This window comes from Arachis stenosperma, chromosome 1 (assembly GCF_014773155.1).
Source record: "Arachis stenosperma cultivar V10309 chromosome 1, arast.V10309.gnm1.PFL2, whole genome shotgun sequence".
Lineage (NCBI taxonomy): Eukaryota > Viridiplantae > Streptophyta > Magnoliopsida > Fabales > Fabaceae > Arachis > Arachis stenosperma.
In genome coordinates, this window is record NC_080377.1 from 65,194,299 (window position 1) to 65,266,387 (window position 72,089).

General features: G+C 35.1%; 2 protein-coding genes across 2 annotated transcripts; one reads left to right on the forward strand and one right to left on the reverse strand.

The window, feature by feature from the left end:
* Positions 1 to 26,401: 26,401 nt before the first annotated feature.
* Positions 26,402 to 28,785, reverse strand: LOC130980530 (uncharacterized). The gene is made up of 5 exons (XM_057904200.1): positions 27,917 to 28,785; positions 27,249 to 27,802; positions 26,788 to 27,159; positions 26,541 to 26,691; positions 26,402 to 26,441 (listed from the first exon to the last, which is right to left on the reverse strand). Exons 1-5 carry the CDS (start codon positions 28,783 to 28,785, stop codon positions 26,402 to 26,404), a joined length of 1,986 nt encoding a protein of 661 aa, XP_057760183.1.
* Positions 28,786 to 65,017: 36,232 nt separating this feature from the next.
* On the forward strand, positions 65,018 to 65,608 carry LOC130980545 (uncharacterized). Its single transcript, XM_057904213.1, has one exon. The coding sequence runs from the start codon at positions 65,018 to 65,020 to the stop codon at positions 65,606 to 65,608; it is 591 nt and encodes a 196-aa protein (XP_057760196.1).
* The last annotated feature ends 6,481 nt before the right edge of the window (positions 65,609 to 72,089 follow it).

A 72,089-nucleotide genomic window follows, 5' to 3' on the forward strand; every position in this document is an offset into this window, starting at 1 on the left:
GAAAATAAGCTTACTGGCGAAAAAACGCCAGTAAGGGGGCATTTTGGGCGTTAAACGCCAGAATGGGTACCATTCTGGGCGTTTAACGCCAGGAATGGTGCCATTTTGGGCGTTAAACGCCAGAATGGGCACCATTCTGGGCGTTTAACGCCAGGTGTGCAGCATCCTGGGCGTTTTGGAAAAACGCCCAGTGATAAAGGATTTCTGGCGTTTAACGCCAGCCAGGGCACCTGGCTGGGCGTTAAACGCCCAAAAAGGGTAGCAAATGGGCGTTAAACGCCAGAATGGGTGCCATTCTGGGCGTTTAACGCCAGAAAGGTGGGGGACCACATTTTTGTTTTCAACTCAATTTTTTTCAAACTTTCCTCTTTTTAACCATACTCTTCTACATAAATGCACTTCAATCCTTCATCATTCACTTTCAAATCTTCACAAATCAAAACCATTCTTCAAATCTATTTCAAATTAATCCCAAATCTTCTTCAAAAACTCACCCTTTTCTCAATTTCTTTCCATATCTTTTCAAATCCCTCTCTTGTTTTTCGAAAACTCCCCTCCCCACCTTATAAATACACGTTTGGCTCCCTCATTCCACCACACCATTCGAATTTTCTCTTCCTCCCCCTCTCTTCTCTCTTTTATTTTGCTTGAGGACAAGCAAACCTCTAAGTTTGGTGTGCTTTTCCGTGATCACTAAGCCAAGATTCATCAATATCATGGCTCCTAAGGGAAAACAAACCAATTTAAGAGGCAAGAAAGAGAATAATCCAAAGAATCTTTGGAATGAAGAGAAGTTCTTAACCAAAGAACATGAAGACCATTATCATAAAATAATGGGTCTGAGGTCAGTGATCCCGGAAGTTAAATTTGATCTGAAAGAAGATGAATATCCGGGGATCCAAGAGCAAATTCGAAACAGAGGATGGGAAGTTCTAACCAATCCTGAAACAAAGGTTGGAAGGAACATGGTTCAGGAATTCTACTCAAATCTGTGGCTAACAGATAAGCAGAGAATGACTGGAACCGCTTACCATACCTACAGAACCATGGTCAAAGGGAAAGTTATATACTTTCATCTGGACAAAATAAGAGAAATCTTCAAGTTGCCTCAACTGCAAGATGATCCTGATTCCTTTAATAGGAGGATGGTGAGAGTAGATAAGGGGTTGGATCAAGTTCTAGAGGACATATGCCTCCCTGGAACTAAGTGGATAACCAATTCTAAGGGTGTCCCAAACCAACTCAAGAGGGGAGACCTCAAACCAATTGCAAGAGGTTGGCTAGACTTTATTGGGCGTTCCATATTGCCCACTAGCAACCGTTCTGAGGTCACCATCAAGAGAGCAGTGATGATTCATTGCATCATGCTTGGAAAAGAAGTGGAGGTGCATCATGTGATTGCTTGTGAGATCTACACAATTGCAAATAAGAATTCCACTGAAGCCAAATTGGCTTATCCAAGCTTGATTTCCTTGCTCTGTAAAGAGGCTGGGGTGAAGATGGGAGTGGATGAGTTCATACCCATTGAACACCCAATCACTAAGAAGTCAATGGAAGGACAAGTGCAAGACAACTCCATCAAGAGGAGGGCGCAGGAATTCCTCCCTGAATTCCCAAGAATTGACTACTGGTCCAACCTAGAAGCATCTATTAACAAGTTGCAAGAGACTATGGAGCAACTGAAGGAAGAACAGTAGAATCAGAACTGCATGCTCTGCAAATTGCTGAAGGAACAAGAGAAGCAGGGGCGTGAAATTCAAGAGATGAAACGCCAAAAGTTCTCCTCTCAAGCTGAGGGAGCATCCACTTCTCAAAATCAAGGTTGTTGAGTTCTAACTCTGTGAAAACCTCTATCATTAGGAGCCTATGTTTGCGTTTTTTTTATTTATTTTCTATTTATTTATTTTTTTTTTAGTTTCATCTTATATCTATATTTGAGTCTTGTTCTCAGTTCATAATTAATAAAATTTAAGTTTATGCCTTAAAGCTATGAATGTCCTGTGAATCCATCACCTCTCTTAAAAGAAAAATGCTTTAATCACAAAAGAACAAGAAGTACAGGGTTTCGAAATCTATCTCTGAAAACTAGTTGAATTAGTTTGATGTGGTGACAATACTTTTTGTTTTCTGAATGAATGCTTGAACAGTGCATATGTCTTTTGAATTTGTTGTTTTAAGAATGTTAAAATTGTTGGCTCTTGAAAGAATGAGGGGAAAGAGAACTGTTATTGAGGATCTGAAAAATCATCAAATTGATTCTTGAAGCAAGAAAAGCAAAAAAAAAAAATTTGAAAAAAAAAAAGAGAGAAGGAAATAAAGTTGTGATCCAAGGCAACAAGAGTGTGCTTAAGAACCCTGGACACCTCTAATTGGGGACTTTAGCAAAGCTGAGTCACAATCTAAGAAGGTTCACCCAATTATGTGTCTGTGGCATGTATGTATCCGGTGGTAATACTGGAAGACAGAGTGCTTTGGGCCACAGCCAAGACTCATACACAGGCTATGTTCAAGAATCAATATACTTAACTAGGAGAATCAATAACACTATCTGAGTTCTGAGTTCTTATAGATGCTAATCATTCTGAACTTCAAAGGATAGAGTGAGATGCCAAAACTGTTCGGAGGCAAAAAGCTACTAGTCCCGCTCATCTAATTGGAGCTATGTTTCTTTGATATTTTGGAGTCTATAGTATATTCTCTTCTTTTTATCCTATTTTGATTTTCAGTTGCTTGGGGACAAGCAACAATTTAAGTTTGGTGTTGTGATGAGCGGATAATTTGTATGCTTTTTGGCATTGTTTTTAGTATGTTTTTGGTATCTTTTAGTTAGTTTTTTGGTATCTTTTTGGCATTGTATTGCTTGATTGAGATTGAAACCATTGTTCGATTTTTGACAAAATTGTTTTAAAATTGGCATGCACTATTTTAAATGAGGTTTTGAAAAGTTTCCTTGTTTAGTGGAAACCGATTTGTTTGTAACGCACCACTTATTTCGTTTACCAAATTGTAAGCGAATTTTTACTTTGGAGTTTCTTTTCTAGAAAGAGTTTAACTTCCTCTTTTGTACTTGCTATAAATGTTATACACGCTTGTTTGAATATGAAATTTTGAGAATTATGAACAAGCATTTGATTACTTCCGAGTTTTTATGAACTGCTTTTGGTTAAGTTGTGCATCTAATTATCTTTCTAAAATATTTGAGGAAATATTTTAGCTCTTAGCCAAAGTTGTGTGCATTTTGTTTTTGGAACTCTACATAATCTACTTCAACATGAAATCGTATCGAAGTAAAGCCACGTTTATGCTTTTGTTACTCTCTTGAAGGATGTTTGTTGTTTAACTTCTCTTTCAGACTGCGAAGTGATATTTTTATAAGTTTTGATTCTTTTAAGAACAATGTATTCGAAAGTATAGTGACTATGCTCTTGAGTTCTGTGAGCTTGGCTTGGGTCTGAGATATTCTTTTCTATAACCTCTTATTTCTTCGACTCATCTTGAAATTGTTTCAAACTAATGCGCTGATTCTCCTTCCTATTGATCCTAATGAATTGCCTTGATCCAAGGGTTATCTTGAAGTTGTCAATTGAATTGAGTCTAGCAAACTTCATTGCTTGAGTGTCCTTGTTTATTTGGAATTGGATACATTCTCTCAAATCTTTGAGTACTACCCTTGGCATTTGACTCTCCTTTTTAAATCTTGTATCCTTCTGAGTAGACTCGAGAATTGTTTTGATATCACGTGCAACTTGCAAACGTAGTAACGCGATACGTTAGTTCTTTAAGACGTGATGTGCATACGGAAGTTGAAGCGGTAGGTGTGCAACGTATGAGTTGTGGGCGTTTTGTTCCTTGCGAACGGGTTTGTGGTTGTCAGGCTTGTGATCAAATTTGGGGTTTGTAAAGTGCTTGATGGAATTGGAAGGTTGAAACGTTGAGGTTGGTATGAGATTGGTGTGCGGAGGTTAAGCACATCGTTTTAACTCCATCCTGTTTAATAGCCTTTGATGCCTTGCCCTTCTATCACATGATTGACCCATGTTATCTTTTGCATTGAGCCTACATTGAAACGTTTGCTTTGCAATCACACTCCTACCTTTACATCCTTATGCTTATGACAATCAAAATATTTGAAAATCATATATATGATTATATTTTGAGATATTTTTTCTTCTTCCTTAAATGTGTTCAAAGGTGAACTGTTATGGAATTTCTTTCATTTTGTATCAATTTTCGAGGGCAAAAATTTTTATAAGGTGGGTAGAATGTAAGACCCAGAACTTTTGAAAAGTCTTATTATGATCAAGTCTCAAATCATATATTTATTTATAGCCTTAATTTCGGAAATTGTTTTATTAAAGACAATTAAGGCAAGTTTTGATTTATTGAATTTGAGACGAGTTATGATTATTATCCAATTTTATAATTATTGGATTATTTTCTATATTTAAATTATAAAGTTGGCAGTTATGAAACAATAAGGATTTTATACGATTTGGATTAGATAAGTAATATTTGGAATATTAATACTGCTATTTCGGAAAATGAAGAAATTAAGTATATTATTTCTAATTATTTGATTTGGGTATTTTATTGAAAGTAATTTGTAAAAATAGAGGAACAAATAGTATTTTTATACATTATTATTGTTGGACTAGAATTTATTTCTAATTACTATATTATTTCCACTTTCATTTGAAATTACCATTTTATCCCTAACCCTAATTTTCAAAATAATGAAACCCTAGCCCAGTGAACCGTTACCCGACCCGGTTCCCTTTTCACTCACACTCAGCTCCCAAACCCAGCCGCCACACTAAATCTGTCTTCATTCCTTCTTTGATTCATGCCACACACGGTTTCCCTTCTGTTTCCATGAAAGAAAGAAAAAGAGAAAGGGAGGAGAGAAACGGGAGATCAGAGAAGAGGGAGGCGGCGCGGTGGGTGCCACTGCCACCGTCGCCGCCGTTGCGAGCTGTGGGGAAAGAGAGTTCTGGGTGAAGAGAGAGAGAGCTCGCGAACCAGGGAGATCGACCCACGCCTCGCCGCCGCGCTACCGTCGTTCAGTCCGCCCGCGAGCTGCCGCCGTGAAGCCGTGCCGTTCATCTCTGCCCATTCGCGATTCTGGCACCCATCACCCCATTTCGTCGCTGGAGATCTCGAAGCCGCCACTCGTTGCTCCATCCTTGTCACCGCCACTGCCTCCATGTCTTCCAACGGCGCCACCATCGCCGCCGTAAACTGTGGCTAGAGGAGGGAGCGAGAGATCAGAGGAGAGGTGTGTCGCGCTCTGCTGCAGTTTAGTCGGCCTTGCTGCCTCTGCTGCTGGGGATTGCCTCCGTCACTGTCGCCGGCGAGGAGAGAGCAGTGTGGGAAGAACAGAACGCGAGGGAGAACTGGTCCGCCATTGAGCTGCCGCGTCAGGAAAGGGGTTCATGCCGCCGGAATTCCCCTGCAGCCGCCGTTGCCTTTGAAAGCCGCCGCTGAGGCCAGGGTGCTATGGTGGCTGCTAACCGAGTCGCCGTTGATGATTGGGCGAGGCTATGCTGATTCTGAGTTGCCGTGTCATTGCAAAAGTAAGGAAACTCACTGGAATAGCATCACCGGAGCTGATTCAGCTGCCTGGGTCGCTGCGGTACGAGCTGCCGTTGATAGAGCTCCTATGTTCAGTGATTTTTGTGAGTTTCGGCTTTGCGGTAAGGGTGTTAAATTTGTGGTTTCTGTCATTTTGGGTTTTGATAAGATTTTGATGATGCGCGGTGTTTTATAGCTGATCCACCAGAGCTTCTGGCCGCCGCCGGAACTGTTGCTGGGCCGGTTCGAAATCGCAGCTTCCTCATTGTGTTACCTCGGTAAGAAACTATGTTTCGAACAATCTCGCGTTAGTATTTGAGTGTGTTTGGTAACGTGGGATTGAGTCCTGATTATTATGTTACGATTAGTGTTGCCTTGGTTATTGCGGAAGTGGCTGGGAGCTGAGGTTTTGGTTGCCGGTGATTTCGAGTTGAGGCGGAAAGGACTCTGTGAGACGTTTGGGTTATGGATTTGCGTTTTGAGGTAGGGGCGCTTTCCAAAAACTATGTTTTATGTATTGGAATTATTACATATGGATACTGATGTGAGATATTGTGTATTTAGTGATTGTATCTGCCTTATGTATTATTTGATTGACTCGAATGATTATGGATGTTGGTTTGGCTGAATTTGTTGTGCGGCTTGTGAAATGTAATGTTTGAAGTTAATTCTTTAAAGATCTGAATTTGAGTTTAATCCGTTGAGGATTGATTTGATTTGAGCCAATTATTTTAATGATGTGAAAAGTCGAATGCACTTTTGAATTCAACTTGGTTTATTTTAATTGATTTGGTTTTGGACAAATGATTTGTTATTGAACCGTTTCTTTAAAGCTTTGGAAATGAGTTATATTGATTGATATTGAGTTGATTTTGAAATGATTTCCTTGAGATACGCCACTGAGGCGATTGTTGGATTTAGCTTGCTTTAAATTGATTTCTGGTTTTGAGCTGTTGAAAAGGAATGAGAAATGGTTTAGTTGGGACCCGAACCGGGTGGCAAAAGTCCAAGTTTTAGGGGAGGTGCTGCCGAAATTTCTACAAAATCCTACACTTGTTTGTAAAGTTATTTAAAAAGGGTTGGATTTGAGAAATTGTATTATTTGATTTATTAAGAGAATATTTATGTTTTCAAGCTTAATTTATTTACGGAACTTTATGCGTTGAGTTCGGCTTATTTAGAATTGAACTATTTTTACCGTTGAATCACTAAAGGAAAGAATGATGCTCCAATATTGATTTTAATATAAAAAGGAGTTTTTAGTGATTTCAGAGGAATCTAGACTTTTGATTGATTAATCAAGTTTGAGGGATTTTGGAAGAGTTAGAAAAATGGGTTCTAAAAAGAAACTTGAAAGTGGTTTGATTCAAATGAACCGGTTCCGTTTCAAATGAGTTGATTTTTGGACCGGGTTGGAACTTGTGATTTTGTATGGCCGGTTTTATAGTAAATTCAGTTTTATTTACTTGAACCGAGAAATCTATGATTTTAAGAGTTTCAATGAATTTTAAGGAATTGATATAGGTTGACCTTCCCTAAAGACTTGGGACTCTACCGAGAAACTTTTGTTATAAAATCCCATTGTTGGATGGGTGATTTTGAATGCTTTGAAATAAATCCTTAACTTGCCATGGTTTGGAAGTTTGGAAAGAGAATGCCGAGAGTGGCTCTGTTTTAAAAAGGAAACTCACTTGAGTAAATTTGGCTTATGAGCCTGAGATGATTTGAGAAATGAGATTTCTAAAAGCCAAGGCTAAAAAAAGTCGAAACTTGATTTCAAGGAAAAATGAATTGAGAAAATGATTTATGGCTTAAATGCCAATTTCATGAATTTGATGATTTTGAATGTGGAAGTGCTGTTTTGTTGAGAGCCGGAATGGCTGTGTATGTATATGCATATTGATTGGTTCTGGATTGAACCGTGAGCCGGAATGGCTGTGTATGATATGAATATTGGCTGGTTCTGGAATGAACCGTGAGCCGGATGGCTGAGATGGATGGTGATCCATGGATGAGATTGAATGCATGTTTATGTTGAATCATTGATAAATGTGAATGTTGCACTTCCACTATCTGAGATACGGGTTTCCCTGGGTAGTAGCAGTGGCTAGCCACCATGTGCTCCAGGTTGAGACTTGATACTCTGTTGACCCTATGTCGTAAGTGTGGCCGGGCACTGTGAAAGTCCCGGATGAGCTCGCCCCCGAAATATTTACCAGTGAGGGTGATGGATATGGATCATGTTTATGATCAAATTTATGATGAGTATAACTCGAGTTGGGGATGCGCGACAGAGGGACAGTCCAATGGTTAGCTACCAGGACTTGTCGGGTTGGCTCTATAACCGACAGATGATATCATCAGCCACTAGGGACAGGCATGCATCATATGCATCTATGTGACATTGTTTGGGTATGCATATTGTACTTGGTTTGCCTATGTGATTAACTGCTAATTGTTCTACTTGCAATAACTGTTTGTTTGTGTTTGCATCTTCCTACTTGTGTTTGCATCTGGAACTCTGTTGGATTGTGGTGGATTGGTTGTGGTTGGATTGTTTGGGCCTAGGGCCGTGGTTGAATGAGATGGACCGATGGTTGATTTCGGTTTTGTGGTTCTGGTTTGGAATAAGATATGAAAGGTTATTTTGGTTCGGTATAGATAAACCTTTTTGAAATGCTTTGATGTTTTGAGAATTGAACAGTTCCTCTTTCAGAAAAGGTTTCTGACTTTACTTTCATTGAAAACTGTTGTTTTTGAAAAGAGGCATAAGATGGTTATTAATCACTGGTACGGTTTATCTTCATGTATCCTATTACAGTAATTCCCAAAAACCCTCTACTGAGAACCCTTTCGAGGATGATGTTCTCACCCCCTACATTTTTCCCCTTTCAGGATTTGGGCGCAGAAGTTATGAAGAGTTTAATTATTTGTTATTGAGATGCTCTGTATTGCTTTAGATTATTATTTTGTACCCTCGCCTTTATCTTGATATATTCTGTGAGAGGGATAGGAATTGTAATATTATTTATATATATGTATATATATATATATATATATATATATATATATATATATATATATATATATATATGTATATATATATATATGGATGTACTCTTTATGAGTTTCTGTAAGTTGTATGGTAGGTATGGACGTATGTTGTATGGCAAAAGTGTTTTTGGGAATGGTATTGCGGTTTAAAGTTTTTAAACAGGCTCATATTTTAATATTAAATAGTATAAGTATCGTCGTAATGTCCGAGCTATCAGAGTTGCGCATCCGGAAGCGTGAGCTTTGGTAGTTAGGGTGTTACACTTTACCCGGATTTTGCTCAGGACAGGGCATGGTCGGGTTTAGGGTGTATCCGCCCCGGATATATACATATACTCACTTTTTAGGAATTAGGATTTGCCTCACATCACAGATTCAGTGATTCATAGCTTCAATCTATACTCTATAGCCATGCAAGATAAACTCAGTCATCCTCACCCAGAATCTTCTTCTTCACAGAAAATCGCATAGCTCCCGTTATCGTTGTTGCTGAGTCCATCGCCGCTTACCCCTTCACAACTCCTATCTTCTTTCACAATCAGAGACGGACCCACATTTAATATAGAGGGGGCATTTGCCTCCACAATTTTTTTTGTTAAAAAATTAATACTTATATATATATATATATCACTTATTATATTATATTTGTCTCAAAATAAAATATAAATAGTTCTTTTGTATTTTATGTTAAAAAATATTTTATTAAACTTAACACATAATAATAATTATATTATTAAATTTGATTTAGTATGAAAAATAAATAAATAAACTCAAAAAATAGTGATAATTAATTTTATTATATTATTTAATTAATTAATAATTAAATTAAAACTTAGTTTTCTAATTAAATTAACTTAAATTATTTGTGATTTTTTAAAAATTGTTTAAGATAAAAAATATATTATTTATATATTAATATTCTGTAATTATTTTGGTTAAAAAAATTTTTTATACTATAAAAACTACGATAAGAAGATTTGACAATTAAATATGAGATAATAAAAAGTGAAATAATTATTTAAAAATATATATAAAAAACTAATATTTAGTTAAGTTAAAAATAAAAAGAAAAGTCCTTATAAATATTTTTTGTTATTTTAAATATTATATTATGTGTATGAAATTATATTTTTATTATTTTAAATATTATATAATGATTGTGTGTATATTTCTAGTTCTTATCAATATGTATTAGATAGTTCTAATTTTAAATTTTGAATATATCTAAACCAATTTGTATTGGTCAAGTGATCAACTTAGTCATTCGCTTAAGTAAGTATTGAGGGTTCGAATTCCGTCTCGTATGTAGAACAACTCGTTGCCGACCAATTGTAGATTCTTAAATGGAATTCAAATTCATGACGGATTAGTCCTTAACTTATTGGGTATCGTGGGAAGCAAAAAAAATATCTATACCTAAATTTTATTATATTTTTGCCTCCGTTACTAAATTTTTCTGGGTCCGTCACTGAATCACAGCTCATGTCATCATTGCTGCTCATCCCGTTACCGTCGCTGTTGAGCCTGTCGCCACCTTTCTCCTGCCGAGTCCTTTTTCTCTAGGTAAATTTCCCTCTCTCTCTCTCTCTCTCTCTCTCTCTCTCTCTCTCTCTCTCATTGTGACTCTGTTAAATTCTTCTCTTCTTCTTCTACAAACTCATCACTTAGTTGTTGTCGCTATAAGCTCGGACGTTGCCATTGCAGTTTCATCTGAGTCTATCATCGAATAAAATAGAATTTTTATTCAAATTGAAAATAGACATGCATGAGATCATTTTTACATGTAATTTCTGAATTTTCTCATCCAAATTTGATCTATGTGGTTGAATGTTTTAGTATGGGATCATCGTGGTTTTGTTGCGACACTAATGTGATAAAAGTTTCGGTAATTTCATAACTAATATATGAAATAGACCAGATTATTAAAGTAATAAGAGAAATAATATTCAGATTTGCGCGTAAAATTTATAAGAGATGATTAGCTCAGGAAAATATATATTTATAACCCAATGTAAGTAGAAGATTGTTAGGAAATTATTATTTCTTAATATATTATGAATAATACATATATTAATTAGAATCGCAAATTAAGTAATTTCACATTAAATGACTTATATAACGGTGATCTCATTTATTGTCATAAATGTTGAATTAAATAAGTCATTATTATTTTTTATTTGGATAAATGAGATTAAAATCATAGATATTATTTTATTTGAGTTTTAGGGTTTAATAAGTGTCACACTCAAATATAAATAATGACTTCAAGATTTTGGTCTCCAACACATCAAACTCTCTTTCGTAGCTCTTTTCCCATAGTAAAATTGTGATTCAGCCCTATTAGAAATACAGAAGGTTTTGGTTGACGAAGATCAAAGAACTATAAGAGCCAAGCTCTCTGATCTCAATCATACTCTCGAATGAAAAGACGCTTCCGCGCTCTTAGTTATATTTTTTAATGATTTAACATGGATGATCTTAAAGTTGAGAAATCCTAAAATTTTCAATTAAAATAGAAATTTTGTTCAATCAAATGATAATAAATAATTTTATTGAATTAAATTATATTAATATGATCATTGGATGATAAAGAATGCTAGAAAAATAAATAAATAATACTTTAAGAGTATAGAAATATTAAATTGTCATTTTAATTTACTTTTTTAATCAACCATAATAAATATCTTAAATTAATTAAATTTTTACAAAAATTATACACCTAAACAAGGTAGTCAAAATCGCGACTTAACTCGTGAAATCGCACGCTTTTGTGATTTTGCAGCTTCTCTCCATTCCGATTTTATTGTTCGAGTGACAACAGTATTGTTTGCGTGAAATTGCCGAGCAAAGTAGCAAAAATCACTAGAATCATAATTTTGTTGGCGATCTCGTGTGAGAGGAAGAAGACTCATCTATAAGCGGTGTTCCATTGTTCCCTAACCTAGTTTGAAGTTTGCCAAATCTAACCCAGCACGTACAGAAGAAAGCTGAAAAGGAACCCTAGAATGGAGTAAAGTTCTTGTAACAGGGGCATTCTTCAAACCAAAAGTAAAGAAAAGCAGAAGCATCACATATAGTGCGACTGGCACTGTCTTCCTCCCCCGCGGAGGAGGGCTAATCGAGAGCTTGAATAGAAAAGCGAGAAAGGCGAAAGAAAATGTAACACCAACATCTCCTTCATGCAGCGGTTTTGCAGTGTCTCTTAATTGAAACTGAGTGACCCAAAATTTAGGAGGGAAGTGCAGAAAAGATATTCCAAAAAAATTTTATGGACAATATGTTCAACACGCCAAAGGAGATGGATTTGCCATTGGAAAGAGTTTCGTAAGCACAGTCATAGGTATTTGGGTTGCAGTGAGTATTGGGGATCTAGGTTGGAGGAAAACGGGTTGGGAAAGTGTGTCTGATGGTGATGGGAATGAGGATGGGTAGCTTATGTTGGGTCGGGTCCAATTTTAGACCTGGACCTATGTCAATAAAAAAAATGAAAGAAAAAGGAACACTAATAAATTTGTTTGTTCTGAAACATTTAAATTAGTGAATTTGCTAATGTGTGATTTAAATGAGCAACTCTTTTATTTTTATGAATATATAAATATTCTGAATGTCATGATATTTTTAAATTATTAAATAAATATTTTTTTGAATTATTTAATGAAACTTCTTTAATTAGTGCTATATTCAATTATGTGTAATTTTGTTATATTTCTTATATTTTTCAGATTTTATGATTTACGAGTTAGATTTACGTTTCGTCTAATGATTTTACGAATTACGATTTTGCATTAGCTTTTTGAATCGAAGTAAAAACTACGATTTTACTACCATGCCTAAAAATATTTCATTTTTTAAAAAATCTTTTGAAAATACAATAGTTCAATAAGAAGTTGACTATTGAGAATTGAATATAATATTTTTAAATTCATATTTTCAATAAAAAGATATACTTAATCCTATCCATCCTAAGTAATTCTATATTCACTATTACTTATCCATCTAAATAATTCTAACATTGATAGAATATTATTTTTAGATGTAAAAAATTTAAAATATATTTATTCTATTTCAAAAATTAATATTCATATTTAACTTAGAATTCCAACAAATATGACAAAAATATTATATTTTTTAGTTAAAAAATAAAGTAAAATATCTATAAATATATTTTTGTGCTTTAGTTTTAGATTTTTTAAAAAAATTTGGCAAGTTAATGGAATCAAATCATATTTCTATAACATATATAAGAATGTATATTACACATAAATAAAAAATAGGTATAGTAAGAACAAATACATAAATTAAAGTAAAATTTAGAAAAATAAAAATTAATAAAATATTGAAGGAAAGAAATATAAATAGAAGAGAAACAAAATTAGTAGACAGAAAAAAAATAATTTAATAAATTTTATGTGTATATAAAAGAAAATAAAAAGAAGATATACAGTACCTTATTTAATTTATCAAGATTTATGGGAATAAACATATAGAATAAGAGAATAAAAAATAATAATAAAAAGAAGCTAAACATCTGAATTAATATAAAAAAATAAAAATAATAAAATAATAATAATCTATCATAATCTTAATTTTTTGATATAATTAATTAATAATAATATAATTAGTCTACCATAATCTTAATCTAATCTTTTAATATAATTAATTTTAATCAAATAATCTTATAAATTGAATATATATATATATATATATATATATATATATATATATATATATTGGGAATAAAATATCACTTTAAAATGAGATTATTATTATTAATGACATATAAATATTAAAATTATATTAATACATTAATAGAAATATATTATTATAATAAAAAGTTGCAAGAATTAAAATAACTGAAATTTATTAATTTTAATTAGTTAAATTAGCATAAAATAAGAAAGAGATGATTAATTAGATTAAATAAATTAAAAAATATTGCTGAACAAAGTAAATGTCACAATAATTATATTACTAACTGAAAAAAAATAATTTAATTAATTCAAATTTTTATTGAAAATAGACAATTAAAGATCATAATTGAATAAAAATAAATAGGATATAATACATTAAAGAATAACTTTGGTAGTATAAATAATAAAATTAAATTATTATGTACAATTTTTACTTTTTACCTTATTATGATTGAAGTTAACATTAATGGTAAAAACTAATTTTATATAGTCTCAATTTGTATTTTACAACATAATTAAAGCACAATTCATAATTTTTTATTTTGTAATTAATCAATATTTTTTAAAATTTTTTGTTAAGTCTTCTGTATTTTATGATTGATAAATTTTTTCTATAAACACAAATTTATGATGAATTATTACAATCATAATTAATTAAAAAAATCAACAAAAAATTACAAAAAATCAAATAAAAGATGAAAAATAGAGTAAACATTTTTTGGTGACTAAAATAGAGTAAACATTTATTTTGAAACTAAAAATTTGTTAATTATGCTAGAAATTCTAAAAATTTGTATCTTATTGTATAATCAATTTTGTTACTCACTTTAACTTTATTACTCATTTATTGTATCTAAAAAAGTATATAATGTCACACATATTTTAAAAAAGATGAAAATCTTCAAATACACGGTATAATATATAATTTAAGAACAATAAAATAAAAATATCTAGAATTTTATAATAGTATTTGAAATTTTCAATGACGATAATAGAAAGTGTTTAAATCGACCAAATGAATTCAATAGTTATCCTTTACACATCTTATTTAAATTTGAATTTTAAAATTTAATTTGTATCTTTCTTTTTCCTAATATAAATTATTTTTGACAAAAAATAGAGAAAAATTTTATTAGACCAAAAAATATCCTATCAAAAAATTAGTATAAAGAGATTTATAATTAGAGAAGAAAAGAATAAAAGTATTAATAATAATTAAGAAAAAAAACGAAGCTTGTATTAAAGAATGTTAGAAAAAAAATAATAAAGTTCATATTAATAATAATAATGCTGAAGAATAATGTTGTTGCTTTAGGCTTCTAACCTTCATCTTTGGCCATTTTTTTTTTCTTTTCTTTGCTTTTTTTTAAAACAAAATTATCAAGTCATAAAAAAATAAAGAACAATTCAAGAAAACGAAATCAGCAAAACTGAAAACAGTAAGATCAATAGTAACTATACAAATCAAAATACATAGGAGAAAAATCAACTTATCCTCCTCAAGGAAAATACCATAGTTCTGATACCATGTTAGAAAGGAGAGATAGAACAACAGAAAAAAGATTTGTGAGCATTCAAGTTGTGTAGAATGATACAATATAGAAGTGTATTTATAAGTGATAAGAGAATCGAAATAATAAAGACGTAATATACTATAATAAATAGTCAGATATGTTGAATAATGCCAATTGATCTAATTGATCCTAATTATACTATAACAATTATATTCAATTAATTGATATACATAATATTAAATTATGTGATACTTAAATATCTAATCAAATCAATTAGTTGATATAATTAATCTACCATAATGAATTGTATTTAATGAGTTAAAAAGAAATAAATCTATAAATATTTTAAGAAGCATGCCACATCAACTTTATCATTAAGTGCAAAAATTCAATTTTTATATATAGAATAGATAAATATCTCATTATTCATTATTTTAACTTATCTATTATATATTTTTTATATTTACCACTCAATATATTAAAATACAATTTATATCTAGATAGGAATTACATAGATATTTAATTTTTTAAAATATAATAACAGCTTTAATTTCTTTGATTTTTCTTTTTTTACATTTTTTTGTGTTTTTTAAATAAAAGACAAGCCTAAAGCAAAAATAGAAAGAGATGGTAGTATTTATTGAAGAGGGAAAAACAAATATAATTAAAATTCGTACATTCAAAATGTATTTAAACTTTGAAAATGAGATGAGACATGAGAACACACAGACACTTGACTTCAATGAATCTGTTTACACCATTCAACTCAATGTTCTTTAGCTTTCTGTTTTTTTCTCTTCTATTTCATATGAATTTATCAGTGCCAAACATGCATCACATAGAGTATTTTTTAACTCCATCCTAATGCATATATTATCTTTGCTAAACAAAATATAAAAAGAAAAAAGATAGTAAATAAATTAAAGTTATTATTATTTAAAGAGAAAAGGATATATTAGTATTTTTGTATTTTAAATTAATTAAGATCTAAATGAAAGACAACGTTAATTTAAAAAAGTTAAATTAAAATTAACTCAAATATTGATATTTAAATAATAAAAAAATTGATTTTCATATTTAATAAAATATCATACTGGGGGTAATTGTAAATACGACGCTACTTAAAATGAAATAAAGTAACATAGATAAAACAAATAAAAAAAATTAAAAAATAACTTAATCTTGTATAAAATTCACTTATAAAATTCTGTACCGAAAAATAAATTTAATTTTAGTATATTAATAATATAAAGTATTTTATGTAATCATTCAATTCAATTAGATTTATCTACTTAGATCATTATTGAAAAATAAATTTAAGATACCGACATACAATTACTTTAAATTAAGCAACAATTATCAATACTATATAAGAGACACACTATTTCATTAAGAGTGATTGTCATAAGGAATAATTTTCCAATTTTCTATACTAATATTGGAAAGTTTATATAATACTATATAATAATATTATCATTATCAATACTATATGATATCAAAACAAAAAAAATCACCATACTAATATAATATTATCAATATTATATAAATCATCTTTGTATTTATTTTTCTATGCGTATATAATATTTAATTAACACATTAAGACATATATAATATAAAGTGATTTACAAATTATTTTATTAAATATTATAAATTAGAGTGATTTATAAATTATTATTAATTTGTATATAATGTATAATTAAATTTAATGAATTCAATTAGAATAAACAAAAAAATTTTTATTTTATTTCAGATTTTATAAATGAATAAATTAGTTAACTAATATAACAAATTACAATTAATGTAGTTATAACGCCCTAATATTCAAATCCTTGTATTGAGTCATAAGTCAATGATATTACGTTGGTACGACTCTCAGGTGGATCTTTAATATATAAATATAAGTATAATTGAAAGGAGTATTAATCGAGAAGCCTGAAAAGAGTAAAAATAAAATCGCGAAGACGTATCACTCACGTTTCGACAACTAAAGATAAAGCGTGGAGTCAAAAGCGATATACAGATAAAGGCATAAAGGTGATTAAGAGATAGATAACTGATAGATATATATAACATAAGTAAATAGCCACTAGTCGTGACCCGCGAAGTTTAGGCTGGTTAGGGTACAATATGAAAGTAATTGATAAGAGAATCTCCTAATCTCTCCCAAAGGAAACATAAGAGCCTCTATAGGCAAATTCAAAAGAGTTCAATACATAATAAAGCTTTTCAAAATAAAGGTGGAGAGATTCTAAGCAAAATATAAAGTGGAGAATATAAAGATCTTCGCCATCTCTCAGATGAACCACGGCTCACTTCTGAGCACCTAGACTTGTATCTAAAAAACAAAAGATATATACAGAATGAGAACCCCCGACCCATGGGTTCCCAGTACGGTAAAAGTGCCAAATAAATACAATGCACTGCAATAAAAGCTCACTAAGCATCTTAAACTTCTCTCACCAATTATCAATCCTAGGTTCTCGCTAATTCATGAATAGGCAACTGTCATAAGGGAATGCTAAATCTAATTCATCTTTCTCATGCTTCTCAACTTGCTAACTCTCCAACAAACTAGGACCAGAATTATAAACAAAACCATCACCAATTATTTTGCCTCAGCAATACTATATCAATACATCATATCTTCACCTGGAGCAAGTGAATCCACTTCATTACGTTTACCCAGGAAGCTCAAATTATATCATTCAATAATCATCATCATTATTCAATCACATCATCAAGTCATCTCCTCAAGAACAGCCCTCAGCGTCCACCGACACCAGCATGAGAGGCCTCTCAGTTGTACAAACACAAGCAATACAGGCAAGTAATACACAATTAAGGTACAAGTAGAACATAATCAAGTAATATAGCATATATGATATAGCAGTCCAAAACAAATAGACAAACCCAAACAAGTCAAAAATTTACAAATGATGAATGCCTGCCCTATGGCTGATGATATCATCTGTCGGTTATATAGCCAACCCGACGCGTCCTGTAGCTAACCCGGGCACAGTCTCTCTGTTGCGCATTAATATCATTAGAGGGAATATGTGCCTTGTCACCATTAGAGGGTATATGCGCCCTATCGCAATTAGAGGGTATCTGCGCCCTGTCGCCATTAGAGGGTATCGGTGCCCTGTCACCCTTACAACCAGAGAGAAAACACAAGCATACTCACATTCAACATTTTTCATCATTATTCATTTACCACATTCGTTTATTAATCATATATGCATCTCCGGCATACTCGTCACATGTTAAAGCCTCCTCAATCAATCATTATTGTTATCAAATCTCAAACATTAACCTGGAGCAAACAGGACGAACCACGACCCTTACTGCTACCCAGGTATCACAAATACACATTTATTCATAATCATCCTTCATTATTATCCATTCTCAGATAATGACCCGGAGCAAGCGGGACGAACCGCGATCTTTGCTACTACCCAGGTATCACAGATACACATTCATTCAAAAATTCATAATTAAACTCCTTATCATAATCCTCCTTCCCCATCTCGTACCCGGAGTAAGTGGACAACGCCACTGCCTATTATCCGGGGTCACACGTCACATTCCACATTTGATTATTAATCATGCACGTATACATACTTAGCCATAACTCAATTCTTATCGCAGTCATCCGGCTCATGGCATAACCTATAACCAGCCAATAATTACTATCAAATATAGCTCTTTGTCTCACGGCATATGCCGCATTTCTATCATCACCCTCAGCAACTCATACAGTCATTATTAATCATAATTCATCATTAATCTCACTTGCTTCATCCACAAGTTATCACATGTCCTAGCTTCCTTTCATTACTAGGCATACTATATAGATTTAGGACATAAAGGATGAGAATGGAGAGTTAGAAGTCTGAAATTTGGGTTTGAAAACTCAAAAATCAACCTTGGGGTGAAAACAGGGTCACGCGTGCGCGTCGCCCACGCACACGCGTGGAACGCAAAAAAGTACAGCGACGCGTATGCGTCGCACACGCCTATGCGTGGATGGGAAAATAGCCAAGTGACGCCTACGCGTGGGTGCGTTTTGTGCCCGACGCACAAAACTAGCTCAAGTCTTGCACAACTCTCAGAAATTTGGCTTGTCAACTGATACAGCACATCGACACGTACGCGTGGACCATGCGCACGTGTGGAGAGTGAAAATTTGAAAACGGGGATTGCATTTTGCCAAAAATTTTACTAAGTTAAAAAACTGCAAAATTCACAGATTTAAACCCTAAACTTCCAACGCACATAACTTCTTCTATAAAATTCCTTTTTCAACCATTTTTGAACCGTTGGAAAGATCTTTGAATAAATCATAAAAATCTATTTTTGAAGGATTCCAAACTTTGTGGACCGAGTTACGGACTGTCAAAGTTGGTCAAAAATTAGTTTTTATCCAAACATAGAAATCACCAATTTTTCCAATGTTCACAAAGCCAAATTCATTTCCACTCATCCAAATGACCACAACCCAATCGCATTCACATAATTGCACTCAATCAAAACCAAACCTACCTAATCTATACAATTGGACCCAAAACCATCAAATTCCATATTTTAATTCCTCAAACCTTATTATTCAATAACCAAACCAATTATTCACACATTCAATATCTAAAATCCATCCAATCACTTATATCATCACACAATACACACATCAACTTACCTTCCTTACCTCTTTCCAGCCTCCGGCCCAAAATTCACGGCCTCCGGCCCAAATTCACATTTTAAATGCATATTCCACAAGTCAATATCCGTTATTCAATTCATCAAATTCTCAACACACCAAACATACAAAGCCACACAATCCTCAACTCAATCATTAATTCACATTACATATTAACTATGCATATTAGCACCAACCATTTACACAATCCAAACTTAATCATAGGGGCATCTAGCCTAGAAATTCTCATCACACCACGCGGTACTTAAATGAAACTTAAACCGTTCCTCTTATAGCAAATCAATTGAGCCTCTTCTTTGAAAGTCTCTACCAACCTTAGCTCCAAGCCTCACGAAAACTCCTCAAACAATACCAAACTCCCAATTGTGCATCAAAATCACCAAATACACTAACATAACCAATTTTACATATATACATTAACCTAGGGTTCATGAAAATAATAAATCACAAGGATTTGAGCACTTCTTACCTTAACCCACTGAAGTTTGTGATAAATGTCACCTATGGCTCATACTAGAGTACTCCTAAACAACTAAAATCACAAGATTTTCTCAAAACCCAAACCAAATTTGAATTTAAAGAGGAAAACAAAAACTAGGCAGAGGACAGTGGATTACTCATCACGAAACTTAGATAGAATTAGAGAGGATGAGAAGAGCGACGCGTGATCATAAACGGCTCGTCAATCAAAGCTCCGTATCTCAAGTTATGGTGATTTGAAGATCAAAGAGAGTTAGGTTTTCTCTATTCTCTTCTCTCTTCTCAATTCAGCGCCTCTTTCCTCATTTTTGGGGGTGAATGAGCTAAAATGCTCATAACTATTGTTTATATATGTTGGGTCTTGGGCCCACTTAGACCCGGTTCATTTATTTTTGTCCGTTGGCCCAATTTTGGGCAAAAACCCTTAAGATTAGCGCTCTAAATCGCACTTTAAATATTTTTACCTTTCCTAATTATAATCCCTCATTTCTTAACCTTATTTACTTATAATCAATTTTTTCAGCTGCAGTACCAGATAGATCTCAGTCGATACTGTCAAAATTTCAGTGCGCGTTTTTACGCAGAAAATTATGTTTTCTGACTCAGAAAAATTCACTGAATCCAAATATCATATTTAAATTATCAAATTCCAATTCTCAAATCTTCTAACCATATTCGCTCCTATTTAATTTATTATTTAATTAATTACGGTTAGACCAGGTCTTACAGTAGTAAAATTAGTCAAGTAATATATATTATAATAAATTATATTGATATTTAAATACCTAATCAAATCAATTAGCTAATATAATTAAGTCATGGTAATAAATTGTATTGAATGAGTTAAAGAAATTAAATCAGAAAATACTCTTTGAAACATGCCACGTCAGCTCCATCATTAAGTGCAGAAATCTGATTTTTATATAATAAAATAGATTACGCAAATACTAATTCCTCTTTCCAAAAAAAAATTCAAAACTCCAAAAAACAAAAAGCATCAAAACATAAGATAAAGAATCATCAAAATCCTAAGAAAAAATATACAAAACATAGGAAAAAGAATCATTCAAAACTAATAAAAAGAATCATCCAAATCTTAAGAAAAAACATCCAAAACATAGAAAAAATAATCATCCAAAACTAATAAAAAGAATCATCCAAAATGTAGAAAAAAGAAACATAAAAAACTAGTTAAAAAAAGCATTCAAAACCAAATAGGAGGAGGAGAGGAAGAGCCGCAGGGTGGTCGGCGACGACGTCTTGGACAGTATTGCGTGGATAGTGGGGGACTCGCGGTGGCATGTTGCGACGAGTGGAGGAGTTGCCATGGATCGGAGTAGTTGATCGCGTGTCGCAAATGGGGATCTGGTGGTGGTTGCATCATGATGGATGGAGAGTCGTGGGGTGCGAGTGGCGAGCTTTGGGGAGTCGTGATGGGACACGATGTGGGTGAAGTAGAAGCGTCATGGTGGCTGTCTTTCCTGCGCGAACGGCATATGAGGTGGCGGAGAAGGATGCAAAGACGACCGACGATGACGCACAAGGACAAAACTGCGGCAGCGTGGGGTATTAGGAAGAGAGATTAGGATTTGTGGTTTTGTGTGGTGAATGGTGAGTGGAAGCGAAAATAAATTAGTGTAAGTTTTGATTCAAAAATACCATTAATGTCAATTAATCAAATTTTGAATTTGAAACAATAATTTAAAATTAATCATTATTAATTGAGTTGTTCAATTCTTGGTTGGTGGACACTTGGCTCCTATACTTTTTCATTTAATTATCTATTCTATGTTTTACGCATGCATAACTGTGAAAGGAATAATGTATAATGTTGTAATACAATTCCAAAAATAACGTCATGACGTAATCAAATATAATTGATTTTTAAAATTTTAAATGACTCAAATTAGACTTCTAATTTAGTAATTTGCATTAGTCTGAGTTCATTTTTGTAAATAGCATGCAAATTTAACATGTTAATTTGTTATATTGAATAAAATAAAATAAAATAACATGATTTTATATTGACATTTAATCTTCAATAAAATGACGTTTCACATAAGTAGAATAAAACATGTTAGGTACCAGAGATCGAAAATAAAATGAAAAAAAAAAAACTCAAACAGAAGGATAAAGATGTAAATGTGCTGAGAGAAAAGAATGAAAACTGAAATGCTTTTGTATATTTCTATGATTGAATTGTACAAAGGAATAGATGAGTGCTACCCATTATATATAGTACAGATATATAAAAATATATAACTCAACCTATAACTAACTGTGATAACGAACATTAGTTACACTAGTTCTTGAATTATTTTTTGCATTCTAAGTTATCTGTATTTAACTTGCGAATTCTATTATTATTCTCAATACCCCTCTCCCTCAAAATCATGGTTGGTTTAGATAAGATCCTGAGTTTGTGCTTATTAACATTATCAAAATTAGTGAGTGAGAAGGATTTTGTAAAAAAGATCAGCAACTTGGTCTATAATAGAGATGTACACAACCACTAGTTATTTGTGATTTACTCTCTCTCTCTCTCTCTCTCTCTCTCTCTTAAACATAATGCAAGTCAAGGTCGAAGTATTTTGTTTTGTTGTGCAATATAGGATTAGCTGTAAGCATGACTGCATGCATTAAGATTGTCACTGTATATGACTGAAATCTTAGGATACTTGATATGTAATTATGTAAAAAGGTTTAGAACCCATCAAATGTTTATTTCTGTAGCTGCAATGGATCGAAATTCAACTTCTACACTCGACTTACTTATACAGTGTTCTTTCCTGGTTGCCCAAGAAACCAGGTCTGTTCCAAGATAGATGCAATATCCTGGAGTTAATCTTCAATCGTCAAGGTTCAAACCTCAATCAGGATCTGCAAGTCCAAAAAAATTTAAATCAGCACAAGGTTGAAAAAGGATCCTTTGATTCATGGTACCAACCAGTATCGCAGAATTCTCTTAATACTTTTCCAATGAAAATTCAAGGGATTATGCATATATTGTGAGACTTTTTTTACAGAAAAGGATATATCTGGTCTAATTAAAGTTATGTATTGAAAGGCACCAACAATATATCTAAATTGAGTAAGATTCTCAAAAATGTCACCATCATATGTAGATAATTTTGTTACAGTGTTCATAGGGGTGGGGATCGAGTGTGCTTCATGCATATGAGCTATAGTGAGTAAATCCTTAATATTTTGGATTGTGGGAGAATAAAGCAACATGAAGTAGTGGCTTAAATGCCCAAAAAATAATTGAATTCTCCTAGATCTTTCACTGCAAATAGAGAATGTAGGTCATTCATAAGTTTAGTAATCTCATTATTGTCATTGCATGTCACTAAAATATCATCAACATAAACCAAGATTGAGATAACCTGGTGTTTTGAAATCCAAATTGAGATAAAGTGGAGACTAATTTGTTAAACCAAGATCGTAGAATTTGTTTTAAACCATAAAATGACATGTGAAGTTTGCAAACTTATTGGGAATTGCCTTGAAGAAAAGATGGAGATTGTTGCATGTGCAGATTGTGCACTATTTCTTGAAGATATCTATTAAAAAATGCATTGTTGAAGTCAAGTTAGTGGATTGATCATGATTCAAAGATAGCAATGGTGAGGATGATTCTGATTGTAGCAGGTTTGATGATTGGACGAAAGACTTAATCATAGTCAATTCTCTCTCTTTGATGGAATCCCTAAGCATCATGACTAATTTAATACTTAAGTATAGCTCCATTTGGGTGCCTTTTGATGGAATAAACCCATATACATTCAATTATTGTACTTCTAGTAGGTGGATTTGTTACTATTCGAGTATTCATTCTATATAAAGCTTCTAATTCTTCTTGCATTGCCTACTTCTAGTGTAGTGCTGTTAAAGCAATTTTGGCTTATGAAGAAATTTCATTAATCAAATCTGGTAGTGATTTGACTTTAGTTTAAAATATTTTTGGCTTGAGAGAACCAGTTTTAGATCTAATTTTTATAGGGTGAGTATTCTGATTTATGGTGCCAGTGTTTAAAGATGGTAATTGAATTTCAATAGCAGAAATGGATATCGGTGTAGGATTAGAAATTGTATTTAGTTCAGGATTTGTGAGATCAATGGTTAAATGAGTTGGGGAGTCATAATTGGTATAAGGTTCAGGATTAGATAAGGGAGTTACAGATTGATTGTGTAAAGGTGGTTGAGTATCATATTAAGTTGAAGGAGAGGAGACAAAAGAAACTTGTATAGTAAAAATACCAGTAGGTGTATTCTTTGGAGTTATGTATATAGAGGTCTTATTGGTAGGGAACATAGTAGTCTACGGGAATAATGTTTCATCAAATAGCTCATGTTTATTAATGAATATATTTTCTTGAGAGTTCATGCACTTATATCCCTTATGATTGGGAGAATATCCCATAAAAACACATAAATTAGACTTATATTAAAAGTTGATAGAATTGTAAGGTGTTAGTAAAGGATAACACCGGCAACAAAAAATTTTAAGCTTTATAATCTTGGTGGATAATGATTGAACATTCAAAAGGTGATTTGTACGATAAAACAATAGAAAGTAATCTATTAATTATATATGGAGAAGAAAAAAATGCATCATCCCAATGCTTTAAAGGTAAAGATGCATTAGCAAGTAAGGATAAATCTACCTCAATTATATGCCTATATTTTTCTATGTCCTTCTATTCTATTGATGTGTATAAGGGTAGGAGTATCTATGAATTATACCATTATTAGCTAAGAAATTTGACACAGAGTTTTACGCTTAAGTCGTAAAACAGAGGTGGTGTGGTATTACGACCTCTAAAATAATTTATATATATATATATATACACGTATAGTAATTGAAAGAAAGTAATATACGAGGAGCCTTAGAGGAATAGTTAAAACAAAATTGTAAAATTAAAAGCGCAACGCTCAGGAATAATGTTAACTTGCGTACTAAGAAAACCAAGGTTCATAAGTTTAACTAAATCGAAAGCAGGATTAGAAGGTCAAGAATACAAGATAACAAAGCCCCTAACTCAGCCTGCGAAGCTAAGGCTGGTTGGAGAATATATATATATATATATATATATATATATATGTACATAGCCTGAAGTCCAAAATACATAAACATAAGACCCTAGTTCTCCATAAACCTCTAAGAGGTACAAAATAAAGAAGTTGTTTGGAGAGTTAAATACACAAGATTATATATTAGATATACACCAAAATAACATCCTATAAACCACTCCATTACAGAACTCCAGATGCCTACCGTGGTGCCTCTCGACCTGCATCTGAAAAATAACAACACAGTATGGGATGAGAGCTGAAGGTTCTCAGCATGGTAAAGGTGCCACACACATAAGATATAAGGTCCTGGGAATGCCAGAGGCAATCCTATAACGCTAGAGGTAATCCTAGAACGCCAATACTCGAATTAATAAACTTAAAACTTAAAGAATTAACATGGTAAACCATAAGTAGGATAGTTATCTAAGGTTCATAAGGGTCTAACTCAATCCTAACCTAATCCCTCAATTTACAATCCACTTATTGTCTCATAAAACTCTAACTCTATAATCCACCTTCTACCTCTTCCAACCTTCCAAATTCACCAGTGCACAGACAAGCAATACAGACAAAGCAATCATGGGTAGAATTCAGATACACATGTAGCAAGTATAGCAAATAAGCATATTAATTCACAAAGGCAAACCCAAATAATGGACAACCAAACAAAGCAAACATATGTATATGATGTATGCATGCCCTATGGCTGATGAGTCTCATCTATCAGTTATAAAGCCAACCTAACATGTCCAATAGCTAACCCTGGACAGAACACCACAACATGGAACAGGTATTACTCGTCTTCCCATGCCGGTGTTTCACCCAAACCATAATAGGTATTACTCGTCTACTCAGGTAGGTGCCTCAACTATAACTCGGGTAGGATTTACTCGTCTAACCACAGGCTATTACTCAGATAAGAATTACTCGTCCATCAACAAAGTCATAACTTGGATAGGGATTACTCGTCTATCCTCAAAATCATAACTCATCATCTCGACATTCATAAATATATATTCATGCATAATTCTCATCAAACTCATAATATCAATCAACATCGCATTATTTTCAATTCTGCCTTATTCATCACTTTCAGCCAAGATTGCGAGAACCGGACCGGTCAATAAACCGATGAGGTCATTGGTTTAATGGTTCACTAGTTCGACCGGAATTCAATCGGTTTAATTAAATATTAAATAAAATTATTAAAAAACTTAAAATAATCTTAAGTATATAAATTCAATCATTTCTAACTTAATAAAATTTAATATTTCACATAATAAATTAACTATTACTTAATATTAGAGGTTCACAAACAACTTCAAACATAAAAGTTTATAACTAAACAAAAAAAACGTACATAATGACAAACCCATAATGTTCTACATTCAAAAGAAACAATTACTAGCAAGTTTTCAACTAATCAAATGTGCAACTCACCAAAAATCATAATTATCATTAAGTGTTCCAATATCTCCATCATAAATAGGTAATCCAAAGCCACCATCATCAGAAGTATCACCAAAAGAAGCTGTATTTGAAGAATCAGCAACATTAGGCAAATCCACATCAAGTTCCACGTCTCCTCCATCTAATAAAATAAAATAGAAAACCAATAAAAAATTAAAGTTACAACTTTACATCAGATATTAAGAGGAAATGAAACAAGTTTTGCTATTTCAATCACCTTTAGGATATGAAGGCATAGCATTATCCGTATAAATTAAATTTTCAATGCCTTCGATGTCTCCATTAGTAAATTCAGGATCATCTTCATCCGGCATTACCCAAAAATCTACTGTGTCAATGCTTTGAATGTCAATTGGATCATAATTCTTCTTCTTGCGATTCATTCTAGATTGAAGGCGTAGATTATAAGTGACATAAACAATGTCACTTAGCCTTTGATGCTCTAATCGGTTCCTCCTCTTTGAATGGATTTGTTCAAAGAGGCTCCAGTTCCTCTCATGGCTGGATGATGAAGATGTTTGATGAAGAAGACGAATTGCCATTTTTTGCAAGTTAGGAGCACTCCCACCGTGTAGCCTCCACCATTCGCCTACCAGGATATGAAAGTCAACCATCAATTCTCATTCAATATTTAAAAAACATTCAAAGTAAATTGAACATAGAAATATAATAACTTACCAGGTTCAAGTCTCTTAATTGCTTTCAATGCACTTTTCCTTCCAAAACTTCCTTTTCGATCTCGATACAACTGTATCTCTTGCATTGCGGCAACTGAGTCATCGCAAAGAGTTTCAATATCAAATAAATCAAGTAAAGACCTCAAGATATTTGCCTTCTCAACAAACCCCTCACTATAGAAGAAATGTGGATTCAAAAAGTATGCTGCTGCATATAGGTCACGCTTCAAATGCCTATCCCACCGCATTTTCAAGATACTTGTATAAGGCGTGTATGCAGATTTCCTATTTTTAAACATTGTCTTGATAGAAATTTTGGCTCTTTGCATGCCCTCATACACGATACCCAGAGAAGGTTTCTCATCAGCATCAACAAGCCTCAATAACTTAATAAGAGGACCAACAAGCATAACAGTAGTAAAACAATCCTCCCAAAACTTACTATCCAAGATAATTGAACTAACTATCTTCCCATTGACACTCTTGGATAATTTGTGAGAAGTGAAATATTTGTCCACCACCAATGATTGCAAGTCTTCTTTATGATCATATATACTTTTCAAAGTAATGAAAACAGTAGCAAAACGTGTTACTCCTGGTCGAACAATTTCTTTTCACTCTTTTCTTTTTCTAAGCCATGACAAGAAAATAATATGATTGTAAACAAACACAGTCACTTTTGAAGCACGAGAGGCAAGGTCAGCTATGTGAGGAAGACTTGCTATGTCTTTCAAGATAAGATTGATGCAATGAGCAGCACAAGGAGACCAAAAAAAGTTTGGATACTTTTCATGAATGAGTTTTTCAGCAGATACATAATTCGCAGCATTATCAGTAACCACTTGCACAACGTTACTAGACCCAACCCACTCAATAACCACAGCAAACAATTTAAACATGGTATCGGCAGTTTTTATCATATCAGAAGCATCAACAGACTTAACAAATGACATACCAGTAGGACAATAAACTAGAAAATTAATTAACGTACGCTGCCTTTGATCAGTCCAGCCATCTGCCATTAGTATACAACCAGTCCTTTTCCACGAGCTCCTATAACCTTCAACAAGCAACTGACACTCATTCTTAAGAACGGCCAGCAAATGAACTCTCATTTCATCATATGACGGTCCCTTGAAACCAGGTCCAATTGCAGCAACGCCGTCCAAGGCAGGATGAAAGTAAGGCAATTGAATTGCATTGAATGGAATCTGTGCATCAATGATCCATCTTGCAAGCCCCTGTTTAACCTTGTGCACAACTTGTTTACTGGCCAAGACACTTTTCAAAGTTGGTTGAGAGCCTGGCGTAGTCCTTTCCTTAAAATAACTTCCAATTGGAGTAGCAGCAATCGCTCTTCTCTTTCCTTTGTCTCCCATTGTTGCAGGAGCCGGAGGCTGTACAGGATTAGGCGCTTCACCCTCTTCTTCCACTTGTGTTTCACTTTCCACATCATAACAATCAGCTGTAAATTTTCTTTTTTTCTGCCTTATTTTTTTTGTTTTCCTCCGAAAGCCTTCTGAATTGAAGTTCAACATCTTCAGTTACTTTGTTACAAACTTTAATTTGTCCAGGGATTTTTGCAAGATGATATTTCATTCTATATATCCCCCCTCCATTGTAAGTATTAAAGCAGAAAATACATGTATGTTGAGCCTTGTTATTTTTGTCATACTTTACTGTAAAATACTGCCAAGCTGGATCAGATTTACCTCTGGATGAATGACGTTGTGATTTTTTGCTAGTAAAAAATTTTGTAAAAATATAGTCACGCTGTGAGTATAGATTCTAAACCAACAGAAAATCCCTTCGTACAAACGTTTTGGTTGTCACAAGTAACAAAACCTAATAAATTTATAAACAAAAGTATTCAAACCTCGGGTCGTCTTCTCAAGGAATTGCAGGGAGGTATGATTTATTATTGGTTATGGAAAATAGTGTTTGGGTTTGAAAAAGTTTTTAAGCAAGAGAAATAGATTGCAAGAATTAATTAATTAATAATTAATAGAACTCTTGGCAAGGTATAAAAACTGGAAGTCCTATCCCAGTTATCCTTATCAATTGTGATGAGAATTGGATTTTTCTCCCACTAAGTTAACCTCTAACTATGAAGGTAAGTTAAGTGGATGGAATAAGTTTGGTTCCTCAAGTCCTAGTCTTTCCTTGGAAAAGGCTAGAGTTATTGGAACTCGAGTTAATTCTTGAAGAATTCCAATTTTCAGTCAACAATGAGTTTGACAACTCAAGAGTTACCAATTAATCAACCAAGGCCAAAAGGGAAGAAAATCTACTCTAATGAAAATAATTTGGATAAAGCCAAAGCATCCATAACATATAAGTCTGAAATACCTCAATTTATATTAATTAAAGAAAATCCTAACATGAATGGCTCATAAGCCAAATAGGCAACATAAGTAATACAAGCATTAAAGTATCTGAAAATAAAAGAGAAATATAAAGTAAAAGGAATATTGAACCTGATGAAGAGTTGAAATCCTAAATCCTTTAAGAGGAATCCTACTCCTAAATCCTAAAAGAGAGGAGAGAACCTCTCTCTTTAAAAACTACATCTAAACTATGAAAAGTGAAAATTATGAATGTATCCTCTCTCGAGTCTCTGCATGTTCCCTGACTTTAATCTGTGTTTCTAGGCCGAAAACTGGGTTGAAATGCGGCCCGGAATCTGTGCTAGCGACTTCTGTAATTCTGCAGATCGCGCACGTCACGCGTCCGCGTCGTCCACGCGTTCGCGTCACTCAGCATTTCTCGTACCACGTGTGCGCATCGTCCACGCATTCGCGTCATTCATGCAGCTTCCAATCCGCGCGGTTGTGTCAGGCACGCGAGCACGTCACAGTAATTCCTTCGATTTCGTGCGGTCGCATGAGCCATGCGACCGCGTGACTTCTCGCTGGTCATCTCCTCAATTCCTTGTGTTCCTTCCATTTTTGCACGCTTCCACTTTATTCTCTAAGCCATTCCTGCCCTATGAAGCCTGAAACACTTAACACACAGATTAAGGCATCGAATGGTAATAAGAGAGGATTAAGATTAGCTAAATTAAGACCAAAGAAGCATGTTTTCAATCATAGAACTAAACTAGGAAGGAATTGTAAAATGCAAATCATATGAATAAGTGGGTGAAAAGCTTGATAAAACCACTCAATTAAATACACAACTCTCTGTAGAGGACCAAACAGAAATCTTCAAACAAGAAGAAGACATGGCAACCGAAAACAACAACAATGCCAACAATGCAAGGAAGGTGCTGGGTGACTTTACTGCACCTACTCCCGACTTCTATGGGAGAAGCATCTCTATCCCTGCCATTGGAGCAAACAACTTTGAGCTTAAGCCTCAATTAGTTTCTCTAATGCAACAGAATTGCAAGTTCCATGGACTTCCACTGGAAGATCCTCATCATTTTTTAGCTGAATTCTTGCAAATCTGTGACACTGTCAAGACCAATGGGGTTAACCCTGAGGTCTACAGACTTATGCTATTCCCTTTTGCTGTAAGAGACAGAGCTAGGATATGGTTGAACTCACAACCTAAAGAAAGCCTGAACTCTTGGAAAAAGCTAGTCAATGCCTTCTTGGCAAAGTTCTTTCCACCTCAAAAATTAAGTAAGCTTAGAGTGGAAGTCCAAACCTTCAGACAGAAGGAAGGTAAATCCCTCTATGAAGCTTGGGAAAGATACAAACAATTGATCAGAAAGTGTCCTTCTGACATGCTTTCTGAATGGAGCATCATAGGTATCTTCTATGATTGTCTGTCTGAACTGTCCAAGATGTCATTGGACAGCTCTGCTGGAGGATCTCTTCATCTGAAGAAGACGCCTGCAGAAGCTCAAGAACTCATTGAAATGGTTGCAAATAACCAATTCATGTACACTTCTGAAAGGAATCCTGTGAACAATGGGACGAATCAGAAGAAAGGAGTTTTTGAGATTGATACTCTGAATGCCATATTGGCTCAGAACAAAATATTGACTCAGCAAGTCAATATGATTTCTCAAAGTCTGTCTGGAATGCAAGCTGCACCAGGCAGTACTAAGGACGCTTCATCTGAAGAAGAAGCTTATGATCCTGAGAACCCATCAATGGAAGAGCTAAATTACATGGGAGAACCCTATGGAAACACCTATAATCCTTCATGGAGAAATCATCCAAATCTCTCATGGAAGGACCAACAGAGACCTCAACAAGGTTTCAACAACAATAATGGTGGAAGAAACAGGTTTAGCAATGGCAAGCCTTTTCCATCATCTTCTCAGCAACAGACAGAGAATTCTAAGCAGAGCCACTCTGACTTAGCAACCATGGTCTCTGATCTAATCAAAACCACTCAAAGTTTCATGACTGAAACAAGGTCCTCCATTAGAAACTTGGAGGCACAAGTGGGTCAGCTGAGTAAGAAAGTTACTGAACTCCCTCCTAGTACTCTTCCAAGCAATACAGAATAGAATCCAAAAGGAGAATGCAAGGCCATTGACATGACCCACATGGTCGAATTTGGAGAGGAGGAAGAGGCGGTGATCGCCACTGAGAAAGACCTCAATGGACGTCCACTGGCCTCCAATGAGTTCCCTAATGAGGAACCATGGGAATCTGAGGCTCATAATGAGACCATAGAGATTCCATTGGATTTACTTCTGCCATTCATGAGCTCTGATGAGTATTCTTCCTCTGAAGAGGATAAAGATGTTACTGAAGAGCAAGTTGCTAAGTACCTTGGAGCAATCATGAAGCTAAATGACAAGTTATTTGGTAATGAGACTTGGGAGAACGAACCTCCTTTGCTCACCAAAGAACTAGATGACTTGACTAGGCAGAGATTACCTCAAAAGAGACAGGATCCTGGGAAGTTCTCAATACCTTGTACCATAGGCACCATGACCTTTGAGAAAGCTCTGTGTGACCTAGGGTCAAGCATAAACCTCATGCCTCTCTCTGTAATGGAGAAGCTAAGGATCTTTGAGGTACAAGCTGCAAGAATCTCACTAGAGATGGCAGACAATTCAAGAAAACAAGCTTATGGACTTGTAGAGGATGTTCTGGTAAAGATTGAAGACCATTACATCCCTGCTGATTTCATAGTCCTAGAGACTGGAAAGTGCATGAATGAATCCATCATCCTTGGTAGACCCTTCCTAGCCACAGCAAAGGCTGTGATTGATGTTGACAGAGGAGAATTGATCATTCAAGTGAATGAAGAATCCTTTGTGTTTAAGGCTCAAGGATATCCCTCTGTAACCATGGAGAGGAAGCATGAAGAGCTTCTCTCAAAACAGAGTCAAACAGAGCCCCCACAGTCAAACTCTAAGTTTGGTGTTAGGAGGCCACAACCAACTTCTAAGTTTGGTGTTGAACCCCCACATTCAAACTCTAGGTTTGGTGTTGGGAGGTTCCAACATTGCTCTGAACAACTGTGAGGCTCCATGGGAGCCCACTGTCAAGCTATTGGCATTAAAGAAGCGCTTGTTGGGAGGCAACCCAATGTTATATTTATCTATTTTCCTTTGTTATTTTATATTTTCTGTAGGTTGATGATCATGTGAAGTCACAAAAATAATTGAAAAAGCAAAAACAGAATGAAAAATAGAAAGAAAAATAGCACACCCTGGAGGAAAACTTGCTGGCGTTTAAACGCCAGTGAAGACAGCAAATGGGCGTTTAACGCCCAGTCTGGCACCATTCTGGGCGTTTAACGCCAGAAAGGGGCACCAGACTGGCGTTTAACGCCAGGAATGGGCAACAAGCTGGTGTTAAACGCCAGAAATGGGCACCAGCCCGGCGTTTAACTCCAGGATTGGCAAAAAGAGCATTTTTGCTCGCCACTTGGTGCAGGGATGAATTATCCTTGACACCTTAGGATCTGTGGATCCCACATGATCCCTACCTATCCCACCACACTCTCTCTCTTCTTCACCCATTCACCAATCACCTCAATACCTCTTCCCCAAAAATCTCTCACCTATCAAATCCCACCATTCTCTTCACCACTCACATCCATCCTTCATAAAACCCCACCTACCTCACCATTCAAATTCAAACCACTTTCCCTCCCAAACCCACCCATCATGGCCGAACCTTACCCCTCTCTCCACCCCTATATAAACCCATCTTCACTCCTTCATTTTCACACAACCTACACACTACTTCTTTTACTCTCTTCTTTCTTCTTTTGCTCGAGGACGAGTAAACCTTCTAAGTTTGGTGTGGTAAAAGCATTGCTTTTTGTTTTTCCATAACCATTTATGGCACCTAAGGCCGGAGAAACCTCTAGAAAGAGGAAAGGGAAGGCAAAAGCTTCCACCTCCGAGTCATGGGAGATGGAGAGATTCATCTCAAGGGTGCATTAAGACCACTTCTATGAAGTTGTGGCCATGAAGAAGGTGATCCCCGAGGTCCCTTTCAAACTCAAAAAAGAGTGAATATCCGGAGATCCGACATGAGATTCAAAGAAGAGGTTGTGAAGTTCTTACTAACCCCATTCAACAAGTTGGAATCTTAATGGTTCAAGAGTTCTATGCCAATGCATGGATCACCAAGAACCATGATCAAAGTGTGAACCCGGACCCAAAAAATTGGCTTACAATGGTTCGGGGGAAATGCTTAGATTTTAGTCTGGAAAATGTAAGGTTGGCATTCAACTTGCCCATGATGCAAGGAGATGAACACCCTTACACTAGAAGGGTCAACTTTGATCAAAGGTTGGACCAAGTCCTCATAGACATTTGTGAAGTGGGCACTCAATGGAAGAGAGATTCAAGAGGGAAGCCGGTTCAACTGAGAAGGCATGACCTCAAGCCCGTGGCTAGGGGATGGTTGGAGTTTATCCAACGCTCAATCATTCCCACTAGCAACCGGTCCGAAGTTACTATAGATCGGGCTATCATGATTCATAGCATCATGATTGTAGAGGAAGTAGAAGTTCATGAGGTTATAGCCCAAGAACTTCATAAGGTGGCGGACAAGTCCTCTACCTTGGCAAGGTTAGCCTTTCCTCATCTCATTTGTCACCTCTGTTATTCAGTTGGAATTAACATAGAGGGAGACATCCTCATTGATGAGGACAAGCCCATCACTAAGAAAAGGATGGAGCAAACAAGAGATCCCACTCATCATGAAATTCCTGAGATGCCTGAAGGGATGCACTTTTTTCCACAAAACTATTGGGAGCAAATCAACACCTCCCTAGGAGAATTGAGTTCCAACATGGGACAACTAAGGGTGGAGCACCAAGAACATTCCATCCTCCTCCATGAAATTAGAGAAGATCAAAGAATCATGAGAGAAGAGCAACAAAGGCAAGGAAGAGACATTGAGGAGCTCAAGCACTCCATAAGATCTTCAAGAGGAGGAACAAGCCGTCATCACTAAGGTGGACCCGTTCTTTAATCTCCTTGTTCTTTGTTTTTCTGTTTTTCGAATTTTTATACTTATGTTTATCTATGTTTGTGTCTTATGATCATCAGTGTCTAAGTGTCTATGCCTTAAAGTTAGGAATGTCCTATGAATCCATCACCTTTCTTAAATGAAAAATGTTTTTATTACAAAAGAACAAGAAGTACATGATTTCGAATTCATCCTTAAAACTAGTTCAATTATTTTGATGTGGTGACAATACTTTTTGTTTTCTGAATGTATGCTTGAACAGTGCATATGTCTTTTGAATTTGTTGTTCATGAATGTTAAAATTGTTGGCTCTTGAAAGAATGATGAAAAAGGAGACATGTTACTGAGGATCTGAAAAAACATAAAAATGATTCTTGAAGCAAGAAAAAGCAATGAATTCAAAAAAAAAAAAAGAAAAAGAAAAAGCAAGTAGAAAAAGCCAATAGCCCTTTAAACCAAAAGGCAAGGGTAATAAAAAGGATCCAAGGCTTTGAGCATCAGTGGATAGGAGGACCTACAGGAATAATATCCTGGCCTAAGCGGCTAAACCAAGCTGTCCCTAACCATGTGCTTGTGGCGTGAAGGTGTCAAGTGAAAACTTGAGACTGAGCGGTTAAAGTCGTGATCCAAAGCAAAAAAGAGTGTGCTTAAGAACCCTGGACACCTCTAATAGGGGACTCTAGCAAAGCTGAGTCACAATCTGAAAAGGTTCACCCAGTTATGTGTCTGTGGCATGGATGTATCCGGTAGTAATACTGGAAAACAAAGTGCTTTGGGCCACGGCCAAGACTCATAAAGTAGCTGTGTTCAAGAATCATCATACTTAACTAGGAGGATCAATAACACTATCCGGATTCTGAGTTCCTATAGAAGCCAATCATTCTGAACCTCAAAGGATAAAGTGAGATGCCAAAATTGTTCAGAGGCAAAAAGCTACAAGTCCCGCTCATCTAATTGGAGCTAAGTTTCATTGATAGTTCGGAGTTTATAGTATATTCTCTTCTTTTTATCTTATTTGATTTTCAGTTGCTTGGGGACAAGCAACAATTTAAGTTTGGTGTTGTGATGAGCGGATAATTTATATGCTTTTTGGCATTGTTTTTAGTATGTTTTTAATATGTTTTAGTTAGTTTTTATTATATTTTTATTAGATTTTAGTTAAAATTCACTTTTCTGGACTTTACTATGAGTTTGTATGTTTTTCTGTGATTTCAGGTATTTTCTGGCTGAAATTGAGGGACCTGAGCAAAAATCTGATTTAGAGGCTGAAAAGGACTGCAGATGCTGTTGGATTCTGACCTCTCTACACTCGAAGTGAATTTTCTGGAGCTACAGAAGCCCAATTGGCGCGTTCTCAATTGCGTTGGAAATTAGACATCCTAGGCTTTCCAGAAATGTATAATAGTTCATACTGTGCTCGAGATTTGATGGCCCAAACAAGCGTTCCAAGTCAGCTCAAGAATTCTGGCGTTTAACGCCGGAACTGGCACAAGAATGGGAGTTAAACACCCAAACTGGCACAAAAGCTGGCGTTTAACTCCAAGAAAAGTCTCTACACATGAAAGCTTCAATGCTCAGCCCAAGCACACACCAAGTGGGCCCGGAAGTGGATTTTTATGTCATTTACTCATTTCTGTAAACCCTAAGCTACTAGTTCTTTATAAAATATGACCTTTTGCTATTGTATTTTCATCTTGGTTCTTCTGGTTTCCTCTCTGGGGCCGAAGCCAATGATCACTATTATCACTTATGTATTTTCAACGGTGGAGTTTCTACACACCATAGATTAAGGTGTGGAGCTCTGCTGTACCTTGAGTATTAATGCAATTACTATTGTTCTTCTATTCAATTCAGCTTATTCTTGATCTAAGATATTCATTCGTACCCAAGAACATGATGAATGTGATGATTATGTGACGCTCATCATCATTCTCACTTATGAACGCGTGCCTGACAACCACTTCCGTTCTACAAGCAAACAAGGCTTGAATGTTTATCTCTTGGATTCCTTAATCAGAATCTTCGTGGTATAAGCTAGAATTGATGGCGGCATTCAAGAGAATCCGGAAGGTCTAAACCTTGTCTGTGGTATTCTGAGTAGGATTCAAGGATCGAATGACTGTGACGAGCTTCAAACTCCTGAAGGCTGGGCGTTAGTGACAGACGCAAAAGAATCATTGGATTCTATTCCAACCTGATTGAGAACCGACAGATGATTAGCCGTGCTGTGATAGAGCGCGTTGAACATTTTCACTGAGAGGACGAGACTGTAGCCATTGACAACGGTGATGCCCAACATACAGCTTGCCATGGAAAGGAGTAAGAAGGATTGGATGAAGACAGTAGGAAAGCAGAGAGACGGAAGGGACAAAGCATCTCCAAATGCTTATCTGAAATTCTCACCAATGAATTACATAAGTATCTCTATCCTTATTTTATATTTTATTCATCTTTTAATCATTAATCCTCCATAACCATTTGAATCCGCCTGACTGAGATTTACAAGATGACCATAGCTTGCTTCATACCAACAATCTCCGTGGGATCGACCCTTACTCACGTAAGGTTTATTACTTGGACAACCCAGTGCACTTGCTGGTTAGTTGTGCGAAGTTGTGATAAAGAGTTGAGATTGCAATTGAGCGTACCATGTTGATGGCGCCATTGATGATCACAATTTCGTGCACCAAAGCCTGAAACATTTAACACACAGATCAAGGCATCGAATGGTAATAAGAGAGGATTAAGATTAGCTAAATTAAGACCAAAGAAGCATGTTTTCAATCATAGAACTAAACTAGGAAGGAATTGTAAAATCATGCAAATCATATGAATAAGTGGGTGAAAAGCTTGATAAAATCACTCAATTAAATACAATATAAACCATAAAATAGTGGTTTATCAATGAACCAGTTTGAGAATCTTGAACAGCATTATCTTATGGTTGTGGGTTACTTTGTGATTGTTCCATCTATAACAATCAGAAAATCAAAGACTAGAAAATAACTTCAGAAAACCATGAACAAATAAATAATTCATCATGAAGCAGCAAACAAAAATCATGAAGGCAGCAAACATATTCATCATGAAGCAGCAAAACATATTCAAAATAAAAAACAGCAATCGTGAAAATAATGAAACAGCAATCAAAATAACCTTAGAAAATCAAAAATAAAAATTATGAAGCAGCAAAATAAATCAAAATCAGTAAATCAAGCAGGCAGCAAATAATTCGAAATCACAAAATCAAGAAGGCAGCAAAATAAATTGAAATCAGTAAATCAAGCAAGGAGCAAATAAATCGAAATCAGTAAAGAATCAAGCACAGAACTCATAATCAGAACTTAGAAGGCAGCAAGTTCAAGCATAGAACTCATAATCATAACTCAGAAGGCAGCAAGTTCAAGCACAGAACTCATAATCATAATTCAGAAGGTAGTAAGTTCAAGCACAGAACTCATAATCAGAAGGCAGTAAGTTCAGAGGGAGGCGAGATCAGAAAATCAAAATCAAGAAGCATAGAACTCATAAATCATAATCAGAATTCAGAAGGAAGCAAGTTCAAGCATAGAGCAGGCGAGCTCATAAATCATAATCAGAATCCAGAAGCCCAGAAAGCAACAAATAAATCAAGAAGACAAGAACAGAGTCTTACCGGCGAATGAGGAGGCCGGCTTGGCGAGCTCGGCAACGTTCGGCGGCAAGGAGGCGGGCTCAGCAAGAAGCAGAATGCAGTGGTGGTCGCGTCTGTTGTGGATGGTTGTGGGTGGCAAATGAAGAGGTAGGCTCGGCATGCTCGGCGACGTTCGGCGACGAGGAGGTGGGTTCAGCGAGAAGCAGAATGCGGTGGTGGTCGTGGCTGCTGTGGATGGCTGTGGGTGGCTCGGTGGTTTCTGGAATCTGGAGCTTGGTGGCAATGGTGGGTGAATGGTTGAAGCTGAATGCACTTGGAAAGGGGAAAGGGAAAACTGATTAGGGTTAGTGGGTTACACGTACGCCTTTCTCTTTTTTTTTAAAAAAAAAGCCAAAACGACGTCATTTGGCATCTCAAGTTGCAAACCATAAAATCGCCAAAAAACCGGATGGTTCTCCCGGTTCACCGGTTAATCGCCGGTTCGACGGTTTTTTCACCGATTCTTTGCCAGTCGGTTTTCGACGTTACCCGGACTGGCTAGGTGACCGGTTTCCGATTATTCTGGTTGAACCGGTCGGTCCGGTTTGGTTTTCAGAACCATGCTTTCAGCATCTTCCTTCAGTACCAACTTACCCCCTTTCATAGCTTAATCTCTTCACTATACTTAAAAATAATATTTATGGTATAGAAGAATAAAAATAGAGGTTTAGAAGTTTAAAATCATGTTTAAAATACAAAAATTGAACTTGCTGAAAAATAGGACTTCGCGTACGCATGATGAGAGAACTTTTGCGTGGTCTAGAAATTTGCGGATAAATCCTCGTTGCAAGTATAGTTTCTAAACCTTCAAAAGTCCTTTCATACAAACATGTTGGGTGTCACAAGTAACAAACCCCTTTAGAAATTGTTAACCGAGTATTCAAACCTCGGGTCGTCTTCTCAAGGAACTGCGAGGAAGTGTGTTCTTATTATTGGCTATAAAGGTTGTAATCGGGGTTTAGAATATGAGAAGCAAGTGATTTAAATGACGAGTGAATTAAATGGCAATTAAAAATAAATAAATAACTGTAAAACAACTTTTGGCAAGATAAGGGAAATTAGAAGTCCAACTTAGTTATCCCTCTCAACAATAATGAAAGTTGTATCTTAATTCCACTTGGTCAACCTTTACCAGGGCAAAGGAAAGTCAAGGGACTAATTAAATTGACCTTTGAATCCTAATTATTTCTTAAGAAAAGGTTGGGATTATTTAAGTTCAGCTCAATTAGCAAGATAACGATTAACAATTATGTTGAGTTTAATAACTGTTGAGTTACTGAATTCTTAACCAGAACCAAAAGGGAAAAAGTAAATTTGCTGAAATAATAAAAATATCCTTAGATGGGAAGCAATGGCAACTTAAATCAAAGAGAACAATCATAGACTGAAAATACCTCAATTATCATTAATTCAAATAACAATCTGTGACATGGAATAATTCATAAATCAAATTATAATAATCAATTCAAAAGTTGGAATAAATAATTGTAGAACTAAAATAAAAGAAAATTTAAACCTGGATCCAGAGTTACTCCCAAAACAAGAAGAAGTCCTAAATCCTCAGAGAGAGAGAGAATCTCTCTCTAGACTAAATCTAAATCATAGAAAACTAAAATTATGCGAGCTCCCCCTGAATGGATGCATTCCCTCACTTCATAACCTCTGGTCTATGCTTTATGGACTTGGATTTGGGTCAAAAAGGGCTTTAGAACTCGCTGGGGCGTGTTCTGTAATTTTCTGGTGCGTGGCCTCTGTCACGCGTCCGCGTGGGTCACGCGGTCGCGTCATTCAGAGCTTTTCCTTGCCACGCGGTCGCGTCAGTCATGCGACCGCGTCATGTGCATTCTGCTTAAGGCGCGCGGTCGTGTCAGTCATGCGGCCGCGTCGCTGAATCTTTGCTTCTGGCACACGATCGCGTCGTCCATGCGATCGCGTGAACACCAGTTTCCTTAAAGCTCCGTTTTGCTTTCTCCTTCCATTTTTGTATGTTTCCTTTTCCATCCTCTAAGCCATTCTGCCTTAGAAAATCTGAAACTACTCAACACACTAATCACGGCATCGAATGGAAATAAAGGTAATTAAAATAATTAATTTTTAAAGCTTAGGAAACATGCTTTTCACAATACGACATAATAAGGAATGGAAAGTAAAACCATGCAATTAATGTGAATAAGTAGGTGAAGGATTATATAAATCACTCAAATTAAGCACAAAAGAACTCATGAAATATGGGTTTATCAACCTCCCCACACTTAAACACTAGCATGTCCTCATGCTAAATCCAAGGTAAATAATTAAGGTTAAAGTGATGGAATGCAATGCAACCTAAATTAAATGCAACTACCTAAATGAATGATGGATCATGCAACTCTAATTTATTCACTCATATATAAAGCTTACATGTAGCTAAGTTAATTAACATTCTCAAGGAGTTATGTATATATATATATAGCCAACCCTTAAATAATAAAGCAATTTAGCAAATGAGATGGGAAAGAAAACATTGTATAAACTTGCAAAATAATTAGTAAATTTGAGCACAGATATATGTTGATGAGTTATTGAACCCTCACTGGATGTTGTGTTTACTTTCTAGTTACTCAGTGTTTATTGGGTTTATTCACTCTATTTTTCTTTTTATTCTTACTTTTTATAGCTTTGTTCTTCATCTAACCAATCAACAATTATAGAATATAGTCATACCAAAAAGTCATGAGGTCTTAATTGAGGTTGTAATGGGGTCAAGGTAAAGGTAAGAATTTATGTATAGGGTCAAGTGAGCTAATAAGTGAATCCTTAATTAGACTAAGATCTCACCTAACATACATATTTAGTAAAACAAAATTTCTTTACCTATTTTCCCATATTATCCCACTTATTGTTACATGCTCATGTTTCACTTTTTATTTTTATCCCATGTGCATTGCTGTTATTTTGCATTGGGGAATTTCCTTTGTATCCCCTTTTATTAAATGCTGAAAAAAATAATTTTTTTTTCAAGGCACATGGCAATTAAATCACTTTTGATTTTTTTTTTCATGAGCATGCTTCCCAACTTTATTTTATTTCTTTTAGCTTCTCTACCCTTTTGTTTCTATCATCCATGTTCCCAAAAGGTTTCCCACATTTAACTCTATTCATGATTTTCTATCTTAAGCTAACCAAGGATTCACTTGGGGTTTTCTTTTGTTTTTCTACTTAAGGCTAGTAATTTGGCTAAATAGAATAAAGGGGTTTTAAAAGGCTCAAGGGGGCTAACAAGGGTGATGTAAAAGGTAGGCTAATTTGGGGTAAGTGAGCTAAAATCAAATGATGGCCTCAATCATTCTCTTGGTATGTATCTATTCTATATTCTATAATTGGACATATAGATTAAAGCAACGGAAAGAACATCAGAATAAAAAGAAATGTAACACACAGAAATGAAATTATGGTTTGAATGCAACCATACAATTAAGCTCAAGACTCACAGGCTGTGTGTTCTCTAACTCAAGCATCATATATCATTTATATATTGTATGCAAGTTTAGTTAAAAATTCCCATTATTCTCATAAAAAAATTATTTAGGGTAGCTTTTAAAGTTTTAATGTTCCTCCTTGATGAAATGTTGTCAACTTAACTACATCATGTAATGCTATATACAAGGTTTATGGATTTAAATCTGATATGTTCAATTTTCTAACTTACTTTCTTTTTATATTTTTCTATTTAAACTATACTATCTTATGCTAAAAAGGGTAAACTATACTAATTAATCCACTAATAAATTAGAATTGCAAACTAAACTAAATAACTAAAATAAACTAAATGGCTAAAATATGAACTAAAGATGCAAAATGGAGAAAATAGAGTAAAAATACATAAAAGCAATGTATAAGTACTCAGAAAATAACAGTAAAAAGAAAAATACAGAAAAAATATCCAAAATAAAAGAAAAAGTAGGTAGTGGTTCACCAAAATAAACGCTAGAGATGGCAACCTCCCCACACTTAAAAGGAAGCATCGTCCCCGATGCTCAATCAAGGCGGGTGTGAAGGGGTGTCATCACTGGTAGGGATAGCAGCTGGAGTCTCAATGGTGGTGGGCTGGGAGTCTGGCTGCTGTAGAGGTGGGGCTGACTGTATCGGGATCTCTGGATCCGCAGCCTCTATCTGGGACATAACCTCCTGATGCGGGGCAGCCTGCTCTGTGGCTGCCTGCTGATGGGTCTCCTCCTGGAAATGAGTCTCCTTCTCGTGCTCATCCTCTTCCTCCTCTGATGGCTCAAATGGTGTGTCGGGCTCAGAGGGGATGTCACCACCCTGTCGGATCATCAGCTTCAGATGCGAATAGCGTCGCTGGCTGCGACGCTCCAATCTCTCATACCGGCGCCGGTTACGGCGCTCCATCTGATCAAGCTGTCGGAATAGGCGGTGCACGAGGCGGTATACGGGCTCAGAAGCAGGTGGAGGTGCAGTAGTAGCGGCAGGAGCAGTAGTGGCAGCTGTGGATGAAGAGGGTCCAGTAGACGGTGGGGCTGTCTCATCAGTAGCAGTGAAGGGTGGTGGTCTGTAGCCTAAAGCTAGGAAGTTCCCGCTGTGAGGAATGATCTTCCTGCAATCTGCCGCTGGTGGTCTCTCATCGGCATCCTCCCATGGCACGTCAGCCCGACGGCCAAGCTGTGTAACTAGATACGGAAAAGGGAGGGTGCCTCGGACGTGGACCCTGGCCATATAGTGCCGAATGAAACGTGGCAGATAAAGGTCCTTACCCTCCAGCACACACCAAAGGAGGGTGATCATGGTAGCCGGGATCTCCGTCTCGTGAGTACTCGGCATCACAAAATTACTCAAGATCTGATGCCATAACCGAGCCTCATCATTTAAGTACGCTATCTTGATCCCTCTAGGTATGGTAGTGTCCTGACCCATCTCCCAAGGAACTGTCGGGTCGAGAGCTATCCGTGCCTTCACGGCATCCCAATTAAACTGCGTCTGACTCATGTCCTCCTCAGCCTTTGAAAAACCATCAGGCTGATCGAATTTGGCTGGGAGCTGGAAGATGTCCTCTAAGGCCTCTTCAGTGACCAGAATTTGTTTTTCTCTCAGGTTTACGGCATCTAGGGTGGTGAGGTAGTAGTTGCAATAGAATTCCCGGACCCAAGATGCGTTGACCTCTGTCAGTGTTCTTCCCAGAAAGAACCAGCCCCTTTGCTTGATTTGCTCAGTGGTGTACTGCTGGAGGGCTTTTGGAATTTTCAGAGTTCGTTCCAGGTATAGATTTCTGGAGTTTGCAAAAGTTGGGTACTTCAGTTCACAGTACCGGTTCGTAAATTTTAATGGATCATTTGCAGGAAGCAGCTGGTCAGCTTTCTCCTGCTGTGTGAAGTTCTTCTCCCGCCATGAAGAATCGTGCATTAGAGCAATGATGGACTGGGAGGAAACTCCATGCTTGCGCTTGCCAGTAGCCTTGCCTTTACCTTTCCTTTGTGAGGCAGACATCCTGAAAAACAGAAAACCATGATATGGATAAAAAAATAGGAAAGCAAATAGGCAAGTAAACAAAGGAAACTCAAAACGTCAAGGGAGAATAAGGAAAATGAGGAAATGAAATGTGATGGAATTTATGTTAAATGGAGAAAAAATCAATATGCCATGGTTAGAAAGTTATAGGAAAGTGAAAATAATCAGAAAAGAGATCAAAAGGGTTAGTATGGTTAGAATTTTGAAAAAGAAATTAGTAAATTAAAATTAGTGAGTTAGTAAAGTGCGGGTTAAAGTAAGTGGCATCGAAAAATTCCATATAACAGTGATTCACAGGTAAGAATAGAAGTACTCATAATCGAACAAGAGAAACAGGGTGATGCTGATTCGAATAGAAATAAAAAAAGCAAAAATTGGAATCAGTGAATCACAAATGCAGTTTATGAACCAGGAAATCAAAGAGGATAAGAAAGTCTGCCATAGCATTCATGAAATGGTCTGGGTAAAGCAGAGTAAAACAGAGTTCAGAAATGCCAAAACATGAATGAAAATAATTTTCAAAAAATTTGGGCAGCATTCCGGCTAAAATTGGATTGTCCCGCAAAATAAACAGCAATCATAGCAGTTCATATGAATTAAAAACTTGCTGCAGTTGCCAGTAATGAATAGAAACAGGAAAATTTAGAGTAACAAGCAGCAAATGCAAGAAATCACAGCATATGAACGAGGTCACAGGAACAGCAGAATTGCAGTTATGATAAAACAGAAACAAGAATAGTGCAAGTAAACAGACCTAGATCCACTAACCACAGCCTAAGCTACCTAACAACCCAAAAATTCCACTACAACATGCATATTTATCTATCCTAATTATGAGCAGAAATGGAAAAAATTACAGAAAAATGACGAACGGATAAAAAGGATTTGCGTTTTGCAGAACCTGGTAGGCGGGAGGGGTGGAACGGGGAAGAAGGTGGCTGCGGCGGCATTCGGCGCGGTGGCGGCTGAGGGGGGCAGTGGCGGAGAGGGTTTAGGGTTAGTGATAGAAGAAGGGGGCTGCGGGTGGGTGGCGGAGAGGGGGGCGCGGCTGGGTGGCCGGCGGTGGGGGGCGGTGGTCGCGGAGGACAGTGGTGGAGAGGGGAGGATAGAGGAAGAAGGGAGAAGAAGGGAGGGGAGGGGGTTGCGGCGGCGGCGTCCGGCGTGGAGGCGGCGTTTGGGTGGTGGTGCAGTGGCGGCTGGGTGGCGCTGGAGGAAGAAGGAGGAAGAAGAAGCAGAGAGGGAGAAGAGGGTTGGGGTGGGGGGCTGCGCGACTGATAGGGTTCGCGTGGCTGGGGGGGTTATACTTTCGAATCCACGCGGCCACGTGGGGCACGCAGTCACGTGGTTGGGGTGAAAATGGGAGTGACGCGATCGCGTGGGGCGCGCGATCGCATGAGAGGGGGGAAAGAAGGTTGACGCGATCGCGTGGGTCTCGCGATCGCGTCGCTGGAATTCGTGCTAAACGCATGACTCCAGCACCGTTTCAGCGCAACTCTCTGTCTCCTTTTGGGGTGATGTGCAATCCATGCGACGCGATCGCGTCGCTCACGCGGTCGCGTAGGATTGGTATTGTGCAAGTGACGCGATCGCATGGGGCATGCGATCGCGTGGGCCAATTTGCGCGAAACGCACAAGGGTCGCACGATTCCAGCCTAACTTTCTATTCGTTGGATCCTTACACCGATATATATATCACGCGGCCGCGTGACTCACGCGGTCGCGCGGGTGGTGTTTTCGCAATATGACGCGATCGCATGGGGCATGCGATCGCATCGTGCACCCTTTTTTTATATGTATGAAAAATGCAGAATGCAATGATTAACATGAATGCTATGCATGATTCCAGGTTTAATAAATTAAAATGAAAAAGGAAAAATGAAAGCAATAACCAAGAAATAAATTGAAAAAGAAGCGACCATACCATGGTGGGTTGTCTCCTACCTATCACTTTTAGTTAAAGTCCTTAAGTTGGACATTGGAGGAGTATCCTGTTATGGTGGTTTATGTTTAAATTCGTCCAAAAATCTCCACCAGTGCTTGGAATGCCAATAGCCTCCGGGGTCCCAAACTAGGCATGTGAAGCTTCTGAGCAGCTTTAAATATATTGTTAGGCTCCCGGGATGACAAATGTCAGAATAAACTCCAGGATTCCAAGCCTTGCTTTTAAATCCGCCTCCGTCTTGATCTACATGTCTCCATCCGGGCAGTTTAAAAAGTAGAATCTCACCGTGGTGACCAAACGTTCTCCGTGATCCATGCAATTGAGCATGATACCAATCCGTGTACTTCGAGGTGAAGCGTGGAACCTTATTGAACCTTGTGCACCAGCTCTGAGTACGAGCCATTTCCCTCTTACTCTTAAAGCCGCAGAGAGCTCTAAGCTGGCCATCTGTTTCGAGCAAACCATATTCAAGTGAATAAGTGAAGTTATAAGTTAAGGATTGTACCCACTTGAAGCTTGTATTAGGTGGTAATGGCCTTGGGATAGGTGTTTTTGGTGGTTCTGCAAGTTCCGTTTCCTTGTGCTCTTCTGTGAATTCCTCCACTTCTTTGCAAAGATCTTTAATTGTATCTGTGTCCTGGTCAAAGTCTTCCGTGTCTTCCTCATCACTTGAGTCATAGATTGGAGGTTGAGAGAAATCCACCTCTGCATCATCTTCATATTCACTTGGGGAAGATTCTTCGATTTCAGAGAATTCACTTGCGGATGCAAGTTCATCACCAAGAGAGCTAGACTTGTGAATATCATCATCAAGGGAATTTGCTTCTTGGATTATTCCGTCTGATTCCTCATAAACGACTTGCCTTGGAGATTGTACAGTATCTTCCTTAGCATCAACTGTAGCATCCTGGACGGAGTTTTCCTCAATTCTGGATTCCCATGGAGGTTCAGCATCTCCTAAGTCTTCAACCAACTCTTCTTCTTGAACAAAGACAGCTTCTTCTAATTGTTCTAGTACAAATTCCATCCATCCTTGATTGGTCTGACCTTGATACACATTCCTGCTGTAACTTCTATTTCCTTTAACAATATTAGAACCAAACTCAAAGCGAGAGGGGTGAGAGTTCATAGTAGCAAATAAAGATAAAAAGGAAAAACGAAAATAAATAAACAAGCAAAAGAAAAAAAATATTTACAATAGCCAATAATAAGGCACACGTTAGCAGTGCCCCGGCAACGGCGCCATTTTGACGAGAGAACTTTTGCGTGGTCTAGAAATTTGCGGATAAATCCTCGTTGCAAGTATAGTTTCTAAACCTTCAAAAGTCCTTTCATACAAACGTGTTGGGTGTCACAAGTAACAAACCCCTTTAGAAATTGTTAACCGAGTATTCAAACCTCGGGTCGTCTTCTCAAGGAACTGCGAGGAAGTGTGTTCTTATTATTGGCTATAAAGGTTGTAATTGGGGTTTAGAATATGAGAAGCAAGTGATTTAAATGACGAGTGAATTAAATGGCAATTAAAAATAAATAAATAACTGTAAAACAACTTTTGGCAAGATAAGGGAAATTAGAAGTCCAACTTAGTTATCCCTCTCAACAATAATGAAAGTTGTATCTTAATTCCACTTGGTCAACCTTTACCAGGGCAAAGGAAAGTCAAGGGACTAATTAAATTGACCTTTGAATCCTAATTATTTCTTAAGAAAAGGTTGGGACTATTTAAGTTCAGCTCAATTAGCAAGATAACGATTAACAATTATGTTGAGTTTAATAACTGTTGAGTTACTGAATTCTTAACCAGAACCAAAAGGGAAAAAGTAAATTTGCTGAAATAATAAAAATATCCTTAGATGGGAAGCAATGGCAACTTAAATCAAAGAGAACAATCATAGACTGAAAATACCTCAATTATCATTAATTCAAATAACAATATGTGACATGGAATAATTCATAAATTAAATTATAATAATCAATTCAAATGTTGGAATAAATAATTGTAGAACTAAAATAAAAGAACATTTAAACCTGGATCTAGAGTTACTCCCAAAACAAGAAGAAGTCCTAAATCCTCAGAGAGAGAGAATCTCTCTCTAGACTAAATCTAAATCATAGAAAACTAAAATTATGCGAGCTCCCCCTGAATGGATGCATTCCCTCACTTCATAACCTCTGGTTTATGCTTTCTGGACTTGGATTTGGGCCAAAAAGGGCTTTAGAACTCGCTGGGGCGTGTTCTGTAATTTTCTGGTGCGTGGCCTCTGTCACGCGTCCGCGTGGGTCACCCGGTCGCGTCATTCGGAGCTTTTCCTTGCCACGCGGTCGCGTCAGTCATGCGACCGCGTCATGTGCGTTTTGCTTAAGGTGCGCGGTCGCGTCAATCATGCGGCCGCGTCGCTGAATCTTCGCTTCTGGCACGCGATCGCGTCGTCCATGCGATCGCGTGAACACCAGTTTCCTTAAAGCTCCATTTTGCTTTCTCCTTCCATTTTTGTATGTTTCCTTTTCCATCCTCTAAGTCATTCTGCCTTAGAAAATCTGAAACTACTCAACACACTAATCACGGCATCGAATGGAAATAAAGGTAATTAAAATAATTAATTTTTAAAGCTTAGGAAACATGTTTTTCACAATACAACATAATAAGGAAGGGAAAGTAAAACCATGCAATTAATGTGAATAAGTAGGTGAAGGATTATATAAATCACTCAAATTAAGCACAAAAGAACTCATGAAATATGGGTTTATCAACGCGCCATCTTCATTTTTTTAAAAGCTAATAAAGTGCAGATTCCATAATTCACATTACCAACTTCCGGCATCCATAACTTCCTCTACTAAATTTCACTTTTCACAAAATTTATATCGTTTTGAAACTCTTGAAATTATCTTTAATTTAAAATAGATTTCATTTAAATCCAAAATTTGAAGCTCAAGTTATAGATCGCCAAAGTTCATTAAAAATCAACTTTTTCAAAGATCACCAAACCCTATCTTTACCAAAATCTCATTTCATACCCAAACATTTCACAACCAAAGTAACACCAAAACTCAACTCCACACCTCCCATTCATTTTACAACACACCACACTCAATACTCTCAATTATTCAATAATTTCCTGCATATACACATACATCTTCACAATTCCTCAACCCAAATCAATAACAAATATACTCATATATATATATATATATATATATATATATATATATATATATATATATATAGTTCCCATGCCACACATACCAACATACACGTTTAACCCTTTCATTCAACAATCACCAACAATAAATACTTCACCCAACTATCATGGATGGCTCAATATTTACATCAAGAATTGCTAATCTATATCAAGTACACTAATTCAACTTCCATCAAACTCAATCAAATTTATCATTAAACACCAACACCACACTTTCAACAAAATCATCAATCACTACTCATTCTCAATATCATTTAATAATTCCATCAAAGTTACTAAACATTAACATAACTACATATTTTAACTTATCCTATGGTCATCTAGCCTAAGTTTTCACAATACATTATATATTACATACAAAAAACCAAAACCATACCTTGGCCGGTTTCCACGTATTTTCCAAGGCAACCCACAAGGCAAAATTGTAAGCCTCAATCACCAAAATCCAGCAACCCGAACTCACTCCAAGCTTCCAGTTAAGCTTCCAACATATCCAATTGCCTCATATCACATATTTACATGCACCTTACACAAGCACCAAAGAAGCAAGATTGAATTTTTTCCTCAAGCTAATTCGAGCCTTGTGATATACTGGGCTTTGTAGAGCTCGATGCTGCAGATGCGTGGCCGTAAACTGTGCGGCGATCAGAGCTCGGAGCAAGAAGATATATGAGATTGAAGATTGAATGTAAATTTGAGTTAGGGTTCATAAACTTCTTTCTCTCTTCAGCATTCTTTACTGAATGAATGAGGAAGAAGGAGATTCATTAAGTGTGTATGGCTAAATGGGTTGGGCCTTGGTCCCATTTTGGGCCTGGTTTGACCGATTTGGCTCGTTTGGCTCAATCTTGGGCCAAATTCTTTGAAATTAGAGTCAAAATTTTTGTTTTAATTAGCTCTATCTTATTTTACTATAAAATTTATATTTCTAATTTCTTTTATTAAGAATTAATTTATTGATAATTTATTGGTATGAGATATGTATTCTTGATCATGATAATATTTTAAATGTTTAATTTGATGGCTAGTGAATTTCTTCATTTGTAATTTATATTGCTAAAAGATTTGAAAACTTGTGAATTAGACGATAACAGAAATATGCACAGATATCTTGTGTAAGTATCTAAAAAAGAAACCATAGTATGAGAAACCATGATTAGATAAAACTGGTGAGGGATCCTATACATCTGTGTAAACCATATCTAAATGTTGTTGAAACTAATATGTCTCTAATTGAAAAGCTAAGTGTGTATTTTTGACATACAACAAAATTTATACAAATTTGATTTATTATTCATCTTAGCAGAAGACTAAAACTTTAGATGGAATTAAGGATTCTTTAGCAACCTTCCCAAATTCATACACTCCTTACTTAGGACATCCTTGGAGCTAAATATGGTGGGTGTCTTGTGATTTGACATAGCATGCATCAGAATGAAACTTAAAATATCACTTATTGTCCATTGTGAAATGCTAAACGCTTATTATATTATGAGATACTTCTAGGAACATGCAGTTATTGTTTTAGTATAAACCTATTATTATTATCTAGAGAAATGAGGTACGAGTGACCAATATGAGTAATAGGTGAGGAAGTATCATTACCTAACAACACATGTTCAATCCCTTGAAAATTTAAAGAAGAAAGAAGACTGTTTTCGTATAGACTAATCTGATGAGAAGCCCCTTTATCTATAAACCATGATGATTCTGATGTTGATGTTATATTTGTAAAGAATGCTTTAGGATTTGAAATAATGACGGTGGTGTTGTAGTAGAAGATGATGATGATGTGTTGTTAGAGCCGTTAGAGGATTGGAAAGATTGATCAAATCTGTGAAAACATGTCACAACAATGTGACTGTATCTATTACAGACTTGACATTGTGGGAGACTTGATGAATTCTAGTTTGATCTTTCTCCTCTAAATGATCTACCTCGACCTCTTCTTGCAACAAAACTTCTTTCTACACCTCTATTGTTGTATTTGAAATTGGTTTGTGTGAAATTAGATTGAATCATGCCAAGTTTAATTTTATTTTAAATCTCTCAAGCATGATTTCATGGGAAAAAGTAATGCTTTAGCATCAATTAGATTTTGATATCATAGATATGTACATAGCATATTCTTCACTTAAATTATCAATAATTGCATCAAAATGTTCATCTAAAATTAAAGAATGACCTACAGCAGCTAAAGAATCAACAATCTTACAAATTTTCTTCAAGTATTTTGTGGCTGATGAGCCTCCTTTCTTGATACTCTTCAATTCTATTTTCAATTGTTTAACCTTGATCTTGAAATTTTTTTTAAAATACTCCTGAATTTGTCCAAGATTTGATAAGCATACCTGCATCCTATCATGTTGGTTTTGAAAGAGTCATCCATAGATTGTAACAACCAAGTTGTTAGAAGATTGTCTCATAGTTTCCAAGCTTTGAAGGTCTTGGAGATTTTGTTCGATTGTTGATCAAATTTTGAATCAAACATTGCTGAAATAGTTTTTTTTATTGAGATGATCTTATAAATTATTGGCACTTATAATGAAAAGAGCAAGTTATTGCTAGTCAAAAACTTGTTTCATTGAGTCTATCTCTAATTGAAAAGAATTTTTTAGAATTATTGTTGAGAGATGGAAGAGCATTTGCTATTACAACAGCTGTATAAGAGGATGTGATTTTTAGTTCTGTATCCATGTCTAGATCGGTTTCTTATCCTAATACTATGTTAGGCACCAGAGATCAAGGGTGATATGAAAGGAATCAGCACAAAATGATACATATGTGAATCTACTGAGAAAGAAGAATAAAAATTGAAATATTTTTGTATATTTTAGGATTGAATTGTACAAAGGAATAAATGAGTGCTAGCCACTGCATATAGCACAAGTACATTTATATAAAGATATATAACTCAACCTATAACTGACAGTGATAATAGAAATTAGTTGCACTAGTTTTTTATTATTTCTTGCACTCTAAGTTATCTTTATTTGATTTGTTAATACTGATATTTTTTTTCAACAAAACGCATCTCATTGAAGATTGGGTGGTAATATAAAATGACGTCATTTTGTTTTATCTAGCACGGTAAGTTCACATGCCGAATTAGCACACTTTTGATTGAAATGAGCTCATGAGCCAACATAAATTACCATTCAAAATTTTATAGTCTAACTTGAGTCAAATAAAATATTAGAGATCAATTTAAATTAACTAAATATTATTGATTGTGATCTAATCTTTTTTTACACTTCTTTTTCTTTCACTTTCTTTCAGTCTTAGGTTATACAATTATTCCACGTTACAACAATTCTATAGGAAGAGCAACTCTAATCAACCATTTTACTTAAAACAATTTTTTTACGAGAACTTTAATGATATATATATATTGTTGGTGGGTCCTCAACTAAGTGGGGTCCACATATTAAAAACAAAAAAATAAAGAAACAAAGTGGCATACAGCCATGGAATGAAGAGAGAGAGACTAAGGCTCTCTCATTTTGAAATAAAAGGAAAAAGAGAACAATGCCATCGTCGAAGGAGAAGAAGAAATTGGGAAAAAGGGTAAGCCATTTTTGATCTGATTGAACCAGTAAACTTGCTCTATTTCTTATGAAATTTTAGTATGTTATTCCTGGTGTAGAGATGAATATTAGGATATAACTTGCTAGTTGTATTGCCTTCTCTTTTGTCTGATTTGAGATACCCACTTTGTGGAGGGTTTATGTTGATTCCATCAGTTTTGATAATGTATTTTGTTGATTGTTGAGATACCCTAGTGTCACTAGGAAGACTGATTATGTACCTATTATTCTAATAGTAGAAGATTTTACTGGACTAGGTCCCGTGGATTTTTTGTCCCTCTTTTGGGGGGTTTTCCCACGTTAAAATTATGGTGTCTAATTGTTTAATTTCTGCCATTATATTTGCTACTTGGAGTATCTTAGGTATTGCCTATTTAATCGCACAGGTTGTGAAAAAATTGTTTTTGGGTGCTTCCGCTGTTAGACAGGTTCTTGTTTGAACTTTTGTTGAGTTTTCCCAACAAAGTGGTATCTAGAGCCCTGGTTGTTTATTTTTGTGCTGATTAAATGGAGGAAAATACTCATGGGCCAAATATGGTCAAATTGAATTCCCAAAATTATTCGATTTAGAAGACCCTTATGGAAGATATGTCGTATCGCAAGGACTTGTATGATCCTGTGGAGGGGGATAAATCCAAAGGTACTAAATCCGATGCTGAATGGAAGAAGCTGAATTTGAAGACAGTTGCTTTGATTAGGTAATGGCTTGATCTTAACATGTATCCACATGTTGACACCAAAACAAATACCGAGAAGATGTGGAATAAATTAAAGGAGTTATATGAGAGGAAGAATGTGCAAAACAAAGCATTCTTAATCAAGAAACTTGTCAATATGAAATATATTGAAGGCAAATCAATGCCAGAGCACTTGAGCATTTTTCAGGAGACGATGAACCAACTGATAAATAATGAAATCACCTTGAATGATGAGTTACAAGCTTTGTGGTTGTTGAGCTCTTTACCTGATAGTTAGGAAGTTATGTTTGTGACACTGACTAACTCAGCTCCAAAAAAAAGTTGACATTAGCAATGGTTAAAGAGAGCATGTTGAATGAAGAAGCTAAAAGAAGAGTGCGAGGTTTGACTAATGCATCCTCCCAATCAGAAGCACCTGTTTCAGAGTCACGGGGGAGAAATCAAAGTAGAAAACCTCACAGTTCTGACAAGTCAGAGAGTCGTAGTAAGTCAAGAAGAAAGTACAAGCCAAGAAAGGAGTTCATTTGTCACCATTGTGGCAAGTCAGGGCATATCAAGAGGTATTATAGGTTCTTGAAAAGAGAACAATCAAGGGAAAGAAATGAAGACAAAGGTAAAGATGGTGATAAAAAAATTGCTGCTATTGTTTATGAAGATGTTCTTATTACATATGATAAAAATTATGTGAATCTTGTATGTGATGATTCCACTTGGATTATGGACTCTGGTGCCTCATGTCATGTCACTCCGAGGTGTGAATTTTTCACTTCCTATACTGCTAGAAATTTTGGCAAGATTAAATTGAGAGACAAAGGAGTGTGTGATATCATTGGTATGGGTGATATGTGGATTGAAACCAACATGGGATGCAAGTTGCAGTTGAAGAATATTAGGCATGTGTCAGATATACGGTTCAATCTTATTTCAGTGAAGGCATTGAATCAAAAGGAGTATTGCACTTCTTTTGGTAGTGGAAAATACAATATTTCCAAAGGGGCTCTCATTGTTGCTAAAGAAGACAATAGTCTCACTACTCTCTATCGGTTGCAAGCAAAGTTGTGCAAAGAAGAGGTGAATGTAACTAATGATTCTTCTTCTGATTTGTCGCATATACGTCTTAGTCACTTGATCGAGAAAGGACTAAGCATCTTAGCCAAGAAGCACTCACTTCCAGTGAAAGGTAGAACTTTAAATACTTGTACTCATCATTTTGTTGGAAAGCATGCTAGAGTATCATTTCATAGTTCTATACCTCATAGGAGATCACATGTTCTAGATTTAGTTCACACTGATGTTTGCACTAAGGATGCTAAGACACTAGGTGGTGCATCATATTTTGTTACTTTTATTAATGATTATTCTTGAAAAGTGTGGGCTTTTATTTTGAAATCTAAAGACCAGGTGCTCGGTATCTTCAAACACTTTCATGCAAGTGTTGAAAGAGAAACAGGAAGGAAATTGAAATGTGTTCGAGCAGATAATGTTGGTGAATATAGGGGTCCATTTGAAGAGTATCGTAAAGGACATTAGATCAAGCTTGAGAAAACAGTTCCTAAGACTCCTCAACATAATGGAGTTGCAGAGAGAATGAATTGCACTATCAATAAAAGAGTCAGGTGTATGCTCTCTCATGCAAAGTTGCCTAAATCCTTTTAGGGTAAAGCGATGAGGACTACAGTAGATTTGATTCATGTTTCTCCTTCAGTTCCACTAAATGGTGATGTTCCAGAGAAAGTTTGCAGAGAGAACGATGTCTCCTATAGTCACTTGCGAGTGTTTGGCTGTAGTGCTTTTGTTCACATTCCAAGAGATGAAAGGTCCAAACTTGATGGAAAGTCAAAGTAGTTATCTTCATGGGTTATGGTCACGAAGACTTTGGTTACAGATTATGGGATTCGGTGAGCAAGAAGATAATTAAAAGCCGAGATGTAATTTTTCTGGAAGACCAAACTATTGAAGAATTGAGAAGACAGATAAGCCAATAACTGTTAGACATTCTACTAATGATGAACATGGTCCTTCCACTAGACCTCCTGTTGATGAGGGAGATGTACGAGTTGATAATGTTGATATACATGATGAACCTACACCTCAACCTGAAGTGCCAGATACAGAAGTTTCACTAAATATTGAAGTTTCACCTAAACCATCAGTTGAGCCTGAATTGAGAAGATCTACTAGAGAGCGTCATCCTTCTCAGAAATACTCTCCTCATGAGTATGTGATGAACACTGAGATTTGAGAGCCAGAGAGCTACCAGGAAGCTATGTCTGATGAGCATAAGGAAGATTGGTTGAAGGCCATGTAAGAAGAAATGAAATCCTTGCATGAGAATTATACATTTGAATTGGTAATGCTACCGAAGGCTAAGAGAGCATTCAAGAATAAATGGGTGTTCAAATTAAAAGCGGATGAAAAGGTCTCACGGCCAAGGTACAAAACTCGATTGGTTGTGAAATGTTTTGAGCAAAAGAAAGGTATTAATTTTGAAGAGATTTTCTCTCCAATTGTGAAGATATTCTCTATTCGAGTTGTGCTTAGATTGGCAGCTAGCTTGAATTTAGAGGTTAAGCAGCTTGATGTGAAGACTGTATTCCTTCACGGTGACATAGATAAAGAAATTTATATGGAGCAACCAGAGAGTTTCAAGGTTAAAGAAAAGGAGCATCTTATATGGGCTGAAGCAAGTGCCAAGGCTGTACACAAAGTTTAATTCCTTCATGGAAGGTCATGGGTATAATAAGACTTTTTCTGATCATTGTATGTATGTTAAGAAATTCTCTGATGGTGATTTTATAATTCTCTTGCTTTATGTTGATGACATGTTGATTGTTAGTTATGACACTAAGAAGATTGAAATTCTTAAGAAAGACTTGAACAGATCCTTTGCTATGAAGGATTTGGGTCCTGCAAAGAAAATCCTTAGCATGAGTATCACTCCTGACAGGAAGAATGAAAAACTGTGGTTGCCACAGTAGAAGTATATTAAGAAGGTTTTAGATAGGTTTAGCATGAGTAATTTCAAACCTGTTAGTACTCCACTTGCTAGTCATTTCAAGCTGAGTTTGCAGCAATGTCCTACAAGTGAGAAAGAGAAAGCAAAAATGAAGAAGATTCCATATGCATCTGTAGTTGGCAGTTTTATGTATGCTATGGTGTGTACTACGCTAGATATTGCTCATGCCATTGGAGTTGTTAGTTAGTTTCTCTCTAATCATGGCAAGGAACACTAGCAATAAGTGAAGTGGACTCTCAGATACTTTAATGGTACTTCCAGAGTTTGTTTATACTTTGGAAGTGGCCAACCTATGTTGGATGGTTACACAGATGCAGATCTGCTTATGGTTATATGATGACTTTTGTATGGGGAGCTGTGTCATGGCAATTTCGACTTCAGAAAGTGTTGTTTTGTCTACTACAGAGGCAGAATACATTGTTGCTGTTGAAACTTCTAAGGAACTCTTGTGGATGAAGAAATTTCTACAAGAGTTAGGCATCAATCAAGAGAAGTTTGTGTTATTTTGTGACAGTCAGAGTGCTATCCATCTCAGCAAGAATCTGACATTTCATTCCAAATCGAAGCACATAGAGGTGAGGTATCATTGAATATGTCAAGTGCTTGAGATGAAGTTATATGCACTTAAGAAGATCCATACTGATAATAATAGTTTAGATATGATGACTAAGAGTTTACCTGCAGTGAAGTTTGATTCCTGTAAAGAGAAGGCGGCTTGGTGGAGCAGCCTATCCCCACTAGAGTTGGTGAGGGAGAGATTTGTTGGTGGGTCCCCAACTAAGTGGGGCCCACATATTAAAAACAAAAAAGAAACAAAGTGGCATATAGCCACGGAATGAAGAGAGGGAGAATAAGGCTCTCTCATTTTGAAACAAAAGAAAAAAGGGAACAGTGCCATCGTCGAAGGAGAAGAAGAAATTGGGGAAAAGGGCAAGCTATTTTTTATACGATTGAACTGGTAAACTTGCTCCATTTCTTATGAAATTTTAGTATGTTATTCCTGGTATATAGATGAACATTAGGATACAACTTGCTAGCTTATTTGAGATACCCACTTTGTGGAGGATTTATGTTAATTCCATCAGTTTTGATGATGTATTTTGTTGATTGTTAAGATACCCTAGTGTCACTAGGAAGACTGATTGTGTACCCATTATTCTGATAGTGGAAGATTTTACTGGATTAGGTCCCGTGGGTTTTTTGTCTTTCTTTTGGGGAGTTTTTCCACGTTAAAATTCTGGTGTCTGATTATTTAATTTCTGCCATTATATTTGCTTTTTGGAGTATCTTTGGTATTGCCTATTTAATCGCACAAGTTGTGAAAAAATAATTGACTGAACCTCAATTTAAACAGATTCTTGATTGGGATATATATATATCATCAGTAGTATCTATTTATGTTCAAAGGTTAGTTAGTTAATTAGCTAATAATTGAAAAGCTGTTAGAGCTAACTATAGTTAGTTGGTTAGAGTTTGAAAGTAATTATTTAGTTTGTTGTTATATAAATACTTAAATACAGAATAAAGTGGTATCAGGACACTTATGATTTACTGACTGTTCTTCCCTGACAAGTTAATCTTCTCTTGATTGCTCTCTCTTCTCCTATCTTGTCGAGAGAGATATGTTAAGGATCATTAGAATTTATTATTTTTGGTCATCACTTAGTCAACAACTCAATTTATTAAATCTAATAATCCAATAACATATTTTATCCCATACTCTTAAATATTGATGGCTAACTGATGATAAAAAATAGTAGTAAATTTTCAGTGGTTATAAATTATTATAAAAAATAATAAAATAAATTATGAAATTAATTATATACGCAAATTACAAACGAAAAAATTACCTCTAAAATGATACGAAGAAATGTAGATGATAACATTTTATGATATGCTATCATTTCTATTTATAAATGTTCAAAAGATGGAATTCAATTGACAAAACTATTCAAAATATAAAAATTTTTGTCAAAATTCCTAAACTACCCTTTTAACCTAACCTATCATATCCCAAATTCTTAATCCTTTCCACTGCCACCACTAAAATCTTTACCTATACAATGTAACTCTCACTCCAACTACTGCTATCAGTGTTATCACCACTGTCGTCAAAAGATAAAAGAATTTTCTATGCTCAAAACCCTCACCATATCACTTCTCTTCATTCCTCCCAATTTGAAGAGTTCACCAACAGTCTCACCTTTCACACTCTCAATCACCATATCTTTTCATTTTTTCAACCGTTAACACTGTATTTTATCACTAGCGGCGAATTCTTCTCTTACCTCGTTGTAAGAACCGGAATTTTTCACGAAAAACCGTTTTAATAAAATAATTTTTAGTGCCCAGAGTAGATCTTCAAAATTTAGAAGTTTTAATTTCAAAATTTAAAGGTGAAATTTGATTTGAATGAATTTTTCTGAGTTTAAAAATGTATCTTTTTCGAAAGATTTTTGTAAAAATGCGTACTAGTGCTTAGGCCGGTAGTACCAGCTCTAGTCTGTCCGGTACTGTATTTTGAGAAAAATAAGATTTTGAAAATCGGTTTATTGTTTTGAAAAGATAAAAATAATTTAGAATTTAAAAACCGGACACTAATCTTAAAGGTTTTGGTCCAAAGTGGGCCAAACGGACCAAAAACACTAACGAGTTGGACCGGTCCCAAGGCCCAACATATATAGGCTCATTAAATGAGGTTTTTAGCTCATTTTCCTTCCCAAAAAGAGAGAGGGGCGCAGCTTGAGAAGAGAGGAGAGGTGAGGGTTGGTTACTATTCACTTCCATCTTCCGGGAGCCATAACTTAAGCTACAAAATTCCGATTGACGAGTCGTTTGTGACCACGCAAAGCTCTTGACGAGCTCTTCGTTTCTATTTAGTTTATGTTTGTAAGATCTCTCAACTCGTGCTCCAGTTTCCAGCCCTAGAGTTTTTGCATTTTTGGATTTGGTTTTTGAGTAGATTTTGTGGTTTTGCTTGTTTAGGTGATCTCTAGTAGCGGATAATTGTTGGATTTTACCCCTAATCACGTTGGATAAGGTAAGTCTCTTCAAACTCTTGTGGTTTGATGTTGTGGTTAGCCATGGTGTTGATTCTTGGTGTGTTATGTGTATGGCTTGATAGTTGGTGAGTCTTGGAAGCTTGTTTGGACTCAAAGTGGTAGTTTGTGCATATTGGGAATTGGCCAAGGTATGATTTCGGTTTTTTTTATGTAATATGTAATATTTCTGGATACTTAGGCTAGTTGACCTTAAGATAGGATTGAATGTTTGGGTGTATGATTAATTGTATATAAATTTGATGCTTGATGATAAGTTGAATGGAGGTGAATGATGAGTATTATGAGTTATTTTTTGCTGATGAGGGATTGATGATATTGATGATGAGTGGGAGGTTGATAAGGAGTATGAGGGTTATTGGTGTTAATGATATATTATGATGTGGGTTGATGTTGATGAGTGTGTATGTTAATTGTGATAATGTAAATGTTGATAATGATTGCTAATATTGAGGTTATGTGATGACTATTGTTGAAGGATGTAAGTTTTATGAGGATTTGTAGTGATTATTGATGTTGTTGGTGGTTGATGATGATTATGAGTGTTTATGATGGTTTTAGATGTTGATGATTTTGATTATTGGTTATTGTGGTTCATGTTGAAAGTAAATGAGTGAGATGGTTTGATGAATTGAATGGACTGATTGATGATAATAGAATGAAAGAATTGATACTTGTAGTATTGGTTATTGTTGAGAATTTGAATGGTGGTATTAAGGAATTGGATGTGATGTTAGGTTGAATTTAGAGTTGGATGACGTGAGTATTAAATGGTTTATATGATTGAATGGTTGATGTGGTTGAGAAATATTTGGTATGGATTCTTGAGTGAGTCTAGTATTTTTGGGTTGTGAATAATTGGTTTTGAATTGAGAGATTTGGTGAATTTGAGTTTTAAGGTTTTTGGTAAAAACTGGTTTTTAGTGAACTTTGACAGGTCATAACTTGCGCCTCAGTTTTCAAAAGTTGTTGAAATTTGTTTAGATTTAAAGTTTATTGAAAACTTATTTCAAAATGATATAAAGTTTGTAAAATTTGAATTTTTGTAGAGGAATTTATGATCATTCAAAGTTTGGTGTTAAAAATCTGAAATTCTGCAAAGTTGCAGAATTTTGTGATTTCTGGTATGTGCGCACGCACAGCCTTGTGCGCATGCACAAGCAGAGAAAGGCTTGCTGGTGAGAGCGCTAGCACGACCTGTGCGCGCACACATCCAATGGAGTATTACAACCTGTGTGCACGCACAAGTTGGGAAGGTCAGTTTGTTGGGGGCGCTAGCACGCCTTGTGTGAGTGAACAGAATTATAAAATTTGGTACCTGTGCATACGCACACCCCTGTGCGTACACACACCCCCTGTTTCTCAAACTTAAACTTTGTTTTTAACTATTTTACCTTCCCAACAAGCTTGTAAACTTCTGTGACACCTATTTAAGACTTTTTGGCTTGTTTTTGGATGTTAAACATGGAGAAGGTCTTGGGTGGATTTATTTGGGTTTTACTTTGAAAAGTTAGCAAACGGAGGTTTAGGTTTCTGGTGTATTAAGAATGAGTTTGGTTGAGAGAGAAGGAGGAGTAGTAAACTTGGTGATTGTTGACAACGAATCAAGAAATCGATGAACTAATGAGTTCGGAATGGGAATTATGAATCGATGATGGTTATGATGAGTTGAGGACTCAAAGAGGAATGATGATCTTATTGGATGTGGAAAGTGTGCCAGGCACTATATCCTTGGAATGATAATGTTTGAAGGAGCCTTGGAATGTTAAGAATTGATAATTGAAAGTGGATTGAAATGAGAAATGGTGATGACTAGTGATGATTTGAGGTGGATGGACTTGTTGGATGTGGAAAGTGTGCCAGGCACTATATCCTTGGAATGATTTATGATGAAATATATGTTCTTGTTGTTTTCTTTTTCTGCCGCAAGAGTGTGCCAGGCACTATATCCTCGGAATGAGCATGCAAGTGTGCCAGACACTATATCCTCGGAACGATAGTGTGCCAGGCACTATATCCTCAGAACAAAAGCGTGCCAAGCGCTATATCCTCAGACGTGGCAGAAAGGCGACATCTGAAAGGATGTGTCGGGTTGGCATTCATAGACCGACAAGTGATATCATGAGCCAATAGGACATGCATTCATCATATGCATCTTTTATGTGCTTGTTTATTTTGATTACTTGAGTTTGTCTAATTGTATAATATGCCTACTTGCTTCTTGAATTATTGTGATATATGATTATTATCTGTGTATTACTTGTATGCATTAATTGTGATTGTCTGGTGCTGAGGAGGTTAGGTAGGCAGTGGCGATGGGATCGCACAGAGGTTAGGTTGACAAGGCTGTGGGATACAGCGGTGTGATTAGTATTAGTTAGAATTTCCCTAAGTTTAGATAACCCGGTTTATGGTTTAAGTTCTATGTTTATTTATTTTTATTCTAAGCTTGAATATCCGTATGCGATGTGAAGTTCTAGGATTGCCTTCGGCGTCCCGGATCCTTACATCTTACATATTGGGCACTGTTACCATACTGAGAACCTCCGGTTCTCATTTCATACTTTGTTGTTATTTTTCAGATGCAGGTCGTAATTCACCTCGGTGAAATTGTGGACATGGTGACAGAGCGGAGTATAGCTCTTTCCTTGTTTATTTCTGCTTTACTTTTGTCGTAGTGTTCTCTCACCCTTTGTATATTTATCTTTATAGCCTTAGAGGCTTATTTGAGAGATAAGTTGTATAAGCTGTTTTAACTCCAAAATTTTGTATGCCTGTATAAAACTAGTCAGCTTAAACTCCGCAAGCTGCGGCTAGTTCCCTATGATTACTATATTCTTATATCTATATCTGTTCTTTTCTCTTGCATCTATTCCTTGTGTCTTATGCGTTAGCTTCCTGTGAACGTTTCGCGCTTTTGTAATTCTATTTTTGAGTTTAATCCTTCATCGGGCTTCTAGAATATATTATTTCCTTCTATATACATATGTATGAGCCTTAGAATTGTCATAACCTTTGATTAATCTTTGCCTTACGGTTAGAGATAAGGCTTAGGGTAATTAGGGTGTTACACTCATCACCTTGGCATTTACAAATGTCAGATAATATACTAGCCATGGGTTATCTTTTTTTTTCCATCTAATACTAATTATACCAACATAACATAATTTGAGACTTTAGACATACTTGGAGTAGCGACAGCACTTATCATAGTGTAATTAATGCTAATGTTTCTTCTCCTTGAATCACCCTGTTGACTCTTATGAAAGAAAAAGGAAGATAAAGCTTGAAATACTTTATTTAAGATTCACCAAAAAGACAGTATGACTGATGTGAAGGTACAAGCCTTGAAGAGATCAATTGAACTCACAGACAAGAAAGCTTCAGCCATAAAAAAGATAACCATAATGAATATATTGAAAATGAAAATTGTTCATATGATTGCAATGCTTCTGTCCCTGATCAAGTTTGGCTCCAACGTTCTCATTACTGGCGGTAATGACAGTGTTGGTAGAGACGGTGGTCATAGTTAAAACGAAACTTGGACAGTGGTGTTAAAATTAAGAATTTTGGATAAGATAGGTCAAAATAAAAAGATAGTTTAAAAACTTTTAATAATATTTAGAGTTTGGATAATTTTGTTAATTGAATTCATTTTTTATGTATATAAAAATTATTTTTATTTTTTTAGATAAATTTATCAGTATTTTAAACATTTATGAATATAAATAGTAGTATTAAACCATTCTTCCACCTTAGCCCATTAAAATAATAAAGAAGTCTCACAGCCCACAAATTCAACCCAACAAATTTAGACTTTATTATCTTATCTTATCTTTATGTTATCTTCTTATCTTATCTTATCTTTACTTTTATCTTTCGTAGGTAATACTCTATATATATTTAGTTTTACCTTCACAATTCAATCAATCAATTCAATCAATTAAGAAATACAAAGTATGATATTTTTCATATTTTCTTTTCTTATTCTTTCATAGTTTTATCATGGTATCAGAGCGATATGTTGGAGGTCAGTGAGATCGGTCGGAATGACGAGGACAGGGTTGCTCAGGTGATGGTGGGTTAGTGTCTATTACGGAAAGATGGGAGGTTGTATGACTTGAAATAGATTCGGGGGTCATGGGTTCAAGTTGATCAGGACACAAAAATGAGGAAAAAAGAGGGATTGTTGGAGAAGAGAAAGAATTTGATGGAAGTGGGTTAATGGGTATGGGTGAGGGTCCAACTGGAAGACTAAATAAATCTTGTTTTTCAGAAGGCGTGTTTGGCAATGTTGGGCTGAGTGTATGAAATTTGACATTTTTTTCTGACTAAGGGCAAGATCATTTCATAAAAAATCACATTTCTAGAAATCTCAATTCTTTTATCTTCTAAAACATAAACAATATATCATTTAAAACCATGTTGAAAACCAATAAACACAGCCTTTTTGCCTCTTGGATCAAGTTTTGATTTTTTGCCATTTGAGTAGAAACAAAACATAAGCATCCAAAAAATTTATGGTCATGATAATTTAGTGGATGATTGAATAAAATTTCAAATGGTGTTTTAAAATTAATTGCAGATGATGGAACTCTGTTAAGTAAATAAACAGCATGTTTAACAGCATAAGACCAAAAAAAAATAATGGTAAATTAGATTGAAACATAAGAGCACGAGCTATATTTAAAATATGTTGATACTTACGTTCTACCCTTCCATTTTGTTGAGGAGTTTCAATACAATTACCTTGATGAATAATGCCCTTTGAAGCATAAAAATCATATAAAATGAAATCTGGTCCATTATCGGAACAAATAGTTTTGACTTTAGAGTTGAATTATTTTTCAACTAAAGTAACAAAATTTTTTACATGATTTTGCACTTCTCCTTTTGATTTTAATAAAATAACCCATGTAAAACGACTAAAATCATCAACAATAGTAAAAAATATTTATAATTATGAATAGAATTTTGTCGAAATGAACCCAAATATCAAAATATAATAAATCAAAACTTGCATTGGCTTTGTTAAAACTTTGAGAAAATGAAAGTTTCTTTTGTTTAGAATGACAAACGTCAAAAGCCTCATTATGATGCATAGAGATAAAAGAAAAATGTTTATGTAAATGATTAGGTCATTGTCCAGAAAGATGTCCTAAACGAAAATGACATATATTTGAAGGTGTAATAGGTGGGGATTTGATGAAATTTATAAAATGTGTAGTAGATAGATTTTCACCGAAATTGGGTTCAAGGAGATATAATCCCTCTCTCATTATGCCAAAATCAATCATCCCCAAATTGTTGCTCTGTAGAGTGCAAGAAGAAGATGAAAAAGTGAGTACACAATTGAGTGCTGAAATAATTTTTAAGATAGAGATAATATTAAAGTTGAAATGAGATAAATAAAGAACATCATGAAGAACCAAGGATAGTGAAAATTGAACAATACCTTTATAAGAAACAATAATTTAAAAACCATTTGGTAAATGAACAATAATAGAAAAAATTTGTGTGTAAGAGATGAACCAAGAAAAATTTGATGCAATGTGATTTGTGGCACCAAAATCAATGATTCAAATGTTTAAGAATGAATCTTGATTTGAAAATTGTTAAAAATAGAAAAAGTACCGAAAGAACAAAGATAATGAGTTGTAGATGTGCTGCATAGGATGTTGGGGGAGGCTATGAGGAATGGCCGCATTGCTCCACTGCTGGTAGGGGGAGATCTTATTGAACTGTCACACCTACAATTTGCAGATGACACTATTTTATTCTGCCCGCCGGAGACTGAAACAATTGTAAACTATAAGAGACTGTTACGGTGCTTTGAGTTGATGTCTGGGCTGAGCATTAACTTTGATAAATCGAATCTGATATCGGTGAACTGTGAGCAAGGATGGATTGATCAAGCATGTGGACTGCTGGGATGCCAACAAGCTTCTCTACCGGTTAGATACTTGGGAGTTTCTCTAGGTGTGAATCCGCACTTGGTGAAGACTTGGAAACCAATTATTGATAAGGTGGAACAGAAGCTGAGTTTGTGGAAAGCCAAGGTTTTGAATAAATCAGGTAAGCTGGTCCTTATCAAATCGGTGCTGAATAGTCTCCCCATCTACTACCTTAGTCTATACAAGATGCCGAAGGCGGTAGCGGACAAGCTGATTGCTTTACAACGGAACTTTTTGTGGTGCAGGGAGAACGGGATAGTAGGGGTTGGTTTATTTGTTGGTAGCTGGTTATGTGTCTTCTTCTTTCTTTTATTTGCTCCACTTTAATGTGTTGAGCCTCCTTTGTTTCAAAAAAAAAAGAACAAAGATAATGAATAGTTGGACTTGACAAAAGCCCAAGTTGGTTTGAATGACGAATTTCTTTATTAGAAGAAAGTGTCATGAAAGAAGAGGGTTGGGTTGACGAGAAATCCAAAAGAGTTTCCTGATGAAGTTGCTGGTGTGCCATTTCTCCTTGATCTAGGATAGAGCAGAGAGACAACTTAGCAATTCGAATATCTGAATTGGTTGCTTTATCTATGGATGTCAACAGAGTTTAAGAGAAGTGATGAAACTTCTCCCCCATCCCCTCTTTTGGGCGGCCAGCTAGCTGACATCTTTATCAAACCTTTATCTTTTCAACCCTTTCATTTTAATCTCAATAAGCTCGATGTTCTTGACATCTTTCATCCTCCAACTTGCAGAGGCGTATTAAACCATTCTTCTACCTTAGCGCATCACAACAATAAAGAAGTCTCATGACCCACAAATTCAGCCTAACAAATTTAGTCTTTATTATTTTATCTTATCTTTATATTATCTTCTTATCTTATCTTATCTTTATTTTTATCTTTTGTAAGTAATACTTTATATATATTTAGTTTTATCTTCATAATTTAATCAATCAATTCAATCCATTAAAAAATACAAAGTATAATATTTTTTATTTTTTTTATTCTTGCCTAATAATTTTATCAAGTAGTTTATCCTTTCGTAAACTATATATATTTGCTGGACACCAAAGCGGCAAAGTCGGACATTTAGCGATAAAAAAATTATTAAGTCAAATGTTCCTTATCCATACAATCCTTTTCTTGAAAGATATCCATCGATGAACTTTGGCCTGATGGATAAAGCGTTTATTTCCTATTTGAGATATTAATACAAACCAATGGGGCTGATTCAACTTATTAGCTTTATCCTTTGTATATTTTATTCGAATGTGTTTGATTCTCATATTGCTTGGAATTATGGCAAAAACTGGTCAAAAAATGAGTCGCGTCTAAAATGTTTCAAAAAAAAAAATTAACATTAGTAGATTTAAAGGTCTATATTGAAAAGATATAACAATAAATTTATAGATGAAATATGCTAAAATACAACATAGCAAATGACTAAATTAGACACCTTGTCTTGAATGAATATTAATAAAACACATATATTAAACAGTTAATTTAAATAATATTTTAAACAATAGTTGAATTATATTAGAAATATGAATAGATTAAAATTTTTAATAACAAACATTTTAAATAATTAACATATACATTAAAATTGATTATTAATTACTATGATGTAAAATTATAAATAATTTTTAAAATATATAATTATAATAAATAACAAATGATTTGTAATATATGAAAATAAAGTTTGTAATTAAAATATCTCTATTTAATATAAATTTAAATTTATATTAATATAATTTTCAATATTAAAATATAAAAATAAGAGTGTATTCTTATTTTAGAATTTATTGATAAAATTTATTTATTGAATTTTTAAAATAGAGTTAACTGGTTTATTATTTATGGTTAAAAATATACATTACCATCATATTTGGAACATTAGATGTCCAAAATTATTACTGTACAATTCTTTCTTTTCTTCCTATTTTGGACTCAGAACTCGTTAATGAGCAAAATCTAAAGCAGGTCCGGCCCAAATACCTAACAAATTTTTGTTGTTATGCTTTTTTTCTGAGTTTTAGTTTCAATGGTAAACCGAAAAACCACAGAGAAAGAAATAAGACCCTCTCCCTTTACCCAAAAAAAAAATGGACACTCTCCTTAAAATAAAGTAAGGATTACTCTTGAAAAATATTGGATGACAGTTGAATTCACACAGAATCACAGGCTCATTTAGATATAGAGAAACGTAAAACTTTTATTCCCTTTTTTTGGGCTTTCAACATAATTTATACTATTTGTTGTTTATTATTATTGGGTCTGAGTTTTGGTTCATTTAAGTAACCTACAGTCTTAAAACAGAATTGAGAATATCCAAATTGGACCAGCTTATTGTGGATAGGGATAAATGGGCCAGTCTGGCCCACCACTATATCTTATCAAATGGGGCCGAAAAGTTCTCTTTTGAGCTTCAGCCCTATTGGTGGACCAAAACATTTTCAATTATGGCAAAAAAAAATTGGAATGGAAAAGGAGTTTCCCTGAGCATTTATTTAATATTTGAGCTCAATGTTCAGTCCGAGTGAGTAGTGACAAGTTTCATTAACCTCCCCAAAACTTAAGGGAATTTTCTTTTTCTCCTTTAGAGTGCACTAATCACTTTAGGTTCACCTGTTTGGTGGTTGAAAGTGATGTATCATGTATTAATCAACATAGTCAAACAGTAAGAATTAAAGTAATAAAGTGTTGGCCCTTATGGCCATATCAAACAATCAACCATCGTGCTTGCATGTTCCTCCTTCGGCTTTTAGGATTGGGGATAGAAAAACCATTCAAACAACCACGTTATTAGGTTCCTTTTCCTCTCTCTTTTCTAGATATAATTTTGAAAAGGAAAAAGAAAATCAATCGAAAATCAAGTGACCAAAAAAATAAAAAATAAAAAGTGGGAAAACCTAAACACATTGAACGGACATAAAGGTGTACGAGTTTTCACATGATCAGTTCGATTCCTACTTTTCAAATATGTTTATTTTGAACCAATCTATTAGCTATAGATTACATTTACAGACTCAATTTGACTATATATATATATATATATATATATTAAAACCTAAGGTATTTTGGGACCTAGTTGTTAAACTCATAGTTATTAGAATCCAACGGTAAGATTTTGAATTTACGAAAATTAAATAATAGGTTATTTATGATTTATTATATTTATTTAAAAATTTTTATATTAATTGAATATTTTTTTATTTATGATTTAAAATTTTAATAATTAAAAAATAATAAAAATTTTATACATTTTAATTTAAATATTTAAAATTTGAACCTTAATTTATAAAAAAAATTAATTTGATTATCTCATTTTTGGATTAGAGTATTTATTAGAAATAATTTGTAAATTTATGAATAAATAGCTTTTTTTAAAAGATAATTTTATTGGATTAAAATTGAATTGAGAGAGAGAGAGAGAGAGAGAGAGAGAGAGAGAGAGAGAGAGAGAGAGAGAGAGAGAGAGAGAGAGAGAGAGAGAGAGAGAGAGAGAGAGAGAGAGAGAGAGAGAGAGAGAGAGAGAGAGGGGAAATGCGATGGAGGAGAAGAGAAGGTCTTGCCTCCAATGTTGCTGAAATTTCACCGCTGAGGAGCTCACAAAGAGAGAGACAAAACGCACTGGTTTTTCTTGCCACTACTGCCGTTTGTTGAATCCGATGTCGTCCTTGCTGTCTGTGTAACACCCTTACTATCAGAATGTCATGCTTCTGGATGCGCCACTCTAATAGCGGGGGTATTACGACAACTCTCATATATTAAATAAAAAGGTATGAGCCTTTACGCGTAAATCTATCGATGGTTCTACTAAAAACTTAAAACTTTTTCAACAAGAACAAACAACATATATTCACATACTTAATATGAATTATACATCGTAGCATTACGTACAAAAGCATTTACAAAATCTACCCATCTGGATAAAACTCTAACTAACAAGGCAAGGGAAAAATATATTCTAACAACTCAACTCGTAAACATAATCTTCTATGCTCTTATAGCTCCACACTAAATCTTCGCACCTATAGGGGTAGAAATAAGAGGTAAGAACTGGAGAGTTCTTAGTAGGATCGGGGTGTATAGCTATATTCAGTTTATTACCATAGCCAACAGCAATGAGCAGTAGAATATATTTAGACTTAACAAATAAAAGATATAGAAATTAAACAATAATATAGCACATCCACAATCATAGAAAACAGACTCACAAACAAATATGTGCAAACAAGTATGATACATGTCTGTCCTATGGCTAATGAGCTCATTTTTCGGCTATATAGTCAAACCCAGTTTTTATCATTCAATTTCATAATTCAAACTCAGTTTTTATCATTCTTCTTCCACATCCTTTTTCTAGAGCAAATGGACAATGCCGCTGCATCTTACCTAGTAATTCAAATATTAAATCTCCTCTTTGTGACATTCTCCAAAAACCTTCAAAACTATGTCACTTAAAACCAATTCTTCTTTCCAAACTCAAGTCTTCTTTCAAAAGACAAAAGAATAATCATTTATTTGTTAAATTCCTCGGCAATGCCTCTAGACTTTTAGGGGAACGACAACCAATCTCATTTCAAAACCAAATCATTTAAACAAAAACATAATTCATTCTTTTATTAAATAAATCAAAATCAAATAAAACAATTCTATAATCCAAATTAATTAAAATAAAACTTCTCAAAATTCTTCTAAAAACTTCGGCAACACCTCCCTTAAAACTCGGACCTTGCCACCCTTGTCGAGTCCCATCCAAACCATTTCCAACAGCGAAATTATTTACAAAACCGAACCAATCCTAATATTAAATCTCTTTCAAAATTAAACCAACTCAAAATCCAATCGCTTCCAAAATCAAATGATTTTCTTTAATAATTCAAAATCAGCTAATATAATTCTAAAAACTTTTAAAAATTTATTTTGACCCCCAAACTTTTTAAAAATTACACTTTTATCACTAAACTTCTAAAAATTTTATTTTATCTCACAAACTTTTTTATTTAACTTCCATCCCCAAAACTTTCTTAATTATATTTTAGCCACAAAATAGTCAAAACATGATGGTTTTGTATTTTTCAAGAACCAAATCAAACTCATCAAAAGTTCATAAAAATCACTTGATTTTTTAACTAGTTTTTCAACAGTTTCGATAACTGATTTTTCGCAGCTTTTAATTTAATCTCGCAGCCATCAAATCTCATTAAATTTATTTCGAAATACCATATCACAATAGTCCCAAAATCATCATAACACCCCAACTGCCTGTTCATATATAGCTGAATCAAAATCTCAAGCAAACAATAATTCAACAAAAACTTAACATAAACTTAATCAAACTCAAACAATAATCAATCAAACCAAAATTCACTTATCAAATTAACAATTAATTATTATAAAATTATCAAATCCTACCTCCATGCAGAAATCACAATAACAGAAGCTTCAGAGAAGGTTTTTGAACCAGAAATTGAAGAAAAAAATGTCAAAATTAGCTACTTCACCTCCGAGGCTCCCTCGGCCGAACGTTGCATGGAGAGACAGCAGCTCCACCATCAATTTCTCCCGGACAAAGTGACGTCAACGTGAAGAAGAGGAAGACACGAACAATTTGATCAGATTAGATTTTTTATTGGAGTTACGGATCTCAAGAAAGCGAAACCGGAAGCTCGGAGGTTCCATGGAAATCTCTCTCTCACCCAGGTCCTCTTCTCTTTCTTTTCTCCAAAATGAACGCTAATGATGATGATGATGATTAATGAGGTATAATATTGCTTAAACGCTTAGATGACACATGGGGCTGTGGGTGTCGCGTTATAGAGGCGTTGAGTCCGCGGTTCAAGTTATAAATATTTTAAATGGATAATTATAAAATTCGGATATATTAAAATACAAGTAATAATATATATGAGTTGTTAATATAAATGACATTAGTAACATAATGATAAAAGATATACGATGAAATATTAGCAAAGCTATGTTCACTGAAGAGAATCGATATTTACTCATATCGGCGAGTATCTAACTCAATAATAATATTATTAACTAATCACTATTTTTAAATTAATAATATCAATTACTCAAATTAATATATATATATATATATATATATATATATATATATAATAATTTTCATTACTTATAAACTACTAGAATTATATTTTAATTATGTAAAATATTTTATCATAACAAAAAAATATATATAAGAATATGGATTTAATTGAATTCAAATAGTTACAAGATTAATTTAATTACTTTTAATAAAATAATTTTCCAAAATAAGAAACTCTAATTAATAAAATAAATTATAGCTTATTTATATTTAGATTTTAAAAAATATGGGTCGTTATAGTCTGAGTCGTTATGGTTTATGCCGCCGCTACTGGAGCTCATCGGAGTCAGCCGCTTGAGTTGCGGTTGCTCTATTTTTGGTTCCTTTTGGTACAGTAAGTGTATCTGCTCCAAAGACCTTTTTAGTCACTGTTCCGTCATATGTTGCTGAGATTTTTTCGGCGTTATTGCAATAAGATTGAGTTTCGGTTCTTGCTTGTCGCGTTTGAAACTATCGTTGTTGCTGCGTAAGTATAATAAAGCTATGGTTGCAACTGCCGTTGCTGCGGACCGAGAGAAGAATGGTTTTGTCGCGTAGTTAAGTCGCAATCGAGGTAGAAATTTTTTTCAAAACTTATTTTATATTACAAAATTGTTACAAATCGATATTGATGCAAAAAATATATTTTTGGTGGTTGTGTGAGTCTTATGGATTGACTGAACTGCTTTGGATGAGTATAATTATTTGCTTGATTGATTTATTG

Bases quoted from the DNA above. Each gene is read 5' to 3' on its own strand.
- LOC130980530 (XM_057904200.1), bottom strand. From the start codon at position 28,785: ATGTTGAACTTCAATTCAGAAGGCTTTCGGAGGAAAACAAAAAAAATA. The intron at 27,803-27,916 runs GTTTGTTTACAA...TACTTTGAAAAG, and splicing joins CGTGCTTCAAAAGTGACTGT to TATATATGATCATAAAGAAG. The intron at 26,692-26,787 runs GTGATTGAAATA...TTATTTTATTAG, and splicing joins TATGCCTTCATATCCTAAAG to ATGGAGGAGACGTGGAACTT.
- LOC130980545 (XM_057904213.1), top strand. From the start codon at position 65,018: ATGAGGAATGGCCGCATTGCTCCACTGCTGGTAGGGGGAGATCTTATT.